This window comes from Carettochelys insculpta, chromosome 3 (genome assembly GCF_033958435.1).
Source record: "Carettochelys insculpta isolate YL-2023 chromosome 3, ASM3395843v1, whole genome shotgun sequence".
Taxonomy (NCBI): Eukaryota; Metazoa; Chordata; order Testudines; family Carettochelyidae; genus Carettochelys; species Carettochelys insculpta.
In genome coordinates, this window is record NC_134139.1 from 95,075,287 (window position 1) to 95,147,375 (window position 72,089).

General features: G+C 43.7%; 1 protein-coding gene across 1 annotated transcript; it reads right to left on the bottom strand.

Annotated features, from left to right (window-relative positions):
* Positions 1–8,525: 8,525 nt before the first annotated feature.
* On the bottom strand, positions 8,526–28,256 carry IYD (iodotyrosine deiodinase). Its single transcript, XM_074988706.1, has 5 exons — positions 28,070–28,256; positions 17,487–17,681; positions 15,052–15,211; positions 13,222–13,378; positions 8,526–8,768 (listed from the first exon to the last, which is right to left on the bottom strand). Exons 1-5 carry the CDS (start codon positions 28,254–28,256, stop codon positions 8,586–8,588), a joined length of 882 nt encoding a protein of 293 aa, XP_074844807.1. The 3' UTR covers positions 8,526–8,585.
* Between the last annotated feature and the right edge of the window lie 43,833 nt (positions 28,257–72,089).

Here is a 72,089-nt window from a genome sequence, read left to right on the forward strand (position 1 = left end):
TCTTTTGGTGATGTGTTATTTACTTTGAACGTTCAGCGAAAGGAGAACTAGCATTGGAGTTCAGTTCAAGACACAAATTTGGTCCAGATTTAAGACATTCCAAATGTTAGGAGTTTTTGTATCCCAGGTTTTGTTGCTCTGACTTTAATAAGCTCTAAATGTTATATAGCAGGTCTCTCCGCTCATAACAAGCTATTAAGGTTCAATAGCAGCTATGAGTCCTGCCTGGTGATGCTCACATCCTGGGATGACCTCCTGGTGTAGCAGTAAATTTTGGAAAGACTACTTTTGTTTCAGGGAAAGATTGAAATATGTTTTTTTTTAAAAAACACACATTATTGTATCAAATGAACCCCGCATAGCTCTAAAATTATTCTGCTTGTGCTTCCTTGCTGGAATTTTCAAAAAAGCATAGTCAGTACTGAACTTCTCAGTTCCTCTCACAATTCCTGTTCACAGGCAGTTTTGCAAGGGACTTGCTTTTCTAAATACATCTTATAATAATAATAAGCATTTGAATGCTTTGTTTTTCAGTTTGCTAGCCACTGCTCTCATGAATTGACACTTTACCCCAGGTGAAAACATAGCTGCTACTGCTACATTTTATACTGTTATGAAACTCTACAAGCTATATTATGTATTTCTGACACCTTTCTATGCATGAGAAAGTCTTGTTGTTCATTCATCTGTTTATATTATCATAGAATACTCGGACTGGAAGGGACCTCGAGAGGCCATTGAGTCCAGCCCCCTGCCCCAATGGCAGGACCAAGTACTGTCTAAACCATCCCTGATAGACATCTGTCTAACCTGTTCTTAAATATCTCCAGCAATGAAGATTCCACAACCTCCCTTGGCAATTTATTCCAGTGTTTGACCACCCTGACAGTTAGGAACTTTTTCCCAATGTCCAACCTAAACCTCCCTTGCCACAGTTTAAGTCCATTGCCTCTTGTTCTACCCTCAGGGGCCAAAAAGAACAAGTTTTCTCCCTTCTCCTTATGACACCCTTTTAGATACCTGCATTTGATCAACATATATATTTGCCTGCATTGCAGTTGTGGATGAAGTAGGGTTTCTTTATGCATCACCTACAATTTACAGTAAGTTTACACATAAAAAGCAAATTGCAATAAAAGACACAGCTCCAAATCTGCTACTGAATCAACTCTGCAAAGCATTTGAGGATATAGGTTTCATGAAGAATAAGAGTTGTGTCATAAGAGTTCAAATTGGTAGTAGCTAAATAAAAGATAAGAGTCATACCAGTCATGCTAATGGTCCATGTAGTCCCGTATGTTGTCTTCAGATAGTGACCAGAGCCACGCGCTTCAGAGGGAATGAACCTAGCAGACAAACATTCAATGATCCATCTGCTCTTATCCATTTCCAGTCATTGCTTGTCAGTTTGGCTCTACTGCTTAATAATTTTGAATAGCAGAATCATTCTTCAGTATTTTCATAGTATACTCCTGCTGAAATGCTACAGGCAGTTCTCTTATTTTAGGGTGTCCTGGCATATAACTGGCTAAGCAAAGGGAGAATATTGTTTCAGGTGGGTCCTACTGAGGCCTGCCAAGGTGGAGGGTGGGGGAGAGGCAGGCAAAGGAGGCAGTTTCCACCAGCCCTGGCATTTCAAAGGGGCCCAGAGTGCCCACTGCTTCTGCTGGCAAACTAGCAGCTGTGGGTGGCCAGAGCCATGGGCTCCTTTAAACACCACAGGGCACTATGGTGCCACTCCACCTGAGCGCTGAGGCAGTGTGAGGGGGGCCCAGAACTGACCGCCCCAGGCCCCACTCCTTTTGCCCTTGGCCCTGCCCTTCCAGGGGTGGGGAGCTAGGCCCCTCTCCTACCTTGCCCCTGCGCAGTGGGCTCTCTAGAACCCACCCTTTTCCCTTGTTCATAAAACACACCTCCTTCCACTCTGGTGAAGCTGCAAGAAAGCACAGTTCCTTCCCTTGCAAGGCTGGGCTCGGAACGGCTACTCCCTAACCCTTAGTCTCTGCGTGCCTCAGTTTACCAGAAATCAAACTAAGGCAGCGTGTCCCGGTGTACCTCTCCAGTAAGATGGAGCCAGGCAGCGCTGGGGTGTGCTGCTGCAGCCAAAGAAGGCAGGATGTGCTCCCAGCTGGGCTCCTGCTAGTTCCTGGGGCTCTCCTAATGGGTAGCCCTGTCCCCGTAGCATTGGCAGTGACACAGCACGTGGTGTCAGGCAGGTTAAAGGGGACCTCTGGGGGCACATTACAGGAGGCATATGACTCCCAGATGGGTTCCTGGTGTGGCATCTGCAACCCAGCCTGTGCTGTCTCTCTCTTGCCATGCTGGCTGGCTGCAGGGCAATGCAGGAACAGCTGGGACTGGGACTGCCCTGGGCCAGCCGTGAGCCCGTTCACCAGCCTGGGACTGTCCCAGTCCTTAGCCCCAAATCTCCTGTGTACTGCCCCACCCACTAATCCCCAATGCACTTCCCCCTACTCACACATCACTCCAATCCTCTGTCCTGAGCTGCCCCCAACCCTGACTCCTGCGTCCCCCACCACCCTGATTTACCTCAACTTTCTGCCCCAAGCTGGGGTGGGGGTTGTGAGACAACACTGTCCATAGGAAATTTAAGTTCCTTTCACCCCTACAATTGACTCATTGATAAAGCCTGAATAGCTAAATGCCAAACTCACTGAAACACAGAGGATGCATAGAAGAGTAGGTAGAAGTGAAAAAACACAGTTAGTTTATCTTATGGGCCTGAGAAATGACCAACTAACACCACCACTAATTCATCTCTCTCTAGAGCATATTTTCACACTTAAGCTATCAGCCCCTCATTAACCTGAGTCAGCAGGTGCCACATACTACTAACCTTGGTTAGTCCTTCATATCCTAGTAGGATGTGTGAGCTTCCAGTTGAAAGCACCAGTCATAGTTTTGTATACTGGAAAAGCTTGGTTTATTGTTTCTTTTTCCTGCTGCTAGTTTATAGTACTCTTGCCTTCATGAAGCTTCTGTTGCATAGGGCCTAGGCAGGATGAGGCAGCTGAGGCTGCAATAACAATGATAATAAAGCCTGTGAAGCTTTCTGCAGAGGAAAGGGGCATGGTTGTGCAGCAAAGGGTGCATAGCCTGGTAAACAGCACAGGTTGGGAAAGGGTAAGCCCTGGGTGCAATCTCTGGGATTTATCTTGCATCAGTGGGAGAAGTAGCTGCTATCCCAAGAGATATATTTTTCCCTTTGTGAGGAAAGCACAAAAACCCTGTGTGCCATTCCAACTGGGTATTCTGCTCTTCACCTGCAGAGTGCCCTGAGGAATGGGAGGGAGAGTGTCGGAGAACATGCCTTGTTTATAAAACAACCAGGCAGGGTTAGTGAGTTAGCCCTTGATCCAACTACCACTGGTTTTACACATTTCTTTTTACGAGCTGCCACCTCTTAGGTTTATGGGTTTGCGCTAGATGGATCATTTGGAACATACAATTCCTGGAAAGGTGTGGTCACAGAACAGGACATGAGACTGTTACAAAAGTGGCACTGGAGCTCAGCAAGAAGGCAGGGCTCGCAGCTAGGGAGTTGCACCTGGATAATGTGCAATCAATCAGCTTATTAATGCAAATCTCCACCCTGAGTGCATTTTTATAGCAATCTCTTTTTGAGCATCTGCATTCACCCTTTTGTAAGTAAAAGTACTGTGTAGCAAGTATTTTTATATGGGGTTGCTGCTAGGGATAACTATAATGGAAACAGTCATTTTAGGGGGGAAAAAATGAACAAACAATCAAGCCTGTACACTCGTTTGGTGTCTCTCTGCCTTTTAACCACAGTAACAGCCTTAACACCTTCACTAGTGATCTTTTTTTGAAGAGACGAGATGGTAGAGTTCTGGTGTGAAGGGCTTTGAAAACCAGTCCCTGATTTTAAAGCCTTTTAAAATGTAATGTAATGAGTTTCTTCCCAGCACATAATCCCTGCTTAAGCTCCAGTCATCCTTGCTGCAGTCTCTGGCTGTGTCTACACTTAATGTTCCTCTTTCAAAAGAGGAATGCAAATGAGGGAAATTAAAAATGCAAATGAGGCACTGATTTACATTTCTCACAGTTCATTTGTGTAATCTCTTTTTGGAAGAGACTTTCAAAAGGAAAAAAAGCAGCGTTGATGTGGCTCTTTCAAAAATAAACCCCCTCTTTGAAAGAACCCTTCTGCCTCAAACAAAATAGGAAGAAGGGTTCTTTTGAAGATGGGGTTTATTTTCTCAAGAGCCCTGTCTACACTTCTCTTTTTCTTTTGAAAGAGTCCCTTCTGAAAAGATATTATGCAAATGAACCATGAGATATGTAAATCTGTACATCATTTGCATTTTCAATTTCCCTCATTTGCTTTCCTCTTTCGAAAGAGGAATGCAAATGTAGACACAGCCTCTGTGTGCATCTGGAGTTCACATGCTTGCATCAGACAATGAAGCCAAGACTTGTAGTGCTATATAAACCCTGGATTCTTATTACCTGCTCCAAATCTGATGAAGCGGCTCTTAGCAGGAAAGCTCATCACCTAATGAATTAAATTGTTAGTCTTTAAGGTGCAACAGGACTGCTTGTTTTTTGTGTAGCTATGGACTAACACAGCTACCTCTCTGAGACTATCCTACATTGCTGTTGGTGGAATGGTCCTTGTGATCCATCAGCACCTGCCACACCATTGAGAATTACCCATTGCCGCTTATGTACTCTTTGGCAAGATGGTCTCTGACAGCATAGGGATATGCCTTCCATCTACTGTCCCACCACAGATAGGGAACCCCATTGCAGCAAAGCCATTCACTGTGTCCTGCATGTTCCCAGAGTCACTGTCTTTCCTAGCAGAAGGGTATTGATTGCACTGGCTACTTGGATCACAGCAGCCCCACCATAGACTTCCCCACTCTGAACTGATTCCCAAGTGACTGGCAGCAGACTGGCACTGAAAGCTACTACAGGGCTATTGCAACTCGCTCGTCAAGTGTCCGAGCAGGTTTCGTTCTGGTATTGCTGCATTTCAGGGTGGTGGGAAAGCAATCACAAAGCGCCACAGAAGTGACCTTATGCATATGAACACTTTGCAGCCACTGGTTATCGTCACATACCTGCATAAGCACAGTTTTTGCTTGTCTCACGGGATCAGAATCGCTTTTTCCTGCTGTCATCCGAATCCACTAACGCCAGCATATGCCAATTGCACCACTCAATGGGTTCCTGTATGCCTTCCTCCATTCGGAGGCTCCTGGCTAAGCTTTGGAGAAACTGCAGCATAGTGCGTGAGGTGTTTGCAATGCTTGCCATAGCAGGTTGCAGCTGAATGGGGGTCTATGCTTGCTGTGCTATGGGATCCGTAGAGATAAATTGGGGGTGGGGGCAAAAGGCAGGAAACGGCTGTCTGGCGTTGCTTTCAAGCAGGGACGGAGGGAGAAGTGCTGACAACATGTACCCACAACCACCCACTCCAGTGTTTTGGTCCCATCAGGCACTGGGAGCATAACCTAGAATACGAAGGGGCAGCAGGCACTGGGGAATAGCTATCCACAGTGCACTGCTGATAACGTCAAAGCAGCCATGCTACTGGGTACACACTTCATGGGCCTCGTGTACCCAGTGAGGACAGACACCTTTGACTTTGTAAATTCGGGTACTAAAAAAAAAATCAACCTTACTAAATTTGACCTAATTCTGTAGTGTAGATATACTACAGTGTCACACATACAGAATGGGAAAGGACCGCCTAGGAAGGAGTATGGCAGAAAGGGATCTAGGGGTTATAGTGGACCACAAGCTAAATATGAGTCAACAGTGTGATGCTGTTGCAAAAAAAGCAAACATGATTCTGGGATGCATTAGCAGGTGTGTTGTGAACAAGACACGAGAAGTCATTCTCCCGCTCTACTCTGCGCTGGTTAGGCCTCAGCTGGAGTATTGTGTCCAGTTCTGGGCACCGCAGTTCAGGAAGGATGTGGAGAAATTGGAGAGGGTCCAGAGGAGAGCAACGAGAATGATCAAAGGTCTAGAGAACATGACCTACGAAGAAAGGCTGAAAGAATTGGGCTTGTTTAGTTTGGAAAAGAGAAGATTGAGGGGGGACATGATAGCAGTTTTCAGGTATCTAAAAGGGTGTCATAAGGCAGAGGGAGGGAACTTGTTCTTCCTTGCCTCTGAGGATAGAACAAGAGGCAATGGACTTAAATTGCAGCAGGGGAGGTTCAGGTTGGACATTAGGAAAAAGTTCCTAACTGTCAGGGTGATCAAACACTGGAATAAATTGCCAAGGGAGGTGGTAGAATCTCCATCACTGGAGATATTTAAGAAGAGGTTAGATAGATGGCTTTCAGGGATGGTCTAGAAAGTGCTTGGTCCTGCCATGAGGGCAGGGGGCTGGACTCGATGGCCTCTCGAGGTCCCTTCCAGTCCTACTCTTCTATGATTCTATGATTCTACTCTCCAGGCCTGAGGGCAGCAGCTTATTGTCCTGCTTTGGTTACTGGAAGACAGTGGGCTTAAGTTCGTCCAAATCTAATGCCTGCTCCCGCAACACAGGGGAAAGAGATGCTGAACCCAGACCACAGGTGAATATGGGGGACAACAAATGAAAATACAGAATAGGAGTTATGTACGTTTCTCTTAACCAAGTGGCCCCTGCAGTACACGTGCTGGCCTGGAGACCACCTCCCTTGCCCTAACACAGTTGACTCAAACAGTAAAGATACACTTGTTCTAAAATCATACACTTTTATTTACGAAATAAAGAGACCAGAGATAAGGCCTTCAAGTATCTCAGTGAAGCAGAAGTGATGCTAATGTATGTGAAGACTAACTCCTTCTCTGCGAAGAACAATGCACTTGGTAGGCAGGAGCTCTTTGACTGGTGTACCTCAAGCAATGTACAAACTGCTTTGCTCTCCTCCCATTCTCTACTGACCCGTTTTTGACTGAAATGCCTAGTTGAAAGGGATCCAGGGCCACTGAAATTCCAGTCAGAGGAGGAACAGGACTAAGACAGGCTCCTGCCTGCCCTGGCTCCACATAGTTTCTGGAAGAGACCGGCATGACCCTGCAGTCCCTAAGGGGAGAGAGAATTCCATCCCTAGAGGCTGTGATTTTTTTCTAGAAAAAAAGGTGGCAGAACTCAAGCCCCCAAATGCCGCCCTCCACCCTGATGCCCAACGCCCTGCCTAGCAGCTTAACTCTGCCCCCCCCACGGGGTCCAAGCCTCCCCGTGTGGCTTAACCACCCCCCATGGGAGGCCCAAACTGCCCCTGGGTGGCTTAGCTGCCCTGCATGGGGCCCGAGCTGCCCTCTGGCAATTTAACTGCCGCGCAGAAGGATTCAAACCTCCCCATATGTGATTTAACTGGCCCCCGTGCAGGACCCAGGCCATCCCCAGTGGCTTAACTGCCCGCTGGCAAGGCCTGAGCCACCTCCTTGGTGGCTTAACTGCCCCCGCCCCCCAGGAGGGTCCAAGCCACCCCCTGGCAGCTTAACTCCCCTGCATGGCCCCACCCTGTCCCCCAGCAGTTTATCCCCTTCCCATGTGTGGCCCCAACCCTCTCCCACATTCCCTCAAGCCCCCTCACCCTACCTCTGGTGCGCTGCCTCTGCTGCCGCCGCCGCCTCCTCAGCATGGCTCCCCACTGCAGGCATTTCAGCACGGCAGGCAGAGTGGGAAAGAAGAAGGAGTCAGCCAGAGGCGCAGCATCAGGAACTGCAAATGGCTCTTAAAGAGCCACATGCAGCTTGGACCGAGCCACCCAGCCAACCTTTAAAAATGGTGCTGCTGCTGCCTTAACGCTGCCCCCTCAGCTCTGCGTCCTGAAAAAAGGTGCCGAAATGCTGTTCCACGGTGCTCCAGCAGAAAAAAGAAAAAAAAAAAAAGCCCTGCCTAGACGTTTTTAAGCCCTGGCCACGGGTGGGATGATTTAGTTGGGATTGGTCCTGTTTTGAGCAGGAGCTTGGCCTCAGTGACCTCCTCAGGAATCTTCCAACCTTATGATTCTATGGTCAGAAAAGTTTTGCATGCGGCCCCCCCCCTCCCCTACACTGACTCAGCAGCTCCTTCTGGCCACCACAACCAGTGGGAGCTGTGGGACCAGCCTGCGAGCACAGGTAGCACACTCAGCCCCTAACCCCTCTGCCTAGGAGCTGGACCTGCTGGCCTGCTGCCTAGCTCTGCCGAACTCCTCCAAGTGAAGCTAACTCTGCATGTGACAATCAAAAGATATCGAGATGAGGATGTTCCTTCCAATTCAGGGAAAGAGTCACTCCCTAAAGGGGAGAGGAAATTGAAGTGATGAAAGCAATTTAAGTGCTATTGTGTATATCCTCTGGAGCAATCAACAGGTTCACCAATAATAGCAGCTGTCAGATTCACAGAGCTTGATTGCTTGCTGCTCTTACTGGATGCAGCCACTGCAATTACTAGAGCTAAGAAGGCACAGGGTTATAAATTGCCAGACCCACAGGTACATTTCAAAGCATATGGCTAAGCTGTGTATCAGAGACAGAGGGAAGCAGTATATTGCGGCTGGTGCTTTACAGTAAACATTTGAGTAGTTTTTCCCTTGGTTGTTCCATGCTCACATGACCACCATAATGTCATCCAGTGGCTTTCGTTTCAAATCTGGTACTGTAGCGTCATTGCTGGGGTATCCAACCGGGAGCAACAAGAGTAACTTCTCATTGGGTGGGCGTTGGAGCAGCAACCTGAGGCGAGGACCACAGTTCAGAGGTGTAGAGGTCACTGTCACCAGTCCCACATTCTAGAACAAGAGAGAGAAACAGACGTACAGCTGCAAGGTACAGTTTAAACTGAATCAAATTAAAATTCAGTTATCTGAGTCTGTAGATTGGCTGTACCCATCTTCATACCGTACAATCCAAACATGCTCATGTTCTTTGAACCTATAAAGCCATTGCTGATGCATTTTAGCCTTATCAGCAGCAAAGGAGATTTCTTACACTATTTAGAATCAAACACACTGGGCTGCTGGGCCAAAGGTGCATTCCACCCCCATATCCCCCACCACCACTACCACTGATATTCAGAGCCCAATTCTAGCTCCAACCCCTTTCCAGGGTTCCAGGAGCCTAGAGGGCGATGAAGGAGTTAAGAGGCACTCGTCCACTGTGGGAGTAGCATAGACTAGCTCAACAATCCTATGCAGCTGCTTGCCTCACAGCAGGCCTCAAGGCAGACAGGACTGGGAGGAGATGCAATCGTAGGGCTCAGTGTTACTGGGATTCCGAGGTTAGGAAGCTACAAGGAGGCTGCTGGAAGGTTGAACTAGCCTGTGGGCTGCTCAGACTTACACCCTGGGTTTTTTCAGTTACTGAAGCAGCCCAGAATTCAGAAGGCACCACGGTGTTTTAAAGCTGTTTTCAGTTCCTAGGTCATTAGCCTGTAGCCTTCTATGGAAGTGTGGGCAGGGTGGGAGGTTGTTGTAAATATCCAGAGACATTCATTAAACCCATTCACCTATTCCCTGGTCTTCCGTATAAAATCCCACAAGGAAATGAAGCGTTACATCAGCCACGAAGATCAGATACTGTACTAGCCATGACATGAGCATGCAGCTCTCATTGATTCAATGAGCGTTGTGTGTGTGAATTTAAAGAGAACCTGGCCCACCATTTTATTGGTTAAGCATTTGGGGAGTGCTTTAGAATGAAAGAGCATATACTAAGTTTAAAGACAAGCCAGTTGTATGACATATGCCCATGTTGAAATAGCTTATCTAGTACTCTGACAAGGGAGACTGCTAGCTGCCATATTACTAAATATTGTTATGGGGTGACTCCCGTTGTAAAAAGTGCAAAATAGTTTCTAGAAGCTGGGCCAGTGGTGGGTTAGTTACTGGGCACCGGGGCCTGTGCGCAGGAATCCCATCCAACTAGGGGGCCTGGAAAAAAATCTGCTGCTGGGTTGCAGCAATCCTGAGCCCCCCCGTCACAAATGGGGGCTGGGAAAGGGAGTGAGCTATGCAATACAAGTCTTGATGGTTGGTCCTCATTGCGCCCCTGCCCCTGCCCTTGTATGCAGTTTCATGGAGGAAGAGTGGAGAATCACATAGGGTATGTCTACATTGCAATGTTAGTCCAGAGTTAGCATGATTCAATCCAGGTGATCTGTGTTACAGAACCCACAGCCTGAGCATCTACACTGATTCTTAAACCTCTGTTAAGAATTTTCTAATCTGGGGCTCTGGTTTCCAGAGAGCAGCATGCAGAACCTAACCAAACAAACCTTCTCCCAACCTCCCCAGCACTCTACGGAAATGTGGTTGCTCTAGCCCTCCCAGTGTCCTGCATTGTGGGAAGGCTGCACTGCCCACCCTACACCTGACAGGAAATTGGAACTGCCAGCCAACACTGCCTGCTGAGCAACATAGAGGAGACCCCTTTGGGCAACAGGCAAAGCTCCCATGAGGCTGTGGGGGACATTTTGGCATCGTTTTCTGACCAACCACTGCTGCATGACAGAGCTTTGAATGGAGCTGGAGAAGGAAGAGATATTAACCTGGTATGCCAGACTTGCACTGTTTGAGGCTGCTATTTACACTTAGCATAGCCACTGAAGCCCCCTATGAAGACTGGTGCAGGGCCACAAGAGCAAACTGGTGGAATTATATCATCATATGGCTCTGGGGCAATAGCTATGGGGTCAGAACTGTCACCTGAAGAAAGTTACGTTTCTGGGGCTTTCTGAGTTGCTTGCCCAGATTCTTCAACAAAAAGACATGAGGGCCCACACTGCTACTGGTCTGTGGTCTACCCAAAGATGATAGTGGCAGCAGAGGTCACTGAGGCAGTCAGGGGTTTGGTTTACTCTAAGGTGACCGGTCTGCAAAGACATTGCTGGAGAAATTGCTGACTTTGAGAGGATGGGGTTTTCCAACCGTAGCAGGGCCATTGATGGGACTCATGTCCATAGTTTGCCCTGCACCAGAAGCACATGAGTTCATGACCTGCAAAGGGGATTGTTATGCAGGCTGTCATGGGTTACAAGGATCAACTTATGAAAATCAGTGTAGACTGCACTGGGGAGGTTCACAATGACAGAGTTTTCTATCAATCAGGAGTTTACATTCATGGACAGCCAGGGACACTATTCCCACAAAATGACATTGTCATAATGGTAATTATTGTCCCTACCATTGTTTTGGGGGATCCTATGTGGTCTTTTTTCGTTGGCATACGAATTCATACCCAGATTTCAGAGGCCCTGGCAAAAGATGGTCTAATTATGCCCTAATCAGATGCAGAATGGTTGTTTGAATGTGCTTTTGGCCAACTGAGATCCCACTGGAGCTGTCTGCAGACATGTCAAGATGCCAGTGGCTCTTTACCATCTGTGCTGTTTGCATTGCTGCAGTATGCTGTGTTCCTCACAATCTTTATGGAGCCTGAGGTGACCCATTTCCACCCTGGAGGGACCTATGACGAAGTGAGGCTGCTGACTAAGATTGAAGAATGGATTGCTGTATAGAGGAATAGTATTTGGTTATTCATTCCTGAATGTTCCTGATCATGTGTTTACTTTATTATTTCAAATTATGAATGTGTGATAAGGTGCAGAGATAGCAATATATTTTGATGAGATAAAAGGTTTTAGTTATAAATGTGTTGAAATGACACAACAATCACCCATTGCCATGCAGGTAACTGCCTTTACAACCTCCTGGCTGTGTCTACACTAGCCCCAGAACTTGAAAAGGGGCAAGATAATGAACCTAATCGAAAGATGCTAATGAGGCACTGCCATGAATATGCAGCGCTTCATTAGCATAATGCAGCCACGGCACTTTGAAAGTGCCGCTTTCAATCACGCATGGCTTGTCTACATGGGGTCCTTTTCAAAAGGACCCCGCACACTTCGAAATCCCCTTATTCCTATTTGGTTATAGGAATAAGGGGATTTCAAAGTGTGCGGGGTCCTTCTGCAAAGGACCCTGTGTAGATTAGCTGCACACTATCAAAAGCAGGACTTTTGAAGTGCTGTGGCCGCAATTATGCTAATGAGGTGCTGCATAGTCATGGAAGCCCCTCATTGGCATCTTTTGATTAGGTTCATTATCATGCCCCTTCGAAGTTCTGAGGCCAGTGTAGACATAGCCCCTAAGAGATAGAAAAGAACATTTCCAAAAATCCCAAAAACAACGGAAGTGCATGGACAAGTGCAAACATGATGGAACCACCTACTGCTGCCTGTTCCCTGTGAAGTCCCGCCCCCCATTTCACTTCTTTCCTCATTTTCCATTCATTTGGTTCCAGGAGAAGGAGGCGTAGGTATTCACAGGATTGGATGTTAAGATGGAGGGCTGCATGGGTTTAGTTGCCCTGCCTGGCTGTTCATAGGCCACCCAGATAAGCAGTATGTCAGACTGCTTCTGGACTGAGAGTATGCGGCAAGGGCATCAGGCTGTGCTGTGGGAGAGGCAGCAGGAGCCAATACTCCTGAAGCCTTGGTTGAGATGAGCTGCCCAAACTTTCCTCTCTGTTGAGAGAAATAAAGTGCATAAAATCCAGAGCTTTAAATTCATTAGAAATAAATTCATCTTTAGAAATGCTTTGAACAAAACAACTGCAATGGCATTGCTTGTTAAGTAGAACATATACCTACTTCTCCAGTCCCTCCACCCCATCCCACCTCACCCCCAAGCACTGTGTTCTACTGAAACTGTTCTCAAAACAAGGCACGTCCTGGGGATCCATGAAAGGACGTTGTGTTACGGAAATGGTGCATCATTTTAAGACTGACATACTGGTAACCTTAGAACCCTAGCATCATTATTAGTACTGTACAAGATTTATGAATGTTTAAGTTGGTATCAATTTCAGCTCTATTAATGAGACAGCATTAAACCTGTACACGTTTGAATTTACTATCTAAAAGGAAGTGCTTACATTAAGTTCTTCTTAGTGTTAGCCGTTATGGATAGAGAAAGATTTACTGTCTCAGATTTCAGCCTATACTGAGCTAGTCCAAAATATTATTTTTCCGTGACAGTGCATGCTGTCAATAGATGAACATTTAACCATTAAACTTTCACTTGGGTGATTTTTATTTTAAACAGCAAATTAAACTTTTTCAGATCTCAAGAATAAAATTTGGATTTAATCCAACTTTGGGGCAAAGGCTGCGTTCTGTTTTCACTCAGCCCAACCCATTCTAATTTATAACAACTCTAATTGTAAGGCATGATATCAGCATACCTGCAGCGCAGCAAGAAGAATACCACAGGCAATAGAAACACTGATCTCATTGTAGTAATGGGTCTTCTTTTGGCCATTTGGAAGCATCCCATATACTTGCTTAAAAATTAGGATCAGATAGGGAGCTGTATCCAGGTATTCCTTTATCCAGTTTGTTCTGCAAAAGGGTGATTTTTGAAGACATTTGTTATGATCCCATTGTTTTCACTATCAGATACAATATATGTGTGAGCTGTAATATCTTGTACAGATGTACAACAGCATATTAAAGATGCTAATTAGTTACTGTTCTTAAACACCATTTAAATGAATTTGTTGGATGTTTTCCTAGAAACAGGCCTGAAATAGAACCGTGGATCCCAGAGCACAGTCTATCGGTGGATGTCTGAAAGATTTTACCTGCCCAGCTGTGTAGTGTCACGTGTAGTTGCATGAGATTATGGTACCTATATATATCCCCTCCTGAGGTCTCAGGACCACTCATCCTTGGGCACTGGGAACTAAGACAGAAGCATGATATTTAGAATTTTTGCATAGTTCTAGCTACCACTGTTGTCAGTAGTAAATAGTCTCAGAGGGGTAGCTATGTTACTTTGTAGCGTCACGAAAAAAAATCCACAACAAGCAGTCCTCGGGCACTTTAAAGACTAACAATGTTATTGATTAGATAATAAGCTTTCATGGGTAAGACCTACTTCATCACCCGTTTGCTTATTTTTGCTGCAGAATCATATGAAGTGGGTCTTACCCACAAAAGCTCATTATCTAAAAAATAAAATTGTGAGTCTTTAAGTTGCTACAAGACTGCTTGTTTTTGCGTTGTCAAGGGTGTCTGCTGGTACACCACTGAATTGGGGATTTTTTGGAACAAGTTTTAAAGTTATTTTGTCCAGTACATATTCATCCAACTTAGCTCATTAGCCTGTTCTTGCATAGGTCATTTATTTTGGACTTCAGTCACATTGGTTCCAGATATGTTGATATAAGAGTTTATGGGAGAGTGTAGAAGGATATATAAAGGAGCTATTTGTGAAAAGGTACATTTCTTTCTATTTCATGTTTGATATTGTATCTCATTATGCAAGAAGAGATATATTTTATGTATGTACATTCGACTCACGCAGTATGGTCTTGCAACAGAATAATAATTACTATTGTTATAAATTAATAAATGTATATGGAGACCAATTGAACCCTATCTTCTTTATAACATCTCCTAATGCTCATCTGGTCCCCCCTCACTCTTCTTGTCTCAAAACTACATATTTAAAAAAAAAATCTTTCTTCATTTTATCAACTGGACACAGCACTCCAGCTGAGGCCTTCACAGTGCCGTGAAGAGTGGGACAATTATGTCCTATGACTGACATACAGAACTCCTATTAGTACATTATATTAGCTTTTTTGTAGCTGCATCATATTGTCAGCTTATATTCAACTTGTGATCCATTACAATCCCCAGAACGCTTGAAAAGTTGAAAACTCAGGATTTTAAACTGAGTGATTGCTTTTCCTTGAAGTAAGACAGAAAACAAGCAGTGCCAGCCTAAATAAAATTCCTTCACAGGCCTTCTGTCTTTCTGTCTTTCTCACTTGCAAAGTTAGATTTACTTATTTACCTGGGCCAGGATTAAAACTGACTAAAGATTTTGGGCGTCTCAATATTCAGGAGTTCATCTTGCGACACTTGATTGGCACCTGGTTTTCACAAGGTGGGTGTTCATCCCTTTAAAAAAGTCACGTTCTCTCAAAATGTCTCAAGTTTGGCATTCAAACGTCTCTAATCATTTCTGAACAATCTTGGCTCAATATTTTCCTTGATTTTTGTACCTCAGTCTCTTCAGGTCATTAACCCATCGGTCTCCCATTCTTTTCTTGTAGTTTATTTCCTCCTCTTCTTCAATGATCTCCCGAATCTTATGTTTTACTTCTGGATCCTCCACTACTGCAAACGTCCAAGGCTCAGTGTGTGCTCCACTTGGAGAAGTTCCTTTATGAAAATATTAAAAATCAATCAACGAAACCATAGGGGAAAATAATGAAGAGTCAGAGCATCTTTCTGCTTCGTACAGGACTGAATTACAGAGCAATGAGAAAGCAAGCTGACCAAATGTGAAAGAATGGAGCCATATCCATTGGTGTTGGTCTCATTCATTCTTGTCATGGAGGAAAGCCTGAGGCTCCTGTAGGGCATGCCTGTGGCCCTGTAGTATGGTGTGGTGCTACACATACTCCCTGCCTCACTCTCTCTCCTTAGGAAGCCAATAATTCCACGTTAGTTACTCCTGATGCTTTCCTTAATGATATATGCCTTAGGCTTGTTTATTACAAAACCTCCTGCGGAAGGGCCCATAACAAAAAGTTCCACTGCAGCCTGTCCCCAAAACTCTGTTCTCAGTGCCCTCCATGTTATTCTCGGTCTTTTGTTTTTCTCCTCAGGACAGGAGTCCCAGCTCTCTTCGTGGAGCTGGGTAATTCAGGCTGTTATTATGCCTATGCTAACCCTATTTAATCCTGACCTGGTAGTCTTTTCCTGCTGGTGTCTGTTCCTTACTAACAGAGCCTTCTTATCCCCTTCAGTACCTGAATGCACAAGTCCGGCTACAAAGACAGAAGCAGCATTTATCCTGGTCACCTTTTCCCAGCTCATCCCCCATTGGCTCAGAGAGAGGAACCTTGTCCCAGCCTCTCTGCAAGGTTCTTGCCCTAGGTTTATAGGTCTCCTTCTAAACCATTCTGACCCTCAGGACCTCTTCTGCTCTCTCAGTATCTTCCAGTTCCTCATATCTATAATTGGACCGTTAAACTATTGAAGAGCCATGCCATGTGGTGGGTTAGACTGACTAACAGGTAGGTGCTACCTTTAAGTGGAGACTACCCCATCACAACTTGGTTCCATGCTAAATCTACTGAGTAGTTTCTGTCTAACACCTGTTCCAATTAGTCTCTTTAAATGAGAAGTACGAATTTAGATTTTTTTTTTAAATTTAATACGTGTAAGGTGCCTGTCATGAGGCATCTAATAAGTGCCATACAGGAATACCAATGCAATATATTAAAATCAAAGTAAAGTATCAACCGGCCTGAATATATAGGCAAATCAAAGCAAAGGCTTTGGCTTCAGGGCAAAAGCTGATGGCCTTCAGGAAAGCCATTCTACTAGCCAAAAGGAATGAGCTGTCATGCAAACATCTGCCAAAGAGCATTCAGATTTGGTTTGACAGACCCAAAGGCTCATGTAGGAGTGCATTAAATTTCAAGGTGTTCACTCAGTCCTAACTGCCATGCACAAATATGGTGGAAAAAATAAAGAGACAAGGCTACAGCATATATGCATTTTGCAAGACTTAAATACCTATAAGAAGCAAAATAGATGGAAAAGAGCTAGATCAGGTCTTCATATACCGAGTGGACAGTACTTCCCTCCCCGCACTTCTCCAGATTTTAAACAATTTTAAATTATTTGTAGGTTTTAGGAACAATCATTTGCTAACCAAAGTACAGCCTAAGTCTGAGATACATCATGACCAAACTATTTAAATATACTGCTCCTGCTCTGAAATTAAATGTGATTAACCAATGACTTTGTTTCTCCAGAGAGAGACAGGAACTGATAGTGTTTATGTTTTTTCCCCTTTCTCCACTCCTCAATGCTTTCAGAGCATTTAATTTACACTGCAGGCTTGTTCAATTTGTTGCATGTTCTGGAACACATTCAGATGTTTAATGCCAGCTAACTGGAACACATCACCATGTAAAGTCACAAAAATGCTCACAACTTTTTAAACAGGGAAACAATCCACTATAAATAGCGGCTGGGATCTTTGCAGTGGCTAGAGGCTGCTGGAACCTGCTCTAATGCACCTTACAATTTTAGGTGTTAGCAAGAGCAGCCAAATTCTAGGACAAGTTAAATAATGGCGGTCAAATTCATCCTGGACTGAAGTCAATGGGTTTACAGAAGAATTGAATTTGGTCTTGCAGAAGCTAATAGACAGAAATTCTGGCAAATAACTAAAATGTATTTCCTAATCCCAGTCACATGACCTTGATCAGGATTCCAAAGGTTAGCAAGGTAGTCAGCTTGCTGGGGTCAGTATCCCAGGCAGACTCAGGGCTGTTCATTCAGTGACAATTCAGCAGGCTTGCTAGGAGTACGGCTGGTATCTTCAAAGTTTTAATTCCCTTTTCCGTATCACTCTTAGCTTATGCATTTGAGCTGCGGGAGTGAGTCCAATACTCCTGTCGTTCATTCACTGACATACCTGCAGCTTTGATGACATTATTAATGACCTCCCTGGGGACAGGCTCGTCACTTATGAATCTGACAGATCGTCTCTTATTGAGAAGCTCATAAAATTCCTTTGACCTTCTAATCATTTCACTCTCGGAGTAGCGCTCAGCAGAGAAGGAGACGTGTGCAATGTTTTCATCAGCTCCTTGCCAGTCACTATCAGCATCTGTAAATAAGGAGTAGAACTCATGAACTCTATTAAGGGCTTTCCTCTTGCTGAAGGAAATCATAAATATATTTGACATTAATCACCATATTATGTTTTCGTCTAAATTTGTACCTGTTAGTGATTGGAGAACTAGAATTCCTAGCTTCCAGACAACAGAAAGCATTAATTTCCTGCTCTAGTTGTAAAATCCACAGAAAAAAGAGGCTGCTTAAAACAGATGACCAGGAGCATTCTAGGTTCTAATCATGCTTCAGCCATTGACTCCGTGCACAACCCATATAAAGTCATAACTTGTAGTGCCTCAATCTGTGCCACCAGGAAACCAAGTTGAAGAATAAGACTTAGCTGTGAAAGAGATGCTACATTAGAGCTAAAATTCAACTAAATGAACAAAAATAAAATGTGAGTGCTACACGTTTCCCTCCCCAGAGCATAGCCCCAAAAGGGCATTCAAATTAACAAAGTCGAGGAAAAGACTAATGACAAACACATGAAATTTCCTTTTAGGGTGGAATGTCAGCCTCTCTCCGTGATCACTTCTCATGCTAAAGGTGCTCTAATGCAGGGCTCAGTTCAAACGTGACTTTGTGGTTAATGTTTGGGGTTGCACACTGCTTCTTCTGCGTGACAACATTGGGAGAGGGGAAAGGGGGCACCTACATTTGTGACAAAACCAAATTAAACTTGAGACAGCATGACAGAGGATTTACAGCCTATGAGATTTAGACTTTATACATTCCAATATACATAAAAAAAATCACTGCAATATCTGTTCCCTGTAACCTTTCCTTTTTGTTTACCGTGTGTATATCTTGTTTGCAAGGAGCTGGCATAGGGACAAGGGTACAAAGTAACAGACTAACATTTCTGCTGGAACATTATTCTGGAACATGCAAAGAGAATCTGTATGTCAAAGAAAATGCACATCTTTCCAAGGCAGCTGTTATGCATTTTACGCAAACTGTTACAGAGGGAGGTGATATTTAGGGTGCCTAACGCATTCCCTTTTGAAGGCTCCTGATGACTTTTGCTTCAAAGGCTTTCACACCTCCATTGTCTGCCACATGTCTTTAATGTTCAGAAAGGGAAAAATCCTTGAGCTATGGAGGTGACTCTTCTTTGTCCCATGGAATTTTCTGCAGCTTTTGCCAAGTGACAAACTGCTACAATGGGGATTTTCTTTCTCTCATTTTTCATTCTCAGGAAAATGTTGGCAGTATCCCAAAAAACAACTGCTACAAACATTCTAAAATTGGGCTGATGTCCTCCCCTCCCTTGAGTAACAGCAGGAGTACCACACACTGGGCTGTGAACACCTGGAAGGCAGCAGGTGAGGGTTTAGGAGAGGGGAAGGAGTGAGAACATTGCAGGGCTGAGGGCTCCCTTTCCTCCCTGGACCTGGCACATAAGAAACTGAATTTACATGACACCATGTTGGAACAATCTTCTGATAACCCAGACCCAAGGCAAGCCACAAAAATCTCACAAAAACAACATTTAACCAGTCCACAGGGACATAAAAGGATGCCAGTGAAGGATGCCACTGTGAATCAGAGTTCAGAACTCCTGCATCTAACTAAGCCGAGAGTGTCCTTTGCTAGCTCCCTAACTGAACAAATGCACATTCACACACCTTTATCATACCCTGCTTAGTGTTGTAAAAGGACTTAGTTACCATTCCCAAAAACCTAAAGGGCCAACGTCTGCTCCTCACTTAGCTGTGCTTCACACAACTCCCAGTGAAGCCAGCAAGAACTGTGCACGTATCTGAAGACAACATTTGGCCCCCAATTTGATTTGGTTTCAAACCCTGTTCTGCATGTGTGCCAGACCTGTGCACGTATGTAAAAAGACAAATTGTATTGATTCCTAATACTACACCTAAAGCAATACAGAGATGCTGACGTGCTACAGAGATTGTTCCCAGCAATTTGTCTGTAATGAGTTTTTGTAATGTGAAAGGTGTTTGGAGAAGATCCCGACATATCCAAATGAAGAGTACTCTTGAAAACTCCATTCTCTCTCATTAGTTGCCACCTCACCCTGAGGATTTGTTGAAATTCAGAATTAAAGAAACCCTGTCTATGAAATGTACTGTGCTTGCTATTAAACCAACTGTTGGCGGAGACCCCCTAGACTGACCTTGGCTCCTAAGCAGATCAATGAGCAGAATGCTCTGCTACATCAGCACTCTTTGAAAGCCTATTGCAAAACCAGTCAGAAAAATTATTAGAGGCAAAGCTACACTAACGTGTGTACTAAGGCATAAACACAACCATTAATAAGAGGTCTATCAAATTATGCAGAATAAATACAAACAGTTTGCGTTCTTCATATTCTGAGGCTTATTACTGTATAATTCAGAATAGAGCTAATATTAAAAGGTGGTGTATAAAGATAAAGAGAAGACCCCTGAACATCGTGAACCTTATGGGGCAGAAGCAGTATTTGGAGAGGTGTAGTGATTCCTTTTAAAAAAGGCCTTATCATTGCACTGTACACAGCCATGACACTTTTAGAAGAAATGGTGAATGTATTTAACAAGCATATATTGCCTGGTTCAAACTTCGCTAAAATAGAACCTCTGCTATAAAACTGTAGCACCACCCTGCTAGTGCTAATGATCTCAGGGGACTGTGTAGGGGAACCACAGCAAAAACAGCTTTGCCCTGTTTTGAATTATTCTTCTTGGATCCTGTTGCTGTCATTATGTGCATTGTTACAACTGTGTTTTACATTATTTTTACTAGAAAAAATTGTGTTGGATGCCATGGGACTGTACACTAGTCTGAACATGTCTCAGAAACAATGCACCATAAATACATGCACCATTTCTTCCAAAAAAGTGTCATGACTGCGTACAGTGTAATGATAAGGTCTTTTTTAAAATGAATCTCTACACCTCTAAAAAGCTGCTTCTGCCCCATGATGTTCACAATGTTCAGGGGTCTTCTCTTCTTCTCTATACGTCACCTTTTAATATGAGCTATATTGTGACTTATTCAGTAATAAACCTAACTGTATAAATCTCCATGAATTGGAGGTAAAGCATTTTGACTGAGCTATTTAATAGTATTTAGGCATTGTAATGCCTAACTGATTTAGGAAGCCAAACCTAGTCTTCAAAAAGAATTTAGACACTCAGGAGCCTAAATCCCTTTGTCTGGCAGTGGGATGTAGGCTCATAAGTATCTAAATCCCTCTTGAAAATGGGGTTTAGTCTCCTAAATAAATTAGGAAAGACTCTGTGCAGCAATGTCTAATCTGAGCCTTTGTTACTATGCTCTATAGCTATGAAATTCATAATTTACTAAGAGGTGAACAATCTAAGGCAAGATTAAAGAAATATGTTTCCCATAGCTTTCAACAATACTGACGAGCTTAACATCCTATTTTGGGAACAGTACAGTGCCTTGGAACACGGCTGTGAAGGATGCAAATGGGTATTGTAAATCTAGAGGAGAAGTGAAATCTCACATGCTGAACCACACAAGTGAGGAAATTTCTGGAGGTTAGAAATGGAATTGCAAAACAGAGCTGCTGCTGACATGCCTGAAACTTAAATGCATGTACTGTATGCCTAGCAAATGATTCGGATGGCTTCTTTTAAGCTGGAGAAGAAATAACAACAAAAATCTCTGTAACATCTAACCTTTTCTCACCCTGCAATTAAATTCCATTAGCAGCTCTGGTGAGTCCATCCAAGCAGTAAAACTAACTGCTCCTAGTGCATTACTGCTTGGAGTTATGTCATTTTCAAAGTGCTGCACCACTTTTAAGCTCACTGGATGAATGCACAGATGGCCAAGCAAGTGCTAGCTCTAGAAGCCTAATGGCTTTAAGGAATATCATTTGACTCTTACACTGAATGCTGATTCAGTAAAACCACCACCTAAGTGTGGTTTGCTTTATGTCCAGGCAACTTACTCCCAGTTTGTTAAAGTGAGAGTCATGGTACAGCAAAGACCATGCTTTGACTGTAATGACCTGATGGTCCCCCATCATCTTTTACTTCCTCATTCTCAGAAGGAGGCTGTGTCTCTTTCTTCAGCCTTGCTGTGTGCTAGATAGCAGCTGTCACTTTTCAATCAAAGCAGTACCATACTATTTCACCTTCTTCCTTCTGCAACAAGCATGGTCCCTTGCTCATAAAATGGTAAAGTAGTTTTAGCGGGATTGGGTGGCTTCTTCCAAGAACCACAAACCAGGAACCAAAATTAAACTTAAGAGTTATCTACACAAGGGTACTCAGGAAAGTTAATCTGAATTAACTAACATGATTTTTAAAGTGGGTTTTTAAACTACATTAAACCACTGTGTGCACATTCTCTTTCATAATAAAAATGACCTTAATTTGATTTAATGGCTTAAACAAGCAATAATTGTTATTAGGAAAACAAAGCAATTGTTACCATATATTTTCATACAAAGTGGGGACAATGATTTCGAATGCCCTCCTGCTGCAAAATTGTGACATCTTACTGATATTTTGTAAACCTATTTTGGTATTTGCACCAAAATTCATTCCCACTTGATGGCTTTTGGTTCACTGATATGAACTGGACAGAAGGTCTCAAGCCAGTTGCTAACATGTGGGGATTCACATCACAAAAACCACCAAACATAGATCTTGGAGCTTCAAGAATTTGTAGCAAATAAATCCAAAACTATTCCATTCAGTTTAAAAATAGTAGTAAAATAAAATAGACCATATTCTGCCCCTCCTTGGTCTTCTCTTCACTAGGAAAATTAAGACCTAATATTCACCAATATTAACCAGCACAATGGCAGACAGGGTCCACACTGGACAAGGGAGGAGGGTAAGACTTAAGCCCTACTTTTATTACTGCTTCCATTATTGCTATCACCACCAGAGAATTATTGGTCTGTTTTTCTGATGCAGTTTTATGCTGAGCTGTGTCTAAACCACGGCTTCAGAAGAAGCATAATTTTTTTTTTCAAAACCAGAAGACAATTTACTTTTCAAAGTCTCTTATCTAAATTTGGTCTTTGGACATTTTTACCAGCATAACTATGCCCCTCAGAAATGTGATTTATATTTAGAGAAATAGTTCTAGGCTAAGGCTGCATCTACACTACAAGATAAATTCAAATTTATTTATATTGATTTCTAATTCTGGAATTTATAAGTTCGAATTTGACCATCCCCATTTCCCATGTGCTCCCCACAAAGTTGACTCATTGCTGCCACACACAAACTGGCTAACATCAACTGTGGAAGTAGTGCATCGTGGGAACCTATCCCACAGTTCCCTCATCCCTGTAGCATTCTGGATATGCTCGCTGGTCTTGACATCATAGTCCCACATTGCATTTTCCTCATTCCCCTCCTGACCCCTGAATATATGCTGATCCCTGGAAAAATGGAGTCACTCTCAAAGGTAGAAGAAACAGGATAGAAAAGTCTAGGAAAAAAGAATATTTGGTTTTCCCTCACATTACAAGGGTGCAATGACTGTGTTCTCAACTGGCCATCCACTGAGTATCCCACCTCCCATCATTGCATGCATGTGATCCCTGAAAGTAACACAAGGGCCAAGACTGTATTTGCAAGTGAGAAGAAAGAGGATAGGAAAGTGGAGGAAGAAAGAATTCTTGGTTTTTCCCATTCATTATGCTGGCATTGGAAAGGGTCTTTGGCTGTCTGGTGCATTATAAGTCTTCCATGCAATGACTGTGTTCTCAACTGGCCATCCACTGCATGTCCCACCTCCCATCACCGCATGTGATCCCTGAAAATAATACAGGGGCCCAGACTGTATTTTAAAGTCAGAAGAAAGAGGCTGGAAAAGTGTGTGAAAAAACAATCAAGTGTTCAGGGCCCAGTTGACATGGCCCCTTCATGGGGAATCAGCCTCCCCCGTCACCCCATGAGCACCTGAGACTTCTTCCTCATGGCAGCAAACCCCGTTATGGGCTTTTTCCTGATGGCAACAAAGGTCCCTGTGTTTCTTAGCCCCATGGGAGATTTTTCCCCAACAGCAGCAAGGCCCGGTATGGGTGAAGGGAGGGGTGTCAGTGGGCTGGGGCCAGTTGAAGCAATCCTTCCCCATGGTGGCAGCAAAGCCCAGAATATCTTTCCTGCCCTCAGAGCCCTAAACATGCCACTGGCAGCATGGTCAGCACTGAACAGCAGGCACGTCCATTTATTGGGTTGGGTGGGAGCTACCCACATGATGTGGCTGAGCATGGGAAAGACCCAGACTGTGTGGTGCCTCTGGGGGAGGGAAGGGGGAATCGCACACAAATGTAAACTACTGAGGAGAAGTTTCTCGGAGTGTTATGCAAGCTTGACCCCCAGCACAGCCTGGTTGACACATGCTGTGATGGGGGAGGGGCTGGCACCAGGCAGCGCAGAAAAGATAACAAGTGTACAGACAGAGCCACAAACTCCTTGAAGGGCTATTTGAATAGGCAGACGCAGGCACAAAGAAAGAAAGAAAGAAAAAGAAAAAGACATTTCTCAGGCTCTCATACAAACATGAGCCCACAGTCAAAGGCTATCTGCTCCCTCTTGGAGATTCATGGTCTTTCTGTTACTCAAGAGCGGTGGCCAGAACGGAGCACTGAGGGGCTTTGTGGGTTACATACAGGACACTTTTGGAGGCTAATAAATTCGCTTTCAAGATGTGGCACTTCCACACTTGCATTTAATCAAACTTCTGAATTGGAGCTTGATGCTACACCCATCAGGTAACTGCGATTTTGTAATCAGGAGATTAGTGCTCCCTAAATTGAGCTAATGGTATTTACAGCGAAGACAGTCACGTGGTAATATCAAGCTAAGTGAAATACATTTAAATTGATCTTGTAGTGTAGATGCAGCCTAAATCTACGCAATGATTTTATTGGCATAGCTATGTGAATCAAAAGCTGGAAAAAGCCATGCTCCAGGATCAATACAGCTAACTGGCATAATCCTTAGTGTAGCTGCATCCATGTCGATGGAAGAGAGCTTCTGTCAACTTAGCTGGCATCAGCTGGGGAGATGGTGTTATGATGCTCACAGAACACCTGTTTGTGTAAGCTGCATCACGTGATAGCTGTATCAGTATAGCTAGAACTATGTCAGCACAGCTAAATGGGCAAAGCACTTGCTGGGTAATCAGGGCACTTGTGGGAATGCAGCTATACCAGCCTAAGGCACTTTTATAGCTGCACACCTGCAGCCACCAGAGGGAGGCTGACCTGCTTTAGCTATACCAGGATAGTTCTAGAGGGGCATTTTCTAGTGCTGATAACGTCTGAAAACTGCCTGGTCCCATTCACCTGAGACTTTCCACAAAACAACTTCTCCTGTAACAACAGGTCAAACCTGAGACATTTCAGGTAGAAATACACCTAAGAAAGTGAGTAAAGCTATTTAAATAAAATAGAGTTTAAGGGCAATTTAAAATTTACTACAGACTTCAAAGGGACTAGAATCTGGCCTTTAATTATGGCACTATTAGCTCAATAAATCACCAGAGGAAAAATCATATTCTTATCTCATGTGCACATAAGTCATTGGGGGATTCCTTTGTGAAATGGAGCAGAATTTTCTCAGAGCATGTAGCTGCTTCACCCTTAACTTCTCTGGAGATAAAAATTGGTCCTTGCCTAGCAGAGACATTGGACTTTAAACTGCACAGGGTGCAGAAATTATCGCTTGTTGTTCCAAAGTGGAAAAAACCCTGCTCTACTTGGGGAATGTTTGTTTTGTTACAGTAAATGGAGGACCATTGTCTAAAAATCTTCCTTTGCATAACAGGACAAAAATATATTTGCATATAAAAGCTAATTTTAATTCGAGAGACTATTTTGAAAATAAAAAATTGTTGGCCCATATTAAATTACTGGCTTTTTTTTTTAAAAAAAGGAGCACATAAAAGTAAAAAGTATAAAAAACATTTTAAATATAACACTTGGGCACTAAAGCCCCTCTTGAAGATCTTAAATACTTTAGCTTTGTTTAGAAAATAGACATTTTAAACTGATGTAACCATCCACAGTCAAAAGTGCCACACTGGGAATTCACAGAACATCACTTTAATTCACCACAGGGACTTTAATTTGCCACAGTTTAATTTGAAAATCCAAGCATAAAGGGATAAAGGGAGAGGACTTCATTAATTCTGTAGGGGATTAGGTTTCACAATGTGTAAGGAGGATTTGGCAGATGAAGTGACTATTGTAAAAAGTTATAGATAATTTAGGAAACAGTGACAATAACTTAATGAGGTTCCATTATTGAGATTTTGGATATACATACTAAAGGTTGAATCTCTTAAGTCTAACACCCTCGGCACCTGACCCATGCTGAACCAGAGACTTTGCTGAACCACACTCCCACTGCTTCCTGGGCTCTTAAAAGACATTTAGGGACAGATTACAGCTAAATAACAGCAGAGAGGCTGAACCTGGACTGGACGCTGTAAACAAACTTTATGGGGCTGTGGGAAACTTGGCCACACCCATAAGTGGATATCCAGTTAACTATAATCATGCTGGACCACCGACGTTGCTGGGCCAGAGAGTGCCAGACTAGAGAGGCTCAATTTGAAGTAAATTAAACTTTAAAAAGCTTATGAAATAGACAAGTAATATTTATGAGCAACACGCAGTGGAGCAGAAAAGCGGTTGAAGTTTGAAGAGCAGGAAATGTGGGTATGGGATAAAACCACAAACATAACTCTAAACCAACAACGGCCGAAAGAGTTTTTTACTTCAGAGTTTTTAAAAGAGCTCCAAAATTAAGGGGAGCAAAAATTTGCAGCATTAGTTTAAGAGGAAGCACTTGTTCAAAGAGCAAAAAGGGGGAACTGTATAGTTTGTACACTCACCCACACTTAGGTACCAATTCTACATCAGGGTCTATTAGCATAGACCAAGGAGTCCACACACCTACTGGGGCTTTTGCTAGCAGTTCCCAGTGCAAACTCAGAGTCGTATTTTGTGGGCTCAAATTCTCTGCTCACCTATTTCTGGAAAAATCTGACCCTCTGCATCCTTCCAAGGACTTCCTATAGTCGTAACTTAATGATAGGCCCTGTGATCTCAACACAAGCTGTACATGCCTTAGCGCTAGGACACTGATTATGATTAAAGAAACATTTCATTTGCATTTTATTTTAAATATATGTTTGCATAAACAAGGGATGTAAATGAACTAGCCGATTTGACAAACATTTTGCATCAATGATGAAAGCAATGAGTATAAGGATATAATGTGTATATGTGCGTGTGTGTTTATATATATACACATATAGGCTATGTCTACACTAGCCAAAAACTTTGAAATGGCCATTCAAATGGCCATTTTGAAGTTTACTAATGAAGCGCTGAAATACATATTCAGCGCTTCATTAGCATGCGGGCGGCCGCGGCACTTCAAAATTGACGCGGCTCGCCACCGCACGGCTCGTCCAGACGGGGCTCCTTTTCAAAAGGACCCTGGCTACTTCAAAGTCCCCTTATTCCTATGAGCAGATGGGAATAAGGGGACTTCGAAGTAGGTGGGGTCCTTTCGAAAAGGAGCCCCGTCTGGACGAGCTGCGCGGTGGCGAGCCACATCAATTTCGAAGTGCTGCGGCCGCCCGCATGCTAATGAAGCACTGATTATGTATTTCAGTGCTTCATTAGCAAACTTCGAAATGGCCATTTAGAAGTCTTTGGCTAGCATACACACAACCATATATATATATATATATATATATATATATATATGCGGCACAGAAGTATATCTATTCATAGAACATGCCCCATGATCTATACGCAGACAGGGAATCCCTCTGTGTTCAGATCTCCCTTGTCCACCTAGATAGAATACAGCCTCTTGCTCTTTCCTCACATCCCATGTAGGTCAGGTTCACAAGCCACATTACATCCCTGCAGTTTCCTTGCAAAGCGGGAACAGGAGTGGAGGCTGGATCAGCCCCTAACTACAGAACCCTTGGAAACTGTGGAGGGTGAATTGGGTCACTCAAATCAGGCACCCACCACCAGTGTGAGGACGCGAAGGGATCCAGAGACTTGTGGGCGAGCCCATTAGCTTGTTCCATGGGGATCAAGACCCACTCTCAATGGAAGGAATGGGAAAAAAAATTCTGTAAGAGGAATTAATGGCCATTTCATCTTCCTTAGCCCCTTTCGCATTTACAATCTGACCCACAATCCTGTAGCCCAGCATTTGCTACATTCGGGTGGTGTGACTTATTCTCTCAGAGGTACAATTAGTGATCTCTGTACTGCTGAAAGAACTACTGCAAAAGCTGTGCATGCAGACAAACTCTGTCTTGTTAGTCGACAGGCTCCTTTCTCCCTAACTCGTACCAAGAGATGAAAATTAGACACAAAAAGGCTAAGTAGGATTCTGTTTTCCTTACCTTCTTCACCTACATGAAGGTCAGTGCTGTCCCTTAGGTCATCATCAACCCATGGGCGAGATTCAGACTTACTTGTAGTTTCACTTGTCCCTTCCTTGCTGCTTTTCCTATTGCTTTTCAGTATTATCCCAATCAGAACACATATAATTGCAACAAAGACTGGGGTCAGGGGAGAAAAGAATTCCATGACCTGAAGTTTAGTTTAGAAGGGTGCACTCTCCTTTCCCCTGACAGGTGCCTTGCCAAAAAGAAAGAAAGCAGGACGGCTGGTTGGAGGTTGATAAGCAAAAAAGGGGTGGAACAAAATGGGTAGTGAGAAAGAGAAAAGTTCAGTTCTCTGCTTCTGTTGTTTCCCCAGGGCAAATGTTCCTTCTGGCTGCAGTTTCATTTTGCTGGCATTCTCTTTCAAATCTGACACAGTTGGACAGTTTTCAAAATATTGGCTCTCTGCCTTAGGGATCTTAGCAATATCTCTTCTGTGCTTGCATTACAGTTAGGGAAGGGTGGGAGTCCTGGTGCTGTCTCAATGGCTCTTTCTTAATTTCTTTTTCTGTTACCTGTGTTCTGTTTTTGTGCAGGGGGCACAGCCAACTTTATTTATCCATTCACTTATTTGGGAAGGAGTGGAGTTAAACTGGAGTTGAAGAGCTGGATATCACTTTAAATAGCAGTCGTATGCCATGACTAAATTTGTCCACTTCTAATAATGTGTGGCAAAGGAGCTCTTCTTCTAAATATAGTTTTTCCTTTATTCCCTGCTGTGATGGGATATGGTAACAGAAGACTGTGGTTGTTCCCCAGTGTGCTGATCATGATTCTGACACCAGACTTCTTGCTGTCTGGAGCTCATCACCATCCTGTCCTGCTGGGCCAGATCTTCTAGTCTCCCCCAGCCAATGCACAGAGTTGGGATTACCACCCCACTGCTGAGCAATGCAGACACCGAATCACTTCAGCTCTGGGAAGATACAGTTTTAGTGTTTATCACCCAGGAAACCAACCCACAAAAAATTTGCCTTTCTTTGTGTAAAAGTTTTGCAAGGGGAAAGCTTATCAAATAAGGTCCCTTTAGCAGAGTGGTTGCTCCCCCCAGCTAACAATTATTTACTCTGAATCTGATCACAAAAATACTTTCGTTTAAGTACAAGCAGTAGGATTTAAATGGCTGCAAGTGGAAACAAACAGATCAAAGGAAGTTACTAAATTAAAATTAATAGAAAATGCATAGCCAATTCTTATTCACCAAGGCTATGTTTACACTGCACCCTAAACTCGAAATAAAGATAATTTTGAAATAGGCTAATTCAGGATTTTGCACTGTCCACACAGCACTATATGTCAAAATACTGTTCCATTTCGAGTCAACCCTTACTTCTCCCGCAATGAGGTGTAGAGGGATGCTGAAATAGTGTGCCCATTATATCAAAAATATTTCAAAATAGCTACTCTGCATCTATGAAATACACCTGTTATTTTCAGATACTGCAGTATCCCAAAATAGCTCTGCAGTGTAAAAATAGCCTAAGAAACTTGTTACATACAAAATCTTACCTTAAACAGCTATTCTTACTTCAGATATAAACTTCAAATCAGAGTCAAACTCTTTTACTCTGACTTGGGTCTCCAGCCCTTCAAAATTCTTTGTTTCTTCTTAGAACGTACCAGGTAGTTTCAAAAGCCAGCTGAAGAAAAAATGCTGACAGCTTCCCATTTCTTAAATGGACTCTCCATCAGAACAGGGATCTTTTGTCTGGCATTCCCCCTTCTGTGAAAAAATACCAGATTCACAATGGATATCAAGGTGATACAGTCAAATGTCTTTCTAGCACCAATCACCTTCTAGACTTACAGGACAAGCAAGGCTGTGTTCAAGTCACTGAGTTGATTACCAAGCTATTGGTTTCTAGAGCACCAGTAATGGCTCTCATTAGCATGTTTCAAATGATAAATAGATTCACACTTCGTATTTCTAACTTCACATACTAGAATGATACATGTACAACAATAGGTTACAGAGAGATCCAGCAGATTGCAACATTAAAGTTGATATGTTACATGAGGTATTTTGTCAAAAGCATCTTCAATATGTGCATGTTTATAGTCAAAGGCCCATCTGCATAAAGCAAGTTGAGGCTGTCACACTTGAATTGCTGGGGAAGCAGCTGTATCTCCCCTCTGGCTCCTCTGCTCCTCCTACAGCCGTATACGTCCATGTTAGGGTCTTGCCTGTTGGAGTGTTTCTTTTTCAGCATTATGAACCCCAAGTACTCAAAAAATTATGTCAGCTGCCCTCTCATTCATGAGATTATAAAAAAAATCTGCAGGTTTTATTTGCTTTCTGAGGAATTAGTTTTCAGGATTTCAAGTTTTTTGCTGAAAGCCTGAGAGCTAAAAGCTTACTTCTCCTGATTCACAGATTCTGAGGTCGGTAGAGAGCATTGTGATGATTTGGTCTGACCTCCTGTATAAAACAGGCCTTAGAACTTCCCCAAAATAACTCCAAGAAGAGATCTATTAGGAAAACAGCCAATCTTGATTTAAAAGTGCTTACTGATGGAGACTCCACCATGAGTCTTAATAAATTGTTCCAATACTCTCACTTAGAAATGTAAGCCTTATTTCTGCTCTGATTTGTCTAGTTTCAACTTTCAGCCATTGGCTTGTGTTATAATTTTCTCTGCCAAACTGAAGAGCCTACTATCAGCTCTCTCTTACCCTTGTAGGTACTTAACGTAGACTGCAATCACATCACCCCTTAACCTTCTTTTCATTAAGCTAAATAGATTGATGCCTGAGTCTACCACTTCAAGGTATGTTTTCCTTCTCTATTTAAGCAGAGACGGAGGCTGAACTTTGGGTCCCTGTATCCCATGTAAGCCATCCAAATAAGAGGATACAGCTAAGAGAGAGCAACCACCTTCTGCTTCTGGGAATGGCACCTAAGTCCTGCCAAAATATTTTGGGGGCTGAATCCATTTGGCAAACTTGTGTCTCATTTGTGTATATTTTGGGTTGAGCCATTTTTCAGCATAATACATTATTTGCTCCAAAAACGTTTCTCCCAGCTCTACTTCCGGATATTTGGGAGTAGTTTAACACTCTTAGGCTGTGTCTACACGTGCCCCAAACTTCGAAATGGCCATGCAAATGGCCATTTCGAAGTTTACTAATGAAGCGCTGAAATGCATATTCAGCGCTTCATTAGCATGCGGGCGGCAGCCGCGCTTCGAAATTGACGCTCCTTGCCGCCGCGCGGCGCGTCCAGACGGGGCTCCTTTTCGAAAGGACGCCGCCTACTTCGAAGTCCCCTTACTCCCATGAGCTCATGGGAATAAGGGGACTTCGAAGTAGGCAGCATCCTTTCGAAAAGGAGCCCCGTCTGGACGCGCCGCACGGCGGCAAGGAGCGTCAATTTCGAAGCGCGGCTGCCGCCCGCATGCTAATGAAGCGCTGAATATGCATTTCAGCGCTTCATTAGTAAACTTCAAAATGGCCATTTGCATGGCCATTTCGAAGTTTGGGGCACGTGTAGACACAGCCTTAAAGAACACTGTCAGCTTACTCTTTGAAGGATACTTCATTAGGATGTATATTTAAGGTGCCTTTTATTTATTTTTAATTCATTTTTTAAATTACAAGTGTTGGTCTTCTCCTCCCATATATATAAAAGAATATATAAACACCCACTTAAGCACTCTCTGATTTTCCTACTACACGAGCCCCTACTCCTCTTTCTCTATCTGACTAGTGCTGCCATTTTTTCCTCCTTGCTGTTCCTATTCATGGTAAGGATACTTTTCCAAGCCCAGTCCAGGGACATATTACATAACATCAAAAAAAATGATGCTAGCAACACAGAACATGATGTTGACTGCAAAAAGCCAAACTAAGTGGGGGGAAAAACGAAACACTCTTATTCTCTCACTCATTTCCTTAAGTTACATCAAGCTTAGAGCTACTTAGAACAAGAATAGCTCCAAAGTCATCTTGTCAAATGGAAATGTGATTTTGAAAGTTGATGTCTATTTAAAATAGCTAACGATTAAATATTAATAATTTAAAAGACTAAGTATGGTAGACTATATTTGGGAAAGCAGTAACTCTGAAAACCACTAGAGGCTATGGGGATAATCAATTAATCATGAGCTCCCAGTGTGATGGTTAAATTTATAATTAGGGAAACATACATCAGAAGTAGAAAGTGGCATTACTTCCGTACATGGCATTTGCGAGACTATCACTGGCATACTATGTCCAGTCTAGATTCCAAAAAGGAATATTAGAAAACTGGAAAGCATTCAAAAAAGTACATGACCATCTGAGGTCTGGAAAGATCTACCTTACAACAAAAGACTCTTCAAGCTCCATTTTGTTAGCTTACAAAGGAAAAAGTTGAGAGGAGTTTGAGCATAGGCGATAAGCACCTGTATAAGGAGATTTCTGATATAATGTTTTTAATTTGCGTGTAAGACATAACAAGATCCAATGGCTGGAATTCAAAAGTAGACAAATTCAGACTGAAAATAAGGTGAACATTTTTAACAGTGAGGGGAACTAACCATTGAAACAATTTACCAAGGGATGTGTTGTGTAGTCCAACACTTGATGTCTTTAAATCAAGACTGGCTATCTTTCTAAGACTATGCCCACACTGTGTAGATAGACACACACTACCTCTGCTTGAGCTAGCATGCTAAATATAGCCATGTGGCCAGAAGTAGCACTGCTGGTGGCTTGAATTACCCATTTCAGCACAAACCTTCCCAGAACATGGGTACAGTCTTGGACAGCTAACTTCAGCTGCTTCCATGCTACCCCTGGCTACACTGCCAGTTTTAACTCCTTTGCTTAACCAGAGCTAATGGAAGTCTGTCTAGCCAAGCTGTGAAGCCAGCTCCCAGCTGTTGTGTAGTCACACCCTGTGATACAAGCTCTAGTTCAGCCAGAAATTATGGGTTTGATTCAGGAATTACTGTGTGAAGTTCTTTGGGTCCATAATAGTTCTCTCTAATCTTAACATCTGCAAATCTGTGACAATTGCCTGTACAGGTTGCAGCTACTTGGCAACTCCAAAAGACGGTGGTGAGAGAGGGAAATGGCTCATTGTTATCACTATTTCCAAAATGTGGTGTTTTGTCTTTGTGGGGGTTATAAAACCTGTCAATTGAAGTGTGAGATTGGGAGCCAGAACTATTCTTGGATTCCTCACTGCATGCAACAAATCAGACATCCTCCCATTTTTAAAAGAGTTTTTCAGAGTCATAGAAATGTAGGGCTGAAAGGAACATTGAAAAGTCATCTAGACCAGTCCCCTGCACTGAGACAGAACCATGTAAACCTAGATGATCCCTTCTTGAAACCTTCAATGATGAGAATTCCACAATCTCCCTTGGAAGCCTGTCCCAGAGTTTAAATGTCCTTATTAGAAAGAAGTTTCTAACATTTAATCTGAATTTCCCATATTTAAAAGATTAAGCTGATTACTTCTTGTCCTTCCTTCAGTAAACATTGAAAACACTTGGGCTGTGTCTACACCGGCATTCCTCTTTTGAAAGAGGTAGGCAAATGAGGGAAATCAAAAATGCAAATGAGGTGCAGATTTACATATCGGGCGCCTCATTTGCACATTCTCCTTTCAAAAGAGCTTCTTTTGAAAGAAAGAAAGCAGTGTAGATGGGGCTCTTTCTAAAGTAAACCCCATCTTCAAAAGAACACTTCTTCCTATTTTGTTTTGTCCTCCCAATGAGCAAATGATTCTTAACTTCTCTTTTTCAACCATTTGTGCACCTACTTTATAGTAATTTCATCTACGTCACATTTCCCTAGTTTTCTTAAGAGAACATCACGTGGCACTATGTCAAAATCCCTCTGAAATCAAGATACATCGACAGCTTCTCTCAATCCATTAGGCCACTATCCGTGTTGAAAAAAGAAATTAGATTGGTCTTCCATGATTCGTTTTTGACAAATCCATTGCTTATTACTTCTCACCCAATTGTCATTTGTTACTTACAAACTGAATATTTAATAATTTGTTCCAGTACTTTGCCAGGTATGGTAATTAGAGTGACTTGTTTATAATTCCCCGTGTCCTCTTTGTTGTCCTTTCTAAAAATAAACTGTATTTGCTCAGCTCCAGTTCTCTGCGACCTCGTGCATGCTCAGATGAGTTTGTTTCACCCAGTTCATTAAATTCAATACAGTGAATTTCATCAGCTCCTGTTCACCTGAATACATCAAACTTATCTAAATGTTCTTTAACCTGGTCTCTTTTTCTCTCTCACATTCCTTTCTGCTTGTTTTTAATAATAATTGTACTAAACATTTTGTCACAATTAACCTTCTGAATGAAAGAGGAAACAAAATGGGCTTTAAACACCTCAGACACTTGATACCATCAGCTCTTAGCTCTCCTTCCCTGCCAGGGGTAGTGGCTGAACTCCTTCCTTGGAGAGGCTAGCTGTCTGGCCCTCCCACTTCTGCCTGAGGTCATCTCCCCCAGAGATGACCAGAAGTGCTCAGACACCCCTTCCATGGCCAGAGGAACCCCAACCTGCTCCCCCAGCTACTCTGGCTGGTCCCCCACCAGTGCCAGACAAACACTCAGCCACCTGGGCCAAGATTTTGGAAAACAACCATGCCAGTAATGTTATGTCTCTCAATACTGGGGAGCCAAATGTGCGGCACATTCAGAACTCCAGGCCCCTTTAGGGGCATGTAAGTGGGCCAGCAAAAACCAGTCAAGATCACTGGTCACTCTTAAAATGTTGGCCCAATTTTTTCAGCCATGATTCCCAATATACAAGCAATCTAGAGCAGCAGCATTACAGAAGCCGAGTGACAACTTTTCCCTCTTCCCATCATCCCAGCAAGGAAAGTTTTCTTTGCGTAAATTAATGAGCCCATCAGGAAGCTTCCACCTCTCTCTTTACATTGGGCTACTTTCTCCCTCCTCCCTCTATAATTTCCTCTTCCATCACCCTCAGCAGCAGCCACACTGCAGCCATTACTATAGTGCCACATCAGGACTAGACACTAGGGGGCATTAGAACATTTTTACAGGCTGCACCTTCTCTCCAGAATGGAGCGATTTTAATCTACACAATGTATGTCACAAGGAGAGTTGCATGGCTGGAGTTCTCACAGGGTAATGCATAGCTCTCAAAACCAAAGTACTGGCTTCCCATCCCACATTGTTGGAATACATTTGCCACAGGTCATTTCTCTCTGTAATTGGACCATAGCAGCCTGATTGGAAAAATATATAATTATGTAGTGCCAAGTGAACTGGTCAGAACTTGCTACTCTGCTGGACATTGATTTAAATCCAAGTTCACACATGGGCTCAGTTCCAATTTGACTCTCTAAATAACTGGCCAGCCACATTTTTAAAGAGCTCAGTACACAGGATGCTTCTGAAAACCTGGGGCCATCACTGTCACAACTGGCTCTGCGAGATGCTGAACACTTTATTCAGGTGCTTATATGGGAGCTGAGATCTTTTCAAAACCATATGAGTGGAGCACCTGAAAACTTGACTCTGAGTCCTTTTGAAAACTCTGACCCTAACTTAATAAAGCTATAAATGCCTTGATCATGAGAGCTTGAAACAAAATTTTCCCAGGCATTTTAGTTCTGGAATGAGAAACATTCTTCCTTTTCTTCCATAACAGATGTTGGAGGGTGGACAGACAGGATGGTCCAGTCATTTGGATACTATCCTAAGATTTAGAGGCTTGTGTTCAATTCCCTGCTCCATCCCAGGCTTCTGGCTTGACCTTGGAATGGTCACTTTGCTCTCTGTTCTCAACTGTAAAAAAGGAATAATACTGTTCTCTTACTTGTTGGGGCTGTTGTGAAAATAAATACACTGAAAGATTTTCAGGTGCTGAAATACTGCAGTAAGGGGGGCCAGAAGTTTGTAAGATTAGCATACTTTTCTAAAGAACTCACCTCACACTCATTCCAAACTACTTTGAATTAGAAAGGCTGAGTCTTTTTGGGCAGGTGAGGGGGAAGGGTTGGGTTGGAGGGCTGCACTCGTTCCCATCTTTTATTATTTTAAAAAGAACACTGTAAAGAGAAGTTTCATGCAGTACTTAGGTGTGACTGTCAACAGCAAAGAAATTGTTTTGCCATTTGCCACACTATTCTGATGGAAAGTCATTTTGAGAGGGCAGCGTACCTAGCTTCACTGAGCATTGGAGCTGCACAATCTGCCAGGGAATCAGAAAATATTTACAGCCCTCACTGCACCGTTGCTTAGCATCTGCCTTTGTTTCTATTTATGGCAGCCATCCTTTAATCAGTGCATAGTACAGATAAATATGAAATGACAATCGTGTTCTTACACTTTGTGGAATTTAGGGCTTATCTACACTACCACGGAAGATCAACCCGCTCAGGGTTGATTTTCCAGGGTTCAATTTCACACGTGTAGTCTGGATGCACAAAATCAACCTCTTAGGGGTTGCAGTCGACCTCTTTGCTCCTAACAAGATGTGAGGAGTGAAACTCTCCCATCAACTTTCCCCTGTATAGACAGACAAGTTAGCCGAGTGCAGATACATTGATTTTAGATCTGGGATTGGCGTAGCTAAATTGCATATCTGCAGTCAACTTTCTTGGTCTAATATAGACAAAGCCACATTCTCTTCTCCTTATACCCAATGTTAATAGGCTGGTAACTCTCCTCAAGTCAGCAGTGCTCCACTGCTATAGTAGCAGGAAGAGTAGAAGGCCCCATTGAGTTTGATATTTATAAATGTATGAAGAAGTGACAGTGCTGGCTAAAATCAGAGATTGTGTGGGAAGATGCTGTGCAAACTCCACCTGCACTCTTCTGCCAGTACAGATTAATCCTGACTCTGGGGTTCCAGTTCTGGTGTGCTCTCATTCTGATTCATGCAAAAGCTGTAGCATAAGTTTGTGTGTTCAGACAATTCTGCAGTATCAATAGGATTTTTATTTGTACTGTGTTAAGTTACGTTTGGGGCAGTACTCTCCTGCTGTGGCTGCTGCTGCTTCCATAAATCACTAAGGCACCACTCAAGACACATATCTTCCCTCCAGTGATCAACTGGAACTTGCCTGGCAAGGTGACCCCAGCAGTCAGTCAATCACAATCAATGCTGGAGAATCTTCTGCATCTGAAAATATACTTTAGTTCATTTTTCAGTAATGACCAGTTCTACCTGCTGCTTGGCGTGAATTGCAAACCACAATTAATACGGCTGATTAATTATGCAATAAATTGTCTCCCCAGTGCTCATCTTTCCCCACTTACCTGAAGAAAATCTGTTCTTGCGTAGCATGTTTTGCAGATTGACTGGAAATTCTGACATGCACACACTGAAGTAATTCCCCTTGAAAGCCATTGAAGCTTAAGGGCCTGTTTCTCCAGTGCAGTAAAGAAGGGCTGAAGGGAGGCAAAGTGAGCTTTAATTTTAAGACCAACTGAGGGCCCTATCCAATCTCTGATGTAAATCAAAATAGCCTCTGGGCTGCTCTTATTGGCTACGTCTACACGTGAAGCCTACATCGAAGTAGCCTATTTCGATGTGGCGACATCGAAATAGGCTATTTCGATGAATAACGTCTACACGTCCTCCAGGGCTGGCAACGTCGATGTTCAACATCAACGTTGCGCAGCACCACATCGAAATAGGTGCAGCGAGGGAACGTCTACACGCCACAGTAGCACACATCGAAATAAGGGTGCCAGGCACAGCTGCAGACAGGGTCACAGGGTGGACTCAACAGCCAGCCGCTCCCTTAAAGGGCCCCTCCCAGACACACTTGCACTAAACAGCACAAGATACACAGAGCCGACAACGAGTTGCAGACCCTGTGCATGCAGCATGAATAACCCCGCTGCAGCAGCAGCAGCCAGAAGCCCTGGGCTAAGGGCTGCTGCACATGGTGACCATAGAGCCCCGCATGGGCTGGAGAGACAGCGTCTCTCAACCCCCCAGCTGATGGCTGCCATGGAGGACCCCACAATTTTGACGTTGCGGGACGCGGATCGTCTACACGGTCCCTACTTCGACATTGAACGTCGAAGTAGGGCGCTATTCCGATCCCCTCATGAGGTTAGCGACTTCGATGTCTCACCGCCTAATGTCGAAGTTAACTTCGAAATAGCGCCCGACGCGTGTAGCCGCGACGGGCGCTATTTCGAAGTTAGTGCCGCTACTTCGAAGTAGCGTGCACGTGTAGACACAGCAATTAAGAGCCAGCTGCTCTCATAGCCTGCCCAGTAAATTAGAAATAGGCAGCACTCAAGCAGTCTTCTGGCCACTTCCTTTCTCGAAGGCAGTGCCTTTCTTTGTGTAGAGGCTACAAGGAAGTGGGAAGTCACTAACTAGTGGTATTCTTCAGTGGCTACACCAAAGCATCACTGAGGTGACAGACTGTAATAGAAGCACATCTTATTATTTAATATTAACAAGACACCCAATAAGGGATCCATCACCCAATCAGTTTATAGTATAATCTTTTACTTACATTATTTATAAGTAGATCTTCCAAAGTTATCCCTGTTGATTCCTCTCCGGTGTTCCTGTATGTAGGGTAGAGCAAAGCAAGCTCTGAAGAGAGCAATAACATCAGGATTTTTGCATATACAGCAAAAATCTACTCATTCAGGTCTTGGATCCACAAAGAGAGTTAGACATTGCAGTGCTTAATTTTCAATTGCCTAGAATAGCACTGGAACATCAGTGGGATACACAAAGGCTGGGTTCCATGCCTAGGCTCCTTCCACAATGAATGGGGGAGATAAGTACTGTGCCTGAAAATAATATCCACAAAAGTCATCATGTTAGTGGAGCACCACCTAAGTGAGCCAATGGAAGATGCCCCATGACTCTGAGAGTCAGGCACCTAGGTCTGCTTGTGATCCACCTCCGAAAACCTGGAAGCAAGCAGTAGAGGCACCTCAGCTCTTACAAAAATATTTAGGTTCCTGCTATATCCCACACAAAAGTGGGGTGGGAAGATGAGTCACTTCAAAAATTTTAGCCCAGTGGTCAGAGCACTCCCCTTGGATATGGCAGACTCTGGTTCAGTTCTTCTCCTCAGGCAGGAGGGCGAAAAGATTTGAACATAACGCACTGTCTTGAAAATAGGGTAACTACTAAGCAGGATAATCTGATGTAGGCGCTCTGTCTCCATTGTGGAAATTGTTTTGCTGGGGATATATAAACGCACACTGACAAGTAGTTAGGGCATCCATGTGGAAGATGCAGGGTCCAGTCCACCTGCTCCAAGTATTATTTATTTATCTGAAGATGAACAGCTTCAGTTCACCTAGGCTACGTCTACACGTGCCCCAAACTTCGAAATGGCCATGCAAATGGCCATTTCGAAGTTTACTAATGAAGCGCTGAAATGCATATTCAGTGCTTCATTAGCATGCGGGCGGCAGCCGCGCTTCGAAATTGACGCTCCTTGCCGCCGCGTGGCGCGTCCAGACGGGGCTCCTTTTCGAAAGGACGCCGCCTACTTCGAAGTCCCCTTATTCCCATGTGGCCATGTCTACACGTGCCCCAAACTTCGAAATGGCCATGCAAATGTGGGAATAAGGGGACTTCGAAGTAGGCAGCATCCTTTCAAAGAGGAGCCCCGTCTGGACGCGCCACGCGTCGGCAAGGAGCGTCAATTTCGAAGCGCGGCTGCAGCCCGCATGCTAACGAAGCGCTGAATATGCATTTCAGCGCTTCATTAGTAAACTTCGAAATGGCCATTTGCATGGCCATTTCGAAGTTTGGGGCACGTGTAGACATGGCCCTAGTGGGCTAAAAGCTATACCCCACTACCATCCTTCAGATTTTAAATGGAACACCCTCTGGTACACATGCTCTGAGCCCACCTATCCAATCAGGCCACAGAAATGGGGAAATGTCTGTCTTATCCTGGTTTGCAGCTTCCACTGGTGCTTTCTAGGAGATAGGTAAACAGGCACCGAGTGAGAGGGCGCTTCACTTGTCTAGAGGCAGTAACTTAATCTCCTAGGCTATGTCTACACTGGCACCCCCCTTTTGATGCTAATGAGACACTGCAGTGAATATGCCGTGCCTCATTAGCATAATGGCAGCAGCAGAACTTCAAAAGTGCCGCTTTCAATCGCAGGCGGTTCATCTGATTCCAAATAGGAATAAGGGGATTTCGATGTCTGCGGGAAAGGACCTCGTGTAGATGAGACAGGCAAGATTGAAAGCAGCATATTCATTGCAGTGCCTCATTAGCATATCCCAATATGTCTCATTAGCATCCCCCTTTCGAAAGGGGGGGGTGCTAGTGTAGACATAGCCCTAGTGAAAACTTTTATAAGAAAAACATAGGTTCTATATGACACCCAAAGGCTTGGGCATCAGCTGAACCTGCATTTTGTGAATCACAATTCTGCTTAAAACTGGGGCATAGTCACTTAAGTATCTTTATATATCTAGGCCTTAGAGCATTCTGATCCAGTGAGAGTAGAAAGATAAACCTTGGAACAGAAACATTGCAATAATTCATCAGTCCAGCATTCCATCTAGCCTAAAATTTTGGCACTGATAAAAACTAGTTCCAGGTGGTTCAGAGAAGGTTCCCAAAATCCCCAAAATCTAACAACTGAGGAACAGGCAGTGAGGGGATAACCTACCACCAGGAAACCTGTTTTTCTAATCAACAGGATATAAAGGTTGACATATTACTAGAGCATGATAAGTTGCATTATCTCCAAACCATTTGTTCTTTTAACATTTAATATTATGGACTGTGTTATGTTATCCACAAAAATGTCTAATTCCTATTTTTAATCCTTCCAAACTCTTGACTTCAATGACTTCTTGCACAGCAGTCATTTTCATGTTAAATCATTGTTGCATCAGACCGATGATTCATCTAGCCCAGTAGCCTGTTTTCTGACAAAAACCAGTCTGGAAATCTAGATGCTTCAAAGGAAATGAATAGAACTGGGCAATCATCAAGTGATTTATCCCTGGTCATCCAGTCCCAGGTTCTGTCAGAGAGAGGCTTAGGCACAACCAGAGCTTGAGGCTGCATGCTAGATCATCTTGGCTATTAGCCACTGATGGGCTTATCCTCCATGAGCTTTGAGTTCTTTTTTGCATCTACATATAGGAGACTAGTCACTATAGTGAAGAACATGGTATAAAAGGCTAGTTAGAATTAGACATTAGTCTTTCAGCACATGATTAGTGAAATCATATAGGCACTGCATGCTGCAACCCAGGCAGGGCCTTTAAATCTCTTGCTTTCCTTTCTCACTGGTGCATAGGTTTTAGTCCTCATTTTAATCCTGCATAATGCTGAGCTAATGACAGTGAAATTCACAGAGAGGCTGTAGAGTCTACAGAACAAATTCTCCAATATCAGTGGAGCTACTCCATTGACTTGAACAGGATTCTGCTCTCGTGCTAGTGCAGCTGAGGACAGAATTTATCCCTCTGTTCTAAATTCAAAATCCTTGCATTGGTAGTCTGCTGGGGACTCAGAACAGTGCTGTTTCACACCTAAATGTGTTGCAATCTCTTCAGTCACAGCAGAGCTAAAAGCCTTATACACTGTTAATTTTGCCAGTTTAAGTTAGCTACATGGTGCTATTACATTTCTATAAGACACAAAAACAAGCTGTAGCTTGTGTTAAACTAGAATCCATTTCCCTTCCAGGCACCAGACAGTAAAACTAAATGGTCATTCGCATAACATTTTATGATCTTGAGCATGAAATATTCCCTGGTCAGTAAATCAATCAAGATATATTGCCTCCTATTACAGTTTATCTGGGCACAGTGCTCTTAGAGCAACCGTTCAGACATTGGGTTTGACTGTGCGAAATCATGCTGAATAGCCAGAACGTAATTTATATTACGTGCTCTGCTTTGCAAGAGCAAGGCAACATGAAGTCATTCTCTGTCTGGAAAGCATAGGTCAGGACTCCACAGACAATTAAACTCCATCACTCACTTAAATATTACTTTTAGTTCATTTTTGTTATATCAAAGAAATTCCCGTGTGATATCATACAACAAAGGCTAAACATACCATTGGCACACATACTATATATTTATCAAAGGGATAGCTGTGTTAGTCTGTATCTGCAAAAACAAGAAGTCCTGTGGCATCTTATAGACTAAAAGATTATTTTGGCGCATAAGCTTTCATGGGCAAAGACCCACTTCTTCAGATGCAAGTGGTGGAGATACCAGAGGCAGCTCTTAAATATACAGGCTCATGAAAAGAAGGGAGTACTAATCAAGAGGAAAGCCCACCAACCTGAAATAAATTCTCCCCAGGAACTACACACCACATCACAGTAACTCTAACTCAGGAACCAATCTACACCAGCATCTAGCCACATCAACCTCACCACTGGGGACTCATTCACCTGCACATCTACTAATACAATATATGCCATCATGTGCCAGCAATGCATCACTGGAATATACATTGGTCATACTGGACAGTGTCTAAATAAAAGAATGAATGGCCACAAATCAGATATCAGAAAAGGTAACATATAAAAACCTGTAGGAGAACATTTCAATCTCCCTGGACACTCAGTAGCAGATTTAAAAGTAGCCGTCCTGCCGCAAAAAAAAAAAAAACCCTTCAAAAACAGACTCCAAAGAGAAACTTCAGAGCTACAATTCATTTGCAAGTTTGACACCATCATCAAGGATTGAACAAAGACTGGGACTGGCTGGCCAACTACAAAAGCAGTTTCTCCTTTGTTCGTGTTCACACCTCCACATCAGCTGTTGAAAGAGAGCCACATCCAGCCTGACTGAATTGACCTCATCAACTCCGGCCTTCCTCTTGATTGGTACTCCCTTCCTTTTCATGAGCCTGTATATTTAAGAGCTGCCTCTGGAATTTCCACTACATGCATTTGATGAAGCAGGTCTTTGCCCATGAAAGCTTACACTTCAAAAAAAAATCTGTTAGTTTATAGTGTTCCACAGGACTTCTCATTGTTTCTACTATATATTTGAGTGTGTCTGTCCATCCATCCACCCATATGTGTCTGTTTGTTCAAGAGCTCCTCTCAAATGGGTAAGATCATATACCACTAAACTTGTTATGCAGCTTCCTCTTGCAATCACTTAAAGCAAGATAGGGTTTGGTTGTAAAAGGACAATGGGATGTGCATGGAATGGGATTGTTTCTTATCAAATGGAAAGGACCTGACCAACCCACTTCACATTCCTGTTAGTACTGAAGATGTGATTAGGATCGCAATAGTTGGGCAGTTCAGAAATTCTCTTCAGAACTGGGAAATAAACTAATCCTTGGTCAGAAATCAGGCCTGTAGACAAGCTGTGGAGAGGAAAGATGCTGCCCACAAAGAGGCTGGTCTGCCTTCTGAGCAGAGGAAGCACTTAACATCTTGGGCAACTGGGCACCCAAGACAAGATTGGTAGCATGGCTTTGGGAAGGTGATGATTCCATGGACTTTATTGTGGAATTAATAGACAAATGTTGAATAGAGTGAACAAAGGTTGAAAGAGACCCAATTGTCTTGAAAAGAGGATCTTTCTCCAAGCATGTCACAGGACTCTACAAGGGACACAAAAAGAGGAGCATATGGCAGGCCACCAACAGTTCTCAGTAACTAGTTCTTGGAATTGCTGAAGTGCCTGATAGGGGAGGGTCATGGCAGAATTGTAGGAGTCAAAAGCCAAGGGACCTTTCTGAGTACAGAAATGCATCCTTTGTCATATGTTATTCTATCATGGATCATGAACTCAGCGAAGCTCTAAGTTTTGGTCTAAGACTTGATGGGTTGGGTGGCAAAAGGATTGTCCTGTAATTAAGAGCAGATAGAGGGCTACGGTGGCAGTACTGAAGTCTGAGAGCTTGAGACTCATGGATGTAGTCTCCTCCCTGGGTCTGTAGTAGTTATTTTGTGACAACACATCTGTCTTGTCCCTGGCTAGTGTCCACAAACTCAAAATGACATGAAGTACAGGAAGCAGTGTGTCAGTGTGTCTGCTGCTCATTCAGGAGCCTGACCATTTGTAGGTTTTGCACACTTTCACGGTTTGTCTTAGACTGGGACACTAGCACCCTCCAGAAGATGATGCCATTTTTCAAAGGCTGCTTCATGGCCAGAAGTTCCTTGTCTAGGATGTCATAGTGTATCTTGGTGGACATGAGTGTTCATGAATAAAGAGTACTTGAGTGAAGCCAATAATTGGGAGCAGCAGCTTGGGAAAGGACTTCTCCTAATACAAAGTCTGAAGCATCCATCTGTCATAAACTGGCTGCCTGGCTAGGTCTGGCTGGACCAAGATGAGAGATGCTATGAATTATTGTTTCAGATTAACAAGGGCAGCCTGTGCATCTGAGGACCATGAAAACTGGGCTCTCTTTCATAGCATGGCTGTAAGATGGCTTTCCAAAACCAAGACTCCTGCAATTAACCGTCTATAAATATTAACAAAACTGAAGTGCTGGATTCCATGGACCTCCTTTGGTGCCACTCAATCTGCAACAGCTGCAAGGGACATTTCCAGCACTGGGGTGAGATGATCATTGGTGTTATTTATTTATTTATTTAAAAGAAGAAGAGCTGTCACTCAGCTGGCTTTCTCACCCCCTTATCCCCAACAAATATCACAGCTGGGGCTGCTGAGGTGTCAGTACTGAGTACTGGCTAGTACTAGCACAAAAAAAGCACCCATCATCATCATCATCACCACCACCACTCCCATAACCATCAAGGTCATTGGGGCACCATCAACCAATTGTCTGCAGTCCTGATGATTGCATACAAGTGCATGAGTCTCCGTGAAGTCCATTCCTGGCCACTCTTTCATGTTCATTGATCTCTTCTTACGTCTACCTCTTCATCTGTTCCCGCGTACTGTCCCTTGGAGGATGATCTTGAATACACCAGATGATTTTGTTACATTGCTGTACCACTTCAGCTTGCACTTCTTCATGGGGGTTAAGAGGTCTTCACATTACCCAGGATGCTGATCTATTCATTGGAGATGCAGTCAAAGCAGAAGGTGATACATGAGTTGAGATGATACTTCTAGGAAATTCAAAAGTGTCCCAGTCAAACTCTCATTTCTTGGCACATAGGTGATTCTAGTATAGATTTTCAAGAATGCTACCCATGTGCTGGTCATGAAGAACAGGGTCTTCAGAGAAAATCAGAATGTCATCAAGACACATAATAGCAAAGTGGTCCAGCACTTTGTGGGTCCAGCTGGAGCACTGCTACGATTGAATGACATGACTAGCTAGTGACTGCACTGAGATGAAAGGCAGCCTTCCACTTGTCTCCCTTTTGCCAGCACGTCCAATCATTGGCCCCTCACACAGATCTAACTTTGTAAAAGTACAGTCTGTGCGCGGCTGGTCTAAGAGCTCATTCATCAGTAGGCACAGAGACTGGTTTCATATAGATGGAATAGCGGGAGCCAGCAGAACACCCTGAACCTGCAAGAACACATTGGCTGTGTCTACGCGTGCCACTTCTTCTGGAAATGGCATGGTAATGAACGGTCTGGAAGATGCTAAAGAGGCACGGATGTAAGTTTCCAGTGCCTCATTAGCACATGGGCACGTGATTTGGAGTCCAGAAGAAGTTCTTTCAGACTCCAAAATACAAGTGCAGATGTGTGCCCCACGGGGATCTTCTGAAAGGAAACCCTCTTTCCGGAAGCCCCTTGTTCCTCAAAATTTTAAGGACAAAGGGGCTTCCAGAAAGAAGGTTTTCTTCTGGAAGCTCTCCATGGGCCGCACAGCTGCACATGTATTTTGGAGTCTGGAAGAGCTTCTTCTGGACTCCGAATCATGTGCCCATATGCTAACAAGATGTGGGAATGTTACACCTGTGGCTCATTAGCATCTTCCGGACAGCTCATTAACATGCCACATCCAGCAGAAGTGGCACGTATAGACACAGCCATTCTGTTCCTGCAGGGCAGGTTACTTTCACGTGCAGGTTCTGGATGGCATCCAGGAGTTCTGCTGTGGAATTGGTACAGTCCATGCTAACAATGAGAGCCACTGATCCCAGTTTTAAGGGCTTCTCAATCTATCAGCCAATTGGGACAAGAATGGTCTATGTTAGAGCTTTCATCAGGCCTAGTGCTCAGAGAAATGATAAGGCCTAGTGGTCGCGGTCAGAGCTGTAGTCATGAGTCAGAGGCCAAACCAGATGTCAGGAACTGAATACCTGCGCCAAGGATTGAGCCAGAGAGCCTGTAGTCAGCAGCCAGAACCAAGAGTCAATTGGGGGAGCAGAAACTAGGACTCTCATAACCTAGGCAAGTGTCATAGTCCCCCTTTCTCTCAAACCTTCCTGAGAAAATTTTCACCAAAACCAATATGTACAAGAAATATTTCAGTTTCTACAAAACCACATCATTCAGTGGAACAGATTTCAACCTGCTTTCACTACTTCCAATCTTTCGTAAAGCTTTGCAATTCACAGGTGAGACTGTCTGCTCTTTGGGGAAGGGATTGTCTTTGCATTAAGTATGTGTAGGTTCTTCAATAGCTCCGCTCCCTATGCGTACTCTGAGGCTGCGTCTACATGAGCGAGTGTTTTTCTCGAAAAGCCGGGCCTTCTTCGGAAAAAAAACATGGAATGTCTGCACAAAAAATACGCTCTTTTGATCTGAAATCAAAAGAATGTGGTGCTTTTTCCAGCAGCCTTCTTCCTCTCCCACATGAGGAAGAGCGGCTTTTTCTGAAAGATTCTTTCAAAAAAAAAATACGTGCATGTAGCTGCTCCGCAGGCCCTTCTTTTTAAAGACCAGTCGTCGTGGCACCAGATTTTTCGATCCCTGGCCCGTTCAATGCAGGGGCTGTGTGGATGCTCTCTGTTGAAAGAGCAGATCAGCTTTTCAATCTGCCTTTTTCTGTGTGGATGCAATCGTTCGAAAGAAGTTTTTCGGAGGATCTCTTCTGAAGAGCTTCTTGCGAAGGATCGCTGTAGTGTAGACACAGCCTAAGTGTTCACCTGTTCAACCTACTGACTAACAGATTGAAGCACGTAAAACCAAGGTGTCCAATATGCTTGTTGTTCACCACATGTATGCGGTGACACTGCGGTATGATGAAATGCGGGTCCTTAGAGCCACACATGTGGAATGCCCTCCATCCACTCCATGCACACGCCCCCACCACTTGGTGGAACAAGCATATGACAGCAGCATCAGTGGCTCCTCCTGCAGCTCCAGGCCCGGCAGGGGCCCGTGTGGCTCTGGTGAGTCACCGGCAGTTTGGGCAGAGGGGTATTTATTTTGAACTGGGGCAGTGGGGGGGGATGTGGCGATCCTTTACGCTTGCTGGTGTATGCAGATACATAAACTGTTTTTTCATGGAATAAGGTGTATGTGCGATGCTTCTTTTTGTGTTGTTGACGCCTGTTGAAAGAGAAGTAGTAACTGTCATTGTATGCAAGCAAGCCAGTTGGAGGTATTTGATTCAAACCAGACTTTTCTTGTGTGACATTTCATGGCTTTACAGACAGCAGTGCAGAGTCAGGCCTATATGCAGGAATTTCTGGGGGCGGGGGTGTTGCTTTTTTTTTTTTGGTAAATGTTGATGAAAATGTATTAAATAAAAAGGAGTTCAAAAATAGTCATGCAATGAGTATGCATAAGAGAAGTTAATGAAATATTTGAGTGAGAGCAGTGATTGGTAAAATGGTTTTGTTATAACATAGAAATGGAGTCCCAACCAACAGCTGGACAGGTTTGAAGATGTTCTCATTTAAAAACTAGTATTTCAACTTCTATTAACTGCTTCTGGCAATCTCAGCACATATCTCACGTTTTTATTTTGGGTGCGGTAATCTGAAGACTGCTGTAATTTATATGTGCTTATCTAGGTCATTGACACATGTAGCAACAAGAGAGATCTTTTCCTCTTTGGGTCTGTTATTGTTTCAAAGGATCTAATATTGTGATGTGATGTAGCATCTTCATAATTTTTTTCAAGTTGTAGAAAATGAACTTGTGACATTATCTATGGGCCAAGGCTGAACCAGGACATTTCTCATGGCGGTAGCAAGCTGCTGGCACTGCTTAAAATCCAACTACCACAACAGTCAGAGGAAATGAGGATGAAATTATAGGTGGCAGTACATCTACGGAGAGCACAGAAAGTGAAGAAAACTGTCTCCAGAACTATTTACCACTGGCTCTATATTATTGCTATTTTCCTAGGAGCCTGTTACTATCTTCATAGTGTTGCGCTATAACAGATCTTCCACTGAAGAGAATTTTTAAATGATCACTTGAGCTTCACTTTTCTGCAAGATTTGCTGTTACATAAACTCTCCCAAACTCTTGCTGGTGTATGTAGATCCACTTTATTCCATGAAAAAAACAGCTTATGTTTGTGCGATGCTTCTTTTTGTGTTGTTGACTCTTGTTGAAAGAGAAGTAGTAACTGTCATCATCTCCAAGCAAGCCAGTTAGAGGTATTTGATTCAAACCAGACTTTGCTGGTATGCCATTTCATGGCTTTACAGACAGCAGTGCAGAATCGGGCCCCTCAGCATGAACTTCTGTGGGGGGGTTGCTTTTTTTGTAAGCGTGGACCAAAATTCATTAAATAAAAAGGAGTTAAAATAGTAATGCAATGAGTGTGCATAAGAGAAGTCAATGAAAAATTTGAGTGAGAGCAGTGATTGGCAAAATGGTTTTGTTATAACATACAAAAATTATACAGTAATAAAGGTTTGATAGACATTTCCTTCTAGGCTCTTGCTGTGATATTATTAATGGAAAAAAATATTGCCTCATTCTCCTCTTTTCAGTTGCTAGCAGCCAAGAGCATACTGGGAAATGTAGTCCCTTCCCTACTCCAGGGCAAGCTCTCTAGGCAGGGAGCTGGCCAAGGAACTATAGCTCCCAGGGTGCCTTTAGGCTTCCTCTGCCTAGTGCAGTATGGAGGAAGGGAGAGAAACTGGACGTGAGATGGTGGCGGGGGTACGTTCATACCCTTTGCATTCCCCTTTGTACAGGCCTGAGAATGAATAATGATTCTACGGCTTCTGTACAAGTCCTATTGCAGATGTCTGAAAAATGGATTACAATCAGCTTTGGGATGTCTAATTAGAACATCATGGGGCCATTTGTTTAGTTAGACTAAGCAACCTGTTTGCTAAAAAAAAAAGACAAACTGAATGAGCATAAACTGCCAAGTCAGTGCAGGCTGTAGAAGAATTGCATGTTGAAATAGGAATTTGGGGCAGAGACTGAAAATTCTTGTCTTATCTGAACCAAGTCTCATTGCAGGGTAGAAGCCTTTGTAAAATATAAACTTTGCTTGCTTCGTTTAGATTAAACAATTGTAAAAGAAGTTGGATGTCTCTGCCTGACTCTGGATTTGGAGTTGAATTTTGCATAAGTACAAAAGGAGGAATTGGAACAAACATAGGACAGCAATAGGAGATAAGGACTATTGTGTTTGTATCATGGTAGTGCCTAAATGCCTAGTCAGACATCAGGAGTCAGTGACTTTTGAAATGCTCAGTTTTCTAGCCATAACTGCGTCTAAATGCCATTAGCTGAAGTAACATCACTACAAATGTCAGTTTGGTCACCTTCTGGTTTGCCTCAGGCCTGAGCTACACTAGGGACCAAAGTCGATCCCAGATATGCAAGTCTAGCTATGCCATTAGCATAGCGAGAATCGATGTATCAGGATCAACTTTGTTCATGGGTGTAGATTGGGGCTGTTTGGGTTCGTGCCAATGTCCCTTACTCCATATCATAGCATGGAGTACCAGAGTCAACAGCCCAGCCCAGGGAGACTGATTTTGCCACATCTTCCCACACGTGGCAAAAATCAAACTCTGGAAAATCAATCGCATGACGTGTCAAATCGCGCCCCCCCCCATGATTATAGACATACCTTTAATTAGGTTTGCAGGATTTGACCAGTAGGCAAAATTGAACTTCCTTCCGATGTGTTTTTGCTTCACAAAAATTCTCCAAATGCCCCTTCCTCAAGAGCAAGCCCCTAAATGTGTGATCTGTTTTGTAAGACAGACAGTTAGTTTCCTTCCCACCTTTCTTGCAATTAGCTGGAGGGAGAAATAGAGCCACATTCAATATTTTTCTCTTCAAATTTTTATCAGCTACTTGGAATGCTAGTCTAATATCAGATTGTCCTTCAGCTGTGTCTAGTGCATGCTGTCCCTTTTCTGCATCTTTATTATTTCGTTTGGGTCCAATTTTGATGCAAGGTTATGTCACATTAAAGGAATTAGTAGCTTCCTGTAGTCACATGAATCACCACGACATTCAACACCCCCTCCACCCAACCCTTACGATGATAAGACCTGGAACATGAGGTGGGTAGAATAAAATTTCAGCCACTTTTCTATCTGTTTGCATGCAGCCAGTTATGAGGAGAAAGGCAGAGAAAAAGGAGAACCCTTGCAAATGAATCCCCCAAACCGCCACAACAGACTGGTCTTCAATATCTCTTCCACTCTCAAACCACACTGAAACCAGAGAAATTACTACAGCTCTAAAGAGTTCCTCTTCCCTTCTGTGGTCTTGCTTTTCTGATTACAGCTCACAGGGAGAAGGCAAAAGACAAGATGAAACTGATTAATATGGAGCCTACTTGGCTAAAAGATTATTTTTATATGCCAAAGAATTCAGACTTTCACCAGCACTAGTATCAAAGCTGTATAGTCATTTGAATTCAGTGACAGGATTTCCATCGATCTCCATAGGCTCAGGAACAGGCCTTAGTGCTACACTGTCCTTCGTGCAAAATATTACTAATACATTTCATACAAAGATTTTGTTGTTCAGAGAAAGACTTATTTGTGTAGTTTTTGTCCTCCTTTTAAGAGGCTACAAAAGCAGAAATTGAGCTGCTAAAAATATTGTGACACACATTAGCCTTCTTTACGAAAAATACTTTGACCATTAAAATAAATTCCTCAGCCTAAGAGAATTCACAGTATGATGAAGTGCTATGTGATGTCCTAGATCACTGTAGGTGTGGCTACATATCTTTTTGAACAAAAGGCCCTTTCATCGTAGGATCATAGCTGCCAAGCCTCTAATTCACACTGCACCTTAACTGAACATGCAGCATCTGGCGTTAGCTGAACCCTGATGTCAAGGTGAAATCTTTGTCTTTTAATATTCGTTATATAAATCAGTTTAGCAGCCCTCATTTTTTAATTGTTATAAATGAATGATCACAATATCTAGATCCACAGCACCATTGTAAAACAGGCACGCCTATAGACATCATGACAGGACAACCACTCTTTTGCCAGGCTGTCAGACAAGCAAAATTTTGTGCTAACAAAATGTGCAACCATAATTCAACAGCACTGCTCCAAATTGAGTTAGACAACATGGTGGTATAATTGCCCAAATCCAAATTATACTTCCACCTCCATCTGTGCCAGCACCAAAAGAGCTGAACCAACAGTGGATTACAAATAATGATCTTCCTGGTCCAGACAAAGTCATGTGCTATAGCAGGAAGCTGTATTACACCTGGCACTCTCATAAAGTACAAGGTTCTTAATCTCCAGTTCAGTAACGCTCAGAAATCTGAAATTCTTACATTACCTGCCTTTGAAGATCCAGAAATTAAAAAATAAAAAACAAAAAACAAAAAAACAACCTAAAGTAAAGGGTAAATGTTGGCGTAGTCAGAAACAGAATCTGGAAATTAAGATTTGATCCATGTGGCTAACTGGTGTCATTAAAATTTAATATTTCACCACAATTCAAAGGATGAGCCACCTGGATTTCAGAGCTGTTGAGCACTCACAAATCCAAGGGAAGCCAGTGGGAGCGGCAGTAGTTCTGCACCACTGACAACCATACCCTAAATTTTTAGAGACTACTTTATGGGCACACCAAATCTGTTTTTATTCTAAACAAGGCTAGAGGACGTAGAAGTCACAGATTCCTTCTCCCTTGCCACCCCAATCTATCATTGGTCTGTTCTTCAGTGACAGACAAGTGACACACAGGGTGGGTGTAAACACAAACAGTTTTTATGGAACAAGGACCCCCAAACTAGTAGACATATAAACAAACCAGTAGGTCGTTGAATCAAGAAAAGACCTTTAGCCTAGGAACCTCAAAGGTGTACACAGGTGGGTATAAGGTATAACAAAAGATTTACTACATTATGCTATTGAACAGGTGAAGATTGCACAGACACAGGAACAGGGACAGGCATACAGGGTACCCCAAAGACAGGGGTCAACAAGGACATCAGAACACCCCAGAATGTGTCTTCAGCTGGAACGCAGGTGACCTGATTGTCAGGGAGGCTGATCTTCTCCTTCCAATTCTTTCTATGCTTGTATCATGTGTGGGTGTACAGAGACACTGCCTGATATGTGATGGAATGTCAGGGAAGTGGGAGCCATGCAGATGGCTGATGGGCACTTGTCTGTCAACGCGATGCCTTGGCTGCCTTTAGGGCAATAGCACGTGAGAGACAGGTTGCTCAAACTTAAATACTCTCCTCTTACCAGGCAGACTTTGTGGGTCACCTGACTTGCACTTTCCCACCTTTGCAAGGAAGGGCACCAAATCTGGCAACAAGAAAGGCACTAAATAGGGACAAGACGACCACTGCCTTGTGAGTCTAAATGGCTAAATCAGGAGGAGAGAAAGAAAAATTACTATGACGGAAGACATAAATACATGGAAATACTTTCCTATGGGCAATTTAAATGAGTAATGCAACCGGAAATAAGGATTTTTTGCATGCACACTGATGTGCCTAATTGCACGTCCAATTACGCAATGTCTTTAAAAAAATGAACAACTTGACTGCACAAGTAAAAAAAATTAACTGTGCAAAATCACTGTGTTATTGTTAAAATATTAATGATGCTAAAATATAGACACATTTCCTCTCACTTATTTCAAATATAAGGGAAGTGTCAAATCCACCTTTTCACTCACAAGAGACCCGTCACTTCAATTCTCAGGGAAGAGCTGGGAAGAGCAAGGCAAGCAGGATTTAGCCCTCGGCATAGTATGCCTTTCAAACTTCATATTTCAGAAGTAGTTTCTTAAAAGAATTAGCCACCATTTTGCCTATGTACCCATTAGTGGGGTAAAAATATCTTCTTGTCTCGTTGCCTCTTTGATAGATACGTTTCAATAACTTTTAAGCAATTTCAAAATCTAATCTAACAGTGCAATTTGATTTGTCGGGTTTCAAGTTAGTTATTTGAGCAAATGCACCAGTTGGGCTCGGCTGCCCATATAACTTTGATGAAAGCATGTTGTGAGATGCTTCTATAAACGAATCAGTGTTCAGAGGGCTGCCAAAATTCATTTCTGTCCATTAGCCCTGCAGTTGTTTTGTTATCAAGCATGACCTACTGAAAAATATTTGCATGTGTGAGTGTAATTAGATAGCTATTAATAATGCCTTATAATACAGCAGCTCTCAGCTATATTTTATATATTTGAAAAATAGAAGTCAGTAACTGTTTAGCTTTGTCTGTCTGCTTTGTACTAGGGCTGCCTCTTTCTATCTTTCTGATTTTGCTGTCCAGAAGTAACAAAACCTTGAACATAAGAACAGCCATGCTGGGTCAGACAATGGCCCACCTGCTCCAGTATTCTGTCTTCTGACAGTGGCCGGTCCCAGAAGCTGCAGAAGGAATTAATAGAACAGGGCAATTATCGAGTGGCCCTTGTCATATTATCCAGGCCTAGCTTCTGGCAGTCAGAAATACAGAGACAACCAGAATGTGGGGTTGCATCCCTGACCATCTAGGGCAGGGATGGGCAAGTTATTTGGCCTGAGGGCCACACTGGATCTGAAAATTGTATGGAGGGCAAGGTAAGAAAGGCTGGAAAAGTCTGTGCTCCCCAACCAGCCAGGTGTGGCTTGGCGCCCACCCTCCAATCCCTCCGCCAAGAGCTTTCTCACCCTAGACAATCCCCACCACTCCCCCACCTCCTGACTGCCCCCTATCCATTCCCATGCTCCCCACACTTGATCTATGAAATCATGACTGGTATGAAGAAAGTGATTAAGGAAGTGTTATTTACTCCTTCTATAACACAATAATTGGGGTGGGGTGTGTGTCACCAAATGAAATTAACAGGCATCAAGTTTAAAACAAACAAAAAGGAAATATCTTTTCCACACCACACCCATTCAGTCTGTGGAATTCTTTATCAGAGGATGTAGTGAAGGGCAAGACAATAGCGGGGTTCAAAAAGTAGCTAGGATAGGTCCATCAATGGCTATTAGCCAGAATAGGCAGGAATGCTGGCCCTAGCCTCTGTTTGTCAGAAGATGGGAATGAGTGATGGGCGATGGATCTGTTCCGTTCTTTTCCTGTGGGGCACCTGGCATTTGTCACAATTAAAGGACAAGATACTGGGCTAGATGGACCTTTGGTCTGATCAACTATGGCCATTACTATGGCAGCTCTGTATGAGCCAAATAGCTGCGCCTTTTGTAAAACAGGCCTCCGGCAGCACTGCTGACTCTTACCATTTGAGCTTTGATGTGACTTCGGTGTTCTTCCATAAGCTCCGTCTCCTGGAGCCAGGGGATTACCTCATCTTTCATTTTAAAAAATGAGCTTAGCCCTCACGGTTGCCAAAAGGCTCTTGAAAAATCTCTCCCTCTCACACACACAAACACAGATGGGCTCCAAAGCCAGAAGACAAATTCTTAAGAGCCCCATTTCATTATATGAACGTGATTTTTAGGCCAATCTCATGATTTGAGAGTTTGGCATGATTTACTAAACAAAATATAAACACTGCACACCAAAGGGGCTTGGCAATGCTGCGCTATGCATGAGCTGATGTAAAACACTGAATCCTGTAACAGTGAGAAATCCTGTCCTGGTAATATTCCACCTCAGCCACATGACACGCTGAGTAGGTACTGTACATCCCCAGACACACGTGAGAAGTCTCAAACTCACTGCCACATTGAGAAGATTGGCATTTTTTATTTCAATCATCGCTAGGGGTTTCTTTTTCCCCTGCTAAAGGTTGAAATGTAGGGAGTAGGGAAGGAGGGTTTCTCCACTGAAATGGGCATCTATTTTTCGCAAATTATTTTGACATTTAGAAAGAAAAGTCGGGGGGCCAAAAAGTCTAGCCACAATGTAGCACAGAGCTAGGACTGCTTGCATGTAATGGATTTTTCCACCAAATAACCTATGTGAGTTCTCTGCTCAATCCGCATGCCTGTCAGAGAATAAAGTGTACTGCAGGGGGGAAAAAGTAGGTTACAGTTTTCTATCTCTGTTCACATTTCTGATGAAAAGAGATATAATTAAGGATAAGGTTATCCCTTCAAACGGAGCTCATGTAAAAACACCTGGCTCCTTTCGTAACCTTCAAAGAAAAGATAATAAACAAAAACATCAGACAGAGCTCCCACACGAACTGCTGTAATTGGAGGAGTGTTCATGCTGAGCAGCAGCACTGCAGCTCGGAAAATGCTGAGGCAAAGTTAAGGGAGATGAACATTAGACTGGCAGCCAGCTGCAATCAGATCATATTCTGTCTGCAGCCATGATGGGAGAAAGGGCTGCGGGGGGGAGGCAGAAGACCATATGAAGACAACCAGAACAGAAGCTGCAACTAGTACTCTGCTTGAGTGCCGGGAAATTTAGGAACACAATGATCTGGCTTGAAAATATTTTTCAAAACATAGCAACAGTCACTCTTTCCTCCTAAGAAATAGTCAAGCCTTGTTTCATTATTTTAACAAATGTTTTCCCCTCACTTGTGTGCATTTATTAGCTTTATATTAACGATGGCAGAATTTCAAAAGGTTAGGTTCAGATATTTTTTACACTGCCTGAATGTAAACCCATTTCTCTATAACCTCAAGAACCTTCTCCTTCCCCACGTCTCCACTGCTTTCATGTATATTGAATTCCAAATTAGGCTTTTTAAAAAAAATGCAGGAGAAAAACATAATTACAGGCAAAAAAAGAATTCTCTCAGGTCAACTTATAGAAAGTTCCGGGGTTTCTCCCTGGTGAGCTTGGCCTGGCTTAATGAACCCAGAGAGGGCTCCATTTAATATATTATATGTGGGTGGAACAAAGCTAGCAATCAAATGTAGACCTTAAGGGTGTTATTATAGTATACTCCATAAAATGGAGATGGCTAATGTATTCTAATGATTGCTGATTAGCTGGAATAGTTTTAATAAAAGTTTCACCTAACGGAAACATTTGGCTAGTGCCAATGGACTGCATAACATTGAACCAAGTATTAAGCAGTCGGGGAAATTTAGTTTCTTTTTGATTAACAGATATGGAAATCATCAAATACAGCTCCAAGAAGAAATAAAGATGAAATGCAATAGACTGTAAGGGTTGCTCATGCATTATTCATTCAGTAGGGTTTTGCTTTATTTTCAGGACTGTTGGTTTGGGGTTTTTGGGGTTTTTTTTTTGTTTTTATTGCTTTCTTCTAACTTATTTCAGAGCAATTTTATGGCTTGTGTAGCATAGGAGCACACAGTAGAAGATCACAGGGGTCCCTCCTAGCCTTAAAAACCCATGAATCGTGCAATCTGGAAGATAAAACATTGGGAGAGGCTGTCCATAGCAGGAAAGATTTCAAGAACATTGAACCTGCGAATTTCAGTATGGAAAGCAAAAGCCTCCACCACCTGAGAACATGGGGGAAACTGTCAATGAGAGTTTCAACAAGAGGTAAATTTCCCCCTAAGTGTGTTTAGTTGGAGCAATAACAGATTCATTTATGCTGCTGTAGGAGGACACCTGGCTGGAATTTAAAACAACTCACGGATGTGTTTAGAGTAAAACTGAAAGTACGTACCCCTATAACGTCCCCCCCCCAAAAAAAAAAAGTCACAGCTGGATTTACTTCACTTCTAGCTAACATCAGAGGTAAGGGGCAAAGTGCAGCTCCTTTCAGGCAGGTTCTTAACAGGAAACTTCCTGGCATTCCCCTGTCAGCTCCAGCCTCCTGAAGAAATTCTTCCTGCCTCACCTAGCCCCAGTTACATATAGCAACTCAGCATCCTGGAAAGGTCCAATTTTGTTTGAACGACACTTGCTTCAGCAATTGCCTCCTGTAGACTGCCCTGCAGGAGCAGACATTCCCATCCTGAGCATGGAAGTGGGTGCAGTATTCATCATCTTCTTCTCCCTTCTCTCTCCTGCCTGAGCTTTCCATTCCTTTCTCATCATTGCTCTGGCCTCCTTGGCTTTGATGGGTTGTTTTCTCCATTGCCTCACACAAGCCATCATAAGAACAGCAGTCGTCTCCAACAGACTTACCCAGTATATCTAACTGCTTGGTTTGGCTCTACTCCCTTTTCAATGGATATCACAGGACTGGCAGGCCAAGCAGAGCATCTTGGATTTTTTAAAAATGAGACTATTCACCCTCTCATCCATGTCCAAACCTCAGTTTTGCCTTCTATCAAAGCAATTAGCCTTTCATAAAGCATGCCACAGGCAGACGCCACTGGAGTGGCATCTGTTCTGCCTGGGCAGCTGCCAGAGTTACTGCAAAAATGTCAGGGGAGAAGGAGAGATCTGCTCCAATATGAACAAATATTACAAGAAAAAAAGCAGATGCAAGTTTCAGGAAGAGATAATACAGTAAACATATATCTGGCAGCACTGGGACTGGGAGGTTGCTGGATATTCAAATAGTCTGGATAATAGAGAGGTATATCTAGCAATGCATAACACTAAAGAAGATTAGATATTAAGAAACAAACAAAAATGGATGCAGAGTACTTTATTTATTGACAACAGTAGTACTGTACACCGTAAGCTTGTACTGTATTTGCTGTATTTATTTGTATTAACTTTCACTGTACTGTACTTACTGAAAATGTAACTAAAATTTACTTAGGGTTAAAATGCCAGTTATTTGAGAGTTCTGGATGAGAAAATGTTGGCTATGAAAGAGTTTACTGTATTTCTCATAGCCATCTAAGCCACAGCCATTCCAGAGGGAGCTTTGCAAACTTGAGATTTTATGAGCCATTCTCAGTTGGTAGGTAACGCTGCCTCCCCTTCCCAGTTACCATTCAGATCTCTAGAATGTTGCCCTCGCAAAAACGTAACAGTACCAAGATGTCCCCTTATTCATAGTGGGGGAAAGATCATGGTAATTGTTCACTGCTTGCAAAGGCATCTGTGAAAACTTCAGTGGTGATTTACAGTACACAACACTGTCTTCCTTCAAATCCTGTGAGAAAACTGCCCAGTGAGAATAGCTAGGTAAATAAATGGGTTATAGGGATTCGGATATTTTCCTTTTACATTTTTTTAATTTATTTAAACTGGCAATTATTTAGGTGCACCACACAGCTGGTGTATGCAAACATCTGGCCTTATAATTATTGCCCCTTATCCATCCTGCCTGTTCTATCCAACTCTGCTACATCCATTTATTATATCTTATCTTCCCCTTTGATGGCAAGCTGTTTGGCAGAAGCCATTTTGTATTTAGCTCACTGGGCCCCTGAGCCAGGCTGATGCCTGTGAGCCCTACTGCAATCCATATAATCTGTGCAAAATAAAGATGTTTCTAAAGGTCTTGTGCAGGGAGTGGATCCCAATGGGGAACATGGATGCAGAGCAACTCTCTTCCTGGGCCACCATAAGCCCTCTGCACCTTTCTCTAACCATTCCAGTGCAGGCCTGTTCACTGATGCCATGGAATACAGGCTCAGAGTGTAGATATTTAAACCTGTGAGATTTGTATTTGACTGTTTGCTACCACAATACAGCTATTTTGATGAGGGACGAACCTGTGAAACCTGTGCATTCAAAAACATTTTAAACCAAAGGACTTCTCACTCATGCCACTACTCATAAACAACAGATAATATAACCCCATTTTAGCAGAGGAGTAAAATTGCTGTATGAATTTGCTAAATTGTTTTTGTGTCATTCATACAGTTTTGTTCGCAGGACTTCTCCAAGACAGAGATTTGCAGTGCTGGAAAGGGTTCTCAATTAGAAAAAAATATTTCTTTCATGTTGGAATAAATGAAGATCTGAAACCTGGTGTCCAGTATATATATGGCCAATGCTGAAAACAGCTTGTATTTTTTTTTTAACTCTTAAAGCTGCATTTTGGGATATACAGCAATGCACACACTCTGGTACATAGCAACAATCAGAAACATGTACAGACAGACCAAACAGTTGGTTCCTAGCTACACTACATAATTTCTCACAGCAGACTGTTACACACCTAATTATCACTGACAGACCTAGCCTGATGGAGCCATATTGACTGTCTGCACTAATGATGCATGAGCGGGGCCTAGGGGCCATATTCCCTCTCTCCCCCAAATGACATGGACCAGAGCCTCTGGGAGGCCTGGGGCCTGCAGCAGGGGCCAGGCCCAGTGTTCCCTGTAAGCTGTGTACTTGTACAATCACTCAGGAGAAATTCAGTGCTGCCCAGTCGATTAGCAGAGCATCCACAGCTAGGTTTGTGTTTCTATTGGTGGTGCACCAAACTTATTCTGCACATGGATGGAAAAAATGACAGGGGACATCACTCAGGTCCCTCTCTTGCACTCACCAACAGTGTTAGGGAGAAATAGAGAAACACACAGTTTTGCTCCCCTGACTCCTGGCCACTTTACTTAGGGGAGGGGCAGGAGTGCCACCTTCATCCCCACCACACACACACAATGGGGAGTGAAGTGACACAGCCCATAGAGGACTGGGATCACATGGCTTTGCTTCCCCGCACCCCACCACTCTTTCCCTTTAGGAACAAAGATTTTACTATTCCCTTTTCCTAGCTCTAGACTGATGCATGACAAAATGAAATTCAAAATACTAAAAACTCCTCCACAGTAGAAGTGATACATGGGTGTCAGGCTGGTCGAAGGAAAAGATAATAGTTGGTGATCTGACCACCCTCCCTATTTCAGGTTTCAGGTTTCAAGGAGATTAGGCAAAACCATCTCCAGGAGACATCAGTGGAGTTTGTCATTTTATGCCAGGGCTGAATTTGACCCATAGTCTCTAATCTGGATTTATACTGGCTGTGATGTCAATAGGACTTGCTTTGCACAGAGAGTTGCTACTGCATATGCTGTTTTCTTATTCTAGTAGACTCAGCTGTGGGTTCCCCCCACCCCCCAGAATTTGGGGAGCTTTGGGGTGTAGAATGACAACACTTTCTCTTAGACTTCAACATTTTCAAATAACTGCTTCATGAGCGTACCCGTCTCTGGAAATGAGCTGTATCTGCCTTCATTCTCCCCACATTTTATGTGCAGCAGGCCAGGCCTGACCTGCATACTAAAGCATCAGTTATATGCAAAATTAACAAACAATTAACCTGCTGCACTGTGTCCAAGACTTTTATATCTACATAGCTGGAGGAGTCAACTTCTCTTCAGAAAGGTCACAACACTGTTCAAAGACAATGACACCTTTCTTCGGGGAATATTAAGAAGACAGTTTTCTCAGCTCACCGTAATTATATTGTCCTGCTCTGGATCCTTTCTGTAGCAGCACTCAGCCATTCCTCTTTGTTGAGTTTGTGGCACAGACACATACAGAAGTCGGATAGAAAGATAAAATCCTCTTGCTGGAAGCTTGCAACATAACACTCTGTTCCTCAGAATTCAGAAGAATAACACACGAGACCCCAAAAACCAGAGACAAAGCAGGCTGCTCCCTAAAGCAGAGAGGCACAGTTCACCACACCTTCTCCTAGGCTGGCTTTCTGCAGATAAAGAGCATGAACTGCATGCCTCCCTACAGAGTCCCCTAGCCAGGGAGCACAAGCAGGAAACCACACCGGATGTAAAGCGACAGATAGGAATTTCTATAGTTTTCAATACACCACACACTTCAAAAACCACAGACACACCTATGTCTGGAGTTCTCCTCTAAGTCTAGCCTAAGCATATAACAAGGTCTCCGAGGCTATGTCTACACTAGGCAAAGTAAGTCGACTGCAGCTACGCAATTCTAGCTATGGCAATTGTATAGCTAGAATCCACGTATCTGTACTTCGCTTACTTGCCTGTCCCTACTGAAGAAGATTGACAGGAGAGTTTCTCCCATCAATCTTCCTTACTCCTTAAGTCCCACAAGAAGTACAGGGGTCAACTGTGACCTGAGAGGTCGATTTCACACGCCCCTACCAGACGCATGAAATTGAACACCAAAAGATGAACCCTGAGCGGGTCAATTTTCCAGGCTAGTATAGACTTAGGTCTAGAGGCAGAGAGAGGCTGGGACTATGGAATGGCATGCTGAGAAGACTGCTATTCATGGAGAAGTGATAAGACCAGTGGTGGGCAACTTGCAGCCCATTGGCATTCCATATGTGCCCCAAAAGACATTTTGCTTACTATTTGCCAAATTCTGCTGGTTTCTGTCCACATAGTTTTTTTCTCTACTGATACTGCAGACGTGACACATACATAAATCAATGGGGTGCTTGCTGACTGCATAAAACATTGACTGTGAGAGCCAGGCACTCCCTCTGCATCCAGTCAAAGCGCTGCTACAGTTCAGTCAGCACACCCTGCAAATTGTGGGTATGCAAATACAGTTCGTAAAATTACCTTATCTTAGGAGACTCTAGGCGGTGACAAGTTTGCAGCCCAATAAGATGGAGGAGGGACATGCTGTTTCAGAGCGATCAGACTGGATAATGTATCAATGATGTAATTTATCTTACTACATTAACTTACATCTTTACACCCCGTGTTTGTTTCTGCGCCATCTGGGAAGCACAAGCATTAAAATTCACTTGAACAACCAGCTCAGTCAGAAACAATCAGCTTTTAAATGGAAGCAAAGCTGCAGATGTGCCACGATGTTTAATTATGAATATGTGCACATGCCTGGATTAGGTTAGTGTGACTCCGAGCAAGTGTCTCTTGTCCTGTGCAGCTACACCAGGAAGTAAGAGCCCCCTTTACACCCTTGCACAGCCTACCCGGCACTGGAATCTACCCACGTGGGAGGTAAACAGGTCCTGTGCACCTGCCACGCCCACCCCTCGCCCGCCAAGCTGACCTAGCTGGGGAGATAGCAGACACAGGTGTGGAAATGGCCACAGCCTCGATTCCACTCCTAGAGGCTAGGCAGCAGAGCTGAGCCAACCTAGGTGGGCAGGATGAATGATTTTCTGCCAGCGAGGCACTCCTTCCTTGGCATGCTCCTGAAACAGGGTAACAGTGCACTGCCCCTTCCTGCGTGCCCATTATATTACACAGGGTTTGGGACCTGCTGGCCCGCTTTCTGGGTTCGGACCACAGCTTGTCCCGAGGCTCGAGGCTCGGGGCTCCCCTCCATGGCATCCAATCCACAGTGGGGGGGAGGGCTTGGTGCCCCGAATCAGGCAAGCTGTGGTCCAGATCCAGACCTGGGCTCTGGCAGGGGGCAGGAAGCAGCTTTGGATTCTGCTGCCGGTCACTGCTGTTCCTCCAGCTGCGGGGGAGGGAGGGACAGCAGCAGTGGCCTCGGCAGCCTGCCAGAGGCTTCATACCGCTGCTCTCGCTGAGGAGAATTCCAGCCAATCAGAGCGGTGGAGGGCAGGGCCTGGGAGCAGGGGAGAGGGGCGCAGAGCCGTGTGCATCTGGAGGTGCTGCAAAGGTAAATTGCCATTCACTGCCCAGACCTTGCACCCCTCAACCACTTCTGTGCCAACTCCCATTCAGAGCCCCATTCCCACCCGCTTCCTGCGCCCTTCATGCTATCCCGTCTCCCTACCTGCACCATACTCCTGCCTCCCTTCCAGACCCCTCATCCCAACCCTCTACCCTTCCAGCCCACACCCCCTCCTATACCTCCTCCCTCCCAGACCCCCATTTGCACCCTGCTTCTGCCCCCTCCCTCCAAGACCCCTCACCCCCACCCTGACCCCTCCCAGACCCCACACCTAAACCCTCTTGCACTCTTCTCACCTAGACCTACACCCCAAGCCTGCTCCTGCACCTTCTCATACACAGACTCCTATCCCTCTCCTATACACCCCCTACCACCCAGATCTCCCACCCATAGCCTGCTCCCACATCGCACTCTGGCCCAGACCCCGTGCCCCAATTCCCATCCTGCTCCTGCACCTTCCCACCCAGACCCCATAGTCCTGGCCCACACAGAGTTGGGAATCACATCAGTGAGATGGGGTTCAGGTTTGTCTGTTTGTTTTGCTTCCTACTTCTGTGATCCCCAACTGATCTGTCTATGGGCCAATGTTCCCCAACCCAGAAAATGTTCCCAACCCCTGCATTATAGCAGCCCCTAAAACCTACAGGTTTTGTGCTGTAGTTGTATTCTTAAAGCAATAGTGAAATACCGTCTTGTTATAATCAATAACGTAGTATTTCAGCCTTTCCTGAGTTCCCCATGACAGCAAAGCACACTCATGCATGCATGGAGAAATGTCCCGTTACTGCAGCTAGTGCTGTATTAGTTAAATGTATGGCTAGTTTTCCCTTAACAAGGATTTTTAGTTTATTTTGTAGATAACCACAGGGAGATAATGAAGTGCAGGGCCAGCATTTGGATTCTTGGAGGGAGTCACCCACTAAGTTGTTTGGAAATGGCTCCCCTCAACCTCTGCGCTCATTTCCTCCAACCAGTTCTGTCCTCTCTCCTTGCAGTCTCAGTGCTCCACTAGTTCTACCTCAGACATGACCTAGAAGAAATCCAGTCAAGAGATCCAGAGATCCTGCCCCTCAAATGGGGAAGCCCTTTTGAGGTTTGATAGGTCTCAAAAGACATTTCTGGTGCTATTCCAAGAGTGGAACAAATAGAATTGGGGAATATATCCCTTCTGTCACTAGCATCTTCAGCTCCATTGCCTCTGACTGCAACAGGGTGCCAGCAGCAGAGATAAATACATCTGTAACCAAATAAAATCAGAACCCTTTTCTGAGCCATGAGCCTTCTACAGTCTTCCACCTGTACCTCAGTGGGTAAGCATTTAGTCTGTCCTCGTGAGACAGTGTGTGTCTGGCAAGCCTTGACACCACGCTATGCTTTAAGAATGCGGTTTTCAAAAACCGACTTGGAGGATATCCAGGGCATATCTTACATGTGCACATAAGAAAAACTGGGTCACCACTAGGAATCGTCTCTTCCTCCTCCTGCAGGTGCTCTGCAGCGTGAGGTAACTAGAACAGCAGGGGCTAAAGATATTACAAAACCCATTAATAGATCAACTGTCTAGGGACACAGAGGTTTAAAACACATTGTGTGAGCCACTCCTTAGTCAATAATTCCCCATTCATCTTATTTGCAGCTCACTGAAAGCAGAGTATTCAATCAGAATTAAGTCTCACTTCATGAGAATGAGAGCTGGCATGTAAGAAAATCTTACCGGGGCTTTATATCAATTACCATAGCAAGCAATCAACTCTTTTACCACACTGGGCATAACTAAAAAACAGACATAATAGAACAAACAGTGGTCCAAAACTCACCCAAGTCCACATGATGTTTGTCATTGCACTGGGGGTGTTTCCCTAGGTAAAATCCCTTCTTCTTGCATGTAAGCGGTAAGAAAACCATTTCTTTCAAATTATAGGGCTTTTAAATGATGGCCTCTGGAAGAGAAGGGAGACGTTTGCAATTTTCAGTCCTTATTTAACACACAAAGTATAGTATAAAACAAGTTTCATGCATCACAAGAAGAATTTATGTTGGTCACCTGATCCGTAACAGCTCCCAGAGATCTGTATTGGCAGAAGCCTCAGTTCAAAGTTTGGTCTAGATTCACCCCAGGTTGAATAAGCTTCCACACACAAAAGGGAAATCAGAAGCCCACAGGGATTAATAGAAAGGTTGCAATGATGTTTGAACCAAGCCTATAGTGGGTGAGGGTGGCTGAGAGGGTGTTTGACCCTAGTCTGGAGAAAGGTGACAATTGAGATACTATGCATTCTCTTGAGCAGGTTCTGCCATCAGGGAACCTGTGGAAGAAAGACTGTTTTTGTTTTGTTTTGTTTTCAACTGCACTGGCCAGGAACACAGAAGATGTGGGTGCTATTGCCAGCTCTACTGTGACATCCTGTGGGACTTTGGGCAAGTCACTTAGCAGCTCAGTTTGGAAGTTCTTCATCTGAAAGTCTGTGTGTGTGTGTGTGTAAGCCATTGATTGACAGCTGTCCTCTGCTATGGTGTTATTAGTGAGTGACTAAACCAATCCTTAATTGGCAGAGCCGACTACATCGGTTGCATAAAAATCTGCCGATTGCGGGTGTTGTGCATTCTTTACAAATCCCACTCTTTTCCTGTAATGCCATTGACTCTCAAAGCATTTGACAGCCTGTACAATGGCTTGCCACCAGGACAATCTGTCCTGAGCTAGAATTTCCAGATCACTGGGAGATACGCCACACAACTTCAAATTGGCCTTTAAAATGACTTTATAGTGCTTCTACTGACCACTAATAGGACACTTTTCATGAGCATGTTGGCTATAGAAGATGATTTTGGCATCCAGGTATCATCCATCCTCATAACGTGACCAGTTCAGCAAAACTGTTTGTTCATAACATTGCTTCTCAATGCCCATGACACCACACAGCTTAAGAATCTCAGTGTTAGGAATTTTGCCCCACCAATTCACATAGGCAAACTTCAGATATCACATTTCGAACTGATTGAGTTTCAAAACATGGCAGTGATATATTGTTCATGACTGAGCCATACAGCAGGATGTACAGGACAACTGCCTGGTAAACTGCTACCTTGGTATGGTGTTTGGTCAATTTTCCAAAGGATTTGGCTAACTGAGCAGATACATCATCCTGCACATTTGTGCTAGAGGGCGGTACGCTTACGACGTAGTGGAACTCATTAACAGCCTTAAGGATAGTATCAGCCGTAGTGATCATTAGAGTGCTGGACTCTTTCCAAACAGGCTGAGCTGTAACCTCTGTCTTCTCGAGGCTCACTGGGAAGCCCAAACAGTGAGCAGAAGTAACAAAGCGATCTAAAAGTTCCTGTTCATCCTTGACTAAATGAGCCAAGAACGCACAGTCATCTGCAAACAGAAGGTCACAGATAATTGCAGTAAACACTTTGGTGCAAGCCTGGGTTGAAAATATTGCCATCTGTTGGGAACTGAATAGGTATGCCCAACATGCAGTCCTTGAAAGCAACCAGCAGCATGATTGAAAAGTAGATGCTGAACAGGAGAGGCGCAAGGACACATCCTTGCTCTGTACCATTTGATATTTTAAAAGCCACTGGTGTCTCTCTATTGTTAAGGACTCAATCTAACTTACCATCATGAAAAGACCAAATAATACTGGTAAGTTTTTCAGGACAGCCTATTTGCCCAACTACATTCCAGAGCCCACTTCTGTTCACTGTGTTGAACGCGCCTTGGTCAAGTCAATGGAAACCACAGTTAGGTCCCGATGTTGTTCTCTACATTTTTCTTCTATCTGTCTGGCTGTAAATATCATGTTGGCAGTGCCTCGACTGGCAAGAAATCTGCACAGGCTTTCAGAACTAATGCCATTTTTGAACAGATAGTGAAAGCCAGTTGTAAAGGATGAGAGCCAGGATCTTACTAGCTCAGCGCCATGCTAGGGATGTTGAGTAAATGAGTAACCACTGAAAATTTCAGCCGCTACTCAATTACTCATGGGTGGGAGATGGCTCCAGAGAGTAGACTCCCCTCCCAGCCAGCTCACTGGAGCCAGGATGCAGCATTTGAGCCTCAACCCAGCTTCAACAGATTCCCACCCTCCCTCTTGTCGCAGCAGGGAGTGGGGGCGGGCTCCCCACCAGCTTGTTTGGGCTGAGAAGCAGCATTTCAGCTGCCTCCTGGTATGAATGAGGTCCTGCAGGGTTGCTCATTTCCCTCTCCCTGCCACCCCACTGTGGTATAACAAGGGGAAACTGACAAACTTTCACAGTACCCTGGGACAGTTCTGATGGCACTCCAGTACATCGTGGCACACTGGTTGAAAAGCACTGCCCTAGTCCAAGGGTAGCTGAGAGAACGCATTCACAGAATTTAAACTGTTGTGAAGTGATGAGGTCTGTATATTTTGCTCAGTCAGGAGACAAGGAACAAAGCTCCAAACAAAATGGCATTTGATTTTAAGTGCGAGCACTGTGGAGAATCCCCTTTCTTCTGCTAGGGGTAAGTCTACACTACACAGGCAGGTCAATAAAAGTCAGGTGGTGTAAACACTGTTTGTCAGCACTTTTGCTGATTAAAAAAAAAAAAAGTTCCACCCCTTCTGAGCAGCATTTGCATTATGACTGTTACTCCAGTATTTGCTGAAGCAAAGCTCTCATCTTTCATGGCTGGGGAGAGGTTTAAGCACCATTGAAGCACAAAAGCCTTGTTGCTCAATTACCAGTGGAGACAAAGCCTAGAGGTCTTCTGGAGCCCACCTTCTCTGTGTGTTTAACTGTCTTACTACTCCCAGGTAAGGCCCTTTTTGCCCTTAAACTTGGAATTGACATCCAGGACCTATGTAAAGTGGGATGCAAAGACTGAACCAAGCTGCTTGGAGACATGCCCACAAGTCCCCCTCCTTCAGTTCCCATGCACAAACTTGAAAACCGTTGCAACTGTCAATAGTCCTTGCTTCATGGAATAGAGCTGTTCTTTAGCAATAATATCTCCTGCCCTTCCCAGGGTAACCCTGAACCACAGAAACATCCTCTGCAGGTAAAGTGTGTGTGATGCTGTCTCAGGCAGGCACTGGTCCGTAAAACGTCTTCATTCTTTTTCAGGATGTGAATGTCTGATGCAGGGACCCAGTGTAGGCTGCCTGCAAACCATGCCAGTTATTTTCTGCTACAACAGTCACCTCAAATCTCAAACTGAATGCCAGCCCCCTGGTACTGAGCAGCTTGAAACACTCGTGTTGGTCCTACCTGCCTTTCTCTACAGACACTGCCTGTACTACACACTTTCAGTGAAAGAAAAAGTAAAAACTTTAAGACAGTCATGCTGAACACAAGTAAAGGAAACTGTTTCCTCGCCAGTTGGCGCAGGGTTATCATAGCACTGCTCCTCCTCTGGGGGCTGATAGCATAGGCACCATCTTTATGAGTTGCTGGGGGATGGTCGACCTTGCTCTGCTTCAAGCCACACCCCCACTTCACCCCTTCCTCCCGAGTACCCACCCTAACCCATCTCACGCCCTCCCTCATGCTCTGTTCTATCTCCTCCCCCTCCACCCCTCAGCGCCTCCTGAACGCCTCTGAACAGCTGACTGCAGTAGGCGGAAGGCACTTGTGGGGAGGATCTGATGGGTGTGGAGGTGCTGCCAGTGGATGCTGAGCACGCATCTCTGACTGATCACATCGCTTGCTGTACCCCAAAGAACACCCCCTCACATCTGCCAAGGCCCTCGCTGCCAGTGTAATGGGCCCAAGAGCAGAATGTGTCTTATTACGTGAATCGGTTTTGTGATATTTAAGTCAGTCACGAGGTTCACTGGCAAAGTGCGCCGACGGCGGCTGTTCACTGAGGAGTTGCATTTTGCTCTAAGACAGATGCTAGCTATTCTTCCTTTTTGCCTCCTTTTCTGTCTCCTTCCCCGTTCGTCGTCCTTCAGTCTCACTGTCATAGGACAGTAAAAATTGCACCTTTAAAATCGTAAATCTCCTGCTGTTGCAGTTCTAGGGGGCCTGGCCCAAAAAGGGAGTGGGTGTGGGGGGGGTCAGAAGGTTATTGTGGGGCAAGTTCTGCTGCCCTTACTTCTGCACTGCAGCTGGTTGTGTCTCTGCCCTCAGAAGGCAGGACCGCCCCCCAGCAGCATGGGAGGCAGGATGGATGGTATAGTATCGCCACCCATACTCAGAGCCATGCAGTCCATAGGATGAAGTGGTGGAGCTGCCAAAGGCTCTGTGCTTTTGGGAGTGCTGTAATGGCTGCCCCCACCACCTTATGAGCAGGGGGGACCAGAAGATTATGGGGGCCTGGTGCTGCAGCAATGGGAGTTGCCTCCCCCCCGCCCCCGCACACAGCATGTGGGCAGGGGGAGTTCAGCAGCCTGTGCTGCACCTCCGCGCTGCCGTCCCAGCCTGTTGTCTCTCATTTCTCCACAGCAGTGGGAAGTAAAGTGCTGCAGCACCAGGCCGCTCCGCTTCCCACTGCCAAGCAGATGCAGGGCGCAGCAGGCCGGGAGGGTGGTGTAGGGGGAGGCGGAGCAATACTCCAGCTCCCACCACCTTTGAGGTGGATGGTGGGGGGGGGCTAACCCTTGCTGCCGTGGCACCAGGCCCCATAATCCTCCCCCCAGCAGTTTTGCTCAGGGGAGGGGGTGGGTGGGGATGGAGCCTGCAGTGTGATGGGGTGGTTGCCTCAGGCCCCACTGCTGCCTCAGAACAGCTCTCGCCTGACTTCTGTGCTGCTGTCTTCAGAGCTGGGCCATTGGTCAGCAGCTGCCACTCTGGCTGTCTGGCTCTGAAGGCAGCCATGCAGAAGTAAGTGTGGCATAGTCAGGGCCAGTCAGAGAGGGGTGCCAGGAGGGCCTTTTGTCCTTGGCCTCAAGTTCAAAGGGGCCTCAAATTTAGGCACTTGTTAATTTTTTGGCATTTGATAATTATTGCAACTTGTTTTCAACGTGTATTCCTCAATAATTGGTGTAGGTGCACAGAATAAAGCTCTGAGTTATTAAGGTTCAGATAATGTCTCACTCTCTTCTGGCGCCTTATGCTGTGTTCATGTGTCATTTGGTTATTTTAATATGGCAATGGGCCTCAAAAGCTGGAAGTAGCCTGGGCCTCTCTCGACCTTGAGAGGGCCTGGGCGTGGTAGGGTATTGCCATCTTTAATTCCACACTGCTGCTAGCTGTGGAACTGTCATCACAGCTGGATGCCTGATCAGCAGCTGCCACGCTCCTGCCATCCAGCTCTGATGGCAGTGCTGAAGTAAGGGTGGCAATACAGCAACAGTCCTCCCACCCCTGCAACTCTCTTGTAGATCAGGATCCCCAATTTGAGAAATGGGGATCGTCCCTGGGAAATCTGTACAGTACAGGATAAAATTACACAAAAGACCAAATTTCACACTCCATGACACATTTTTCATGGCCATGAATTTGGTAGGGCCTTAGTCAAAATATGTGGGGGGGTTTCCTCTTCCCTCATTTCTCTCATATAATTCCAAATCTACCACTGGGAAAATAACTGTCTTGCTACTGTCCAATTTCCCATGACAAAAATTTATATCTGTTCATTTTTATATATTCTACTTTACCCATTTTCACACTAATGATATGAGGATGTCTGTGGCATATAATTAGATCTACTAAGCACCCCAAAACCCTCATATATCTAGTTTCTACACCTATGTTCATGATTTTTTTACCTTTGTCTAAATGGTTAAATCTAATATTTTCATCCTTAGAGTTATAGGGGCTTCTCCATTGGTTACTTGCAGCAAAACACACTGGTTTTATCATTGCACCACCTGCCAGCCACACAGGTTGGTCCTGGAGAAGTTCCAAGCCTATAAGAGTTGTTTCTGAGGCTGTGCCAAAAGTTTGGTATCTACAGTCTAACAGTAGTCTTACCGATGCTCTATTCATCGTCATCATCAATATTTCTCTGCACCCCCACTTATTTCCAAGAATGCTTTTAAGTAAGTGTGTCCTACTTTTACAGTTAATTTTAACTACAAGATCCTTCCAACCTAATTTAGTGCCAAACACCACTACTGGGAACATGAACTTTTGAACAATCAGAATTTTTTCGCCAAAAAAGAAATAAGCCTCAGTCTTCCCTGATTGTCTTCCTGGGTGAATGCATTCCCTTAGTTTTTAAAAGTGAGAATTTAAATCCTCAATCACTTCCCCACTTGGAAATTTTCTGGAGTGCCTCATTTGTCTTTTCCACAGCTACTTTTAGTCTTTATACTTAGTCCATAATGCACAGTTATCTGTGAAAAGGGAAATACCTATTCCTGTCTGCTGAATTTCTGGGAAGTTATTTATCATAATGGAAAACAAAATAGACCCAATAACACTTCCTTGGGGTGTTCGTTTTATAAGCATGCCCATTTTGGATAAAACTGTTCCCATTTTCATTTGTATAGTTCAATCACTTGAAAAAGTCTCTTAGCCAGGAAATATTCTCTCTTCTATTCCAGTTTTGCCTAGTTTAAGTAAGAGGCCTTCCATCCAAAATGGCCATGCTAATGGCCAATCAAAGAATACTAATGAGGCACTGAAATGAATATTCAGCACCTCATTAGCATGCTGCCGGCCATGGCACTTCAAAAGTGCCACAGCTCGCTCGCCTGCCACTTGTCTACATGGGAGGTCCTTTTCAAAAGGACCCTGCAAACATTGAAATCTCCTTATTCATTTCAGCACCTCATTAGCATTCTTCGATTTGGCCATTAGCATGGCCATTTTGAAGTTTTTCTTAAGTGTAGACATAGCCAATATATCATAAATGCATTTTCAGTGTCCAGTAAAACTTTTCACAAAATTCTTAGTCCTTATGCTTCCCCCACCACCCCTGCTGCTCCATTTCTAGACTCACTATATGGTCAGTTGTGCATCTTCTTTTTCTGAAACAATTTTGCGCCTCTGTTACAATATAGTTTTTCTTTAAGTGTTCCACTAGTATTCATCATTTGCTCCATGATTTTTCCCCACATAACCTGTGATGGCAATAGGTCTTGTGTGTAATTTGCATGGTTTTCTAATTAGTATCAACGAAACTTGTTTCCAGTCTTTGGCAGTAGTCTTTTTCCTCCAAGATCATTATGTTACTACAAAAGAATCTTTAGACTCTTACCTGACAAGTGTTGAAGCATTTGATTACTTATATTATTTTATCTAGAGCTGTTATTTTTTCTTTGTCTATTGGCAGCAATAAGCTCTTGTGATCTAAATTTTTTGGTTTAACACATCCTCAGTATATTCCTTTTAATAGCTTACATTTTTCCACAATCAACCTTTTCAGTCATGAAACTCACTGCTTTGATTCATATCCCTACTGACCTTCTGGCATTCTTTTGCTGAAATGTCTGGCTTTCTTAAGCTTGCAATCTCAATTGCGTTGTT

Coding starts and splice junctions, on each gene's coding strand:
- IYD (XM_074988706.1), bottom strand. CDS start 28,256: ATGGAATTCTTTTCTCCCCTGACCCCAGTCTTTGTTGCAATTATATGT. Junction 17,682..28,069: donor CCTTCATGTAGGTGAAGAAG/GTAAGGAAAACA, acceptor CCTTATTTACAG/ATGCTGATAGTGACTGGCAA. Junction 13,379..15,051: donor AATGACCTGAAGAGACTGAG/GTACAAAAATCA, acceptor ACCCTTTTGCAG/AACAAACTGGATAAAGGAAT.